Raw genomic sequence first — 53,826 nt, forward strand, 5'->3', positions numbered from 1 at the left:
CCATCCCTGGCAGGGAGATGTGGCTGAGTCCAGCTCTGCCCTCCCCCTGCTCTCCACACCACCCCATGTCTGTGGGGACACACCTGGAGCTCCCGCAAACACTGCCCTTCCAGCCTGCCAGCCAGGTCCCCCACGCACCAGGCCAAGCTGATGTGGAACGATGGGTCCTGAAGGCAAAACAAACAGGGATAAGAGTGTGAGGGCTAAAGAGGCTTTGCTCAATGCACAGAGCCACAGCGGGAGATCTGGCATGAGGCTGCTGCCCTGCCTGGGATCACAGAGGCTGGAGGATCCCAAAGCTGGGAGTCCCCTCTGCCAATTCAACAGCTGCAGAGCTGATATGGACAGTGCTGGAGGCAAGAGGAGTCCTGGGCTTCCCACCCCAGCCCCTCTGGACTCCAGTGGGCAAGGCTGCCTGGTTCCCAGCCTCCCTGTGCTCAACTCTGCAGCTGTGGGAGAATCTCTCAGGACTGGTTTTGGAGCAGGTACATGGGTCACTGCTGAATAATCCACATGAGCTCCCTGCTCAGCTCCAGACACAGAAAAACTGGGCTCTGGCCCTTCAAAATCCCAAACCTGTTCCCAAAGCTAGTACTAAGCAAAAAGGCTGGACTAATGCCCAAGAAAGCTGCCCAAGGCAAAGACACGAGGATTGTCCTCAGTCCCCACAGTGCCCATTCTATCCTAGGACAACCCTGCTTCCATGCACAGAAGGGCAGCCACTGCAACTGGCTCCTGTTTATTTGAGCAAACATCTCACAGGGAACCAGCCAGCATGTCCAGACTGGCAGGGAAGCAAGCAGGAATGCCTCACCTTGTAGAATGTGGGAAGGTCAAATTCCTCTAGAACACCATCCACCTCCGAGACCAGCTCCAGCAGCTGGAAATGCCCAGCAGAGACCTCCAAGCCAATAAAAGTCCTGAAGAAAGGCAAGGAGAGACTGCAAGCACCCTTTCATGCTGCAGAAAGCACAGCCCTAAGAATACTTCATTCCTACTGGACAAGTTCCCTACTCCCTAACACAAGGAAATCTGAGGAATGCCAGCTTTAAGCATACAGGGATGCTGATTGTATTCGGAAAAAAACAGAAGATGTGGTAGCAGGGAGAAGCAGGATTGGATGATAAACCATGTAGACTAAGTAGAATAGCCTAGTATATTTTGGGACATCAGATTTTGGGAAAATCAGTTTTCTAGGCAAAGAATGCACTGGGTGGGAATTTCAGCAGAATGCCGTGCCCATGCAGGAGCTGCATTAAAAAAGTGGAAGTTGCTGGAGAGGTTTTACAGTGTGAGAGGAAGCAGGGAATGGGAAGTACCAGGCTGGAGAGATGTGACAAAGAAGTCAGCACCTCCTCCAGGACTGTTGGGATGACACTTTCTAGAGTCATTTAGAGTCATCATTTCTTCCCCTCCAGGAGGGAAGCAGAAGATTCAAGTGTCACCCAGGTTCCATATCCACTTTTTCCTACCCATGACTGTCTCGGGCTGCCTTTCCCGCCAGATTCAGCAACTTTCTGCAATTTTAATCACCTTTGCTTTGACATTCAAAAAAAAACCTTAATTGCATTCCATTGGAATCAGGCTTCTGAGCTGACGCCCAGGAGAATTAGCACCATCTCAGCTATTTCTCTCCAGCTCTTGGAAGACCTGCACTACAATTTCATGACTGGCACTGCTGCCAAAAGAGGTGGTACCACTCTGCTCGCCCCAGGCTGTGCACGCCAGCTAATGAGACCAAAAGCTTGCAGAGAATCAGTGCCAAAGCCAAAAATTTGTACAGATGGCTGGGAAAAGGTGTGAAATGTCTGGAGATGATCCGGAGGTGATCACATACTGTGTTGTCACACAGCCCAACTGTGGGACAGGCAGGGTGACACTTCCCATCCACCCAGCACCTTGCTCAGACTTCTCCTGAGGCAGGGAGGCTGCTCCACTGTGCACTCACCTGGTTTTGTTCTGATTGGTGTAAACCTTCACTTGGTCAGCCACGCAGAAGAACCTGAAATAAGAAAGATCCTATTTCAGCTGCAGGGAAAAAAATAAAAAATGAGAAGATGCGGAGGGGCCAGGATTGTTACCAAGCCATGGAAAGATACAGGCAAATATATGCTACAATTGGACGAAATTGGTAGAACCAGAACCTCTTGGGGCTCAAATTAATTAATTCCCCTCCCATTTCCAGGCCTCCAAAGCCTGCACAGTGACAGAAACCCTGAAACAGCTGATGCTCAGCCAGTGCCTGAGCAACATGTAAGCAACAAAACCACCCATGGTTTAGAGGATAGCACAGCTCTGGCCTGATCCTGGAAAGCCAAAACCTGACGTGTCGGGTGCCAGATCCCGAGGCAGTGAGGAAAAATCCCCAGGGCTTTAATGTCCTGCCAGCACCAGCTGCCAGGGACACCTTAGGGCGTGGATGCCGGCAAAACACGGCTCCCGAGGGCAGGGGAGGGGTGTGAGGAGCGCTCTGCCGGGGCTCTGCCAAACCCACCTGTGGAAGGCGGCCAGGCGCTCCCGGAGGGAGCGGACGAAGGGCTCAATCCAGTGGTAGCGCAGCACCACGCACTGCGAGAGGCTCAGGTGGAACTCCTCCATGGCAGCCAGCGACGGCACGAAGGTGCGGGCGTGGGACACCAGCAGCTCCAGCAGCTCCAGGAACTCCTCCTGGGCAGTGTCTGCGGGGCAGCGCCGTCAGAGCAGCCGCGGATCCCCGCCGGGACCGGGGGCGCAGCGGCTGAGGTCCGTCCCGCCATCCTCCCGGCCCCATCCCCGTCCCGGTGCCGTCCCGGTGCCGTCCCGGTGCCGCTCGCGGTGCCGGTACCTACAGGGCAGGTAGACGTGCGTGGCCCAGTTGCCCCGCTCGTGGGGGAAGCCGCGCACGCGGCCGCCGTGCCGGGAGCTGTCATCGCTCACGGCCTCCTCCGGGTCCGGGTCTCCGGGCAGGCCGGCGGGCACGGGCAGGCGGGGGCGGCCGGCGCTGCGGGACCGGAGCGGGGTGAGAACGAGGAAGAGGAGGAGGAAGGCCGCGCGCTCCCGCCGCCTCCCGCGCGCTCCCGCCGCCGCCACCCCACCGCACCCACCTGGCCCCGGGCGGCCCCTGCGCGCCGCCGCCCCGGCTCCCCCCTTCCTGCTCCTGCTCCTGCTCCTCCTCGGAGCTGCTGTAGCCCACCAGCGCGGCGCTCATGGCCGCGGCCCTGCCGCCACGGCCCGCTCCCCGCTGCCGGCGGCCACGCAGTTGCCGGCGCGGCCCGGCAGGGGGCAGCACCCGCAGCGCCCGCCCCGCCTCCTCCGCCGCCGCCGCGGCCGCCGCCCGGCCCGGCCTGCCTGCTCCCTCCGCTGCGCTCCCGCCCGCCGCTCGCTCCCTTCCCTCCCTCCCTCCTTCCTCCCGGCTCCCGCCTCCACGCCAGCGCGGGGCTCGGGCGCAGCGCGCAGGCCGCGGCCCTGCCGCCGGCGAGGCCTCCTCCTGCTGTAGGTGATCGGCCCGGCCGCCGCCGCCGCCCTTTGTGTGCGCCTCGCCGGGGCGGGGGCGGCCCCGGGCGGGCAGCGACCCCTACACCCGAGCCCAGCGCGGGGCCTCCCGGCGCGGCGGCGGTGAAGGCCTCGGGGCGCCGTCCCCGCGCTGCCAGCGGGGCCGCCCGATGGGGAGCGGCGAGCGGCGGGCCGGGCCTGGCCGCGGGCTGCGGCGGCGGCGGCTGCTGGTGGCCTGCGAGCTCCCCGGCCGGCCCCGCGCCCCGCGGCCCTGAGGCGGCCCGGGCCCGGCGGGAGCAGCCGGGCCATGCCGAGCAGGCCGCCTCGCCAGTTTGAAAGTACCTCTGCGCTCCCGACCGCGCTCCCTAAATGGTTGTCGCTTCCCACCTCCCACGGAGGGATGAGTTAGGCTGGAGCTGGCGCCGACGCGGGTCCCCGCGCAGAGCCCTCGGTAAGACAAGGTTGGTATCGCTCTCCCCTGCGAGGGGCACAATCTTCCCTCCCCGTTAGCCCGGGATTTGCCGCCGGTGGGTTCATCCTGCCGCGGTTCGCGGTGCGTGCGGGGGAATGTGGCGTCCGGGCTGCGCTGAAGTTTGGTGTCCCGCCGAGCTCGGTGCAGGTACCGGCACTGCGAGCCCTCGCTCCGTCAAGGTGAGCTCTGTAGGAGAAGGAGAGCATCCTGCGTGCCGGCAGGGCTGTGATGGTGCCCCTGGGGCTTTACTGCCCCAAACTGTGCTGGAGCACAAAATAATGAAGTGTCCCCACAGTCAGAGGTGGGTCCAGGACTACCTGAGCTGTGGGGCTCAACCCCATCTCAACTGAGTGCCGGTGGAGATGAGGATGCTGGGGGGTGGGATTCTCTGATGCTCTTTATTGCATAGTTTTAAACATAAAAAATATTCTTGTGGTAGACCAAGGATTTCCTTACCCTGGGGGCAGGTGGTTTGACACAGACACGGGGGTGCTCTTATGGGGCTGGGGGCTCAAGGCCCAGGAGTGTTGGTGGCTGCTGCTCACCAGGGCTTGCACCTTCTTCTCTCTTGAGCTGTGCTGACACTGTTGCTGTCTGCTGCTCGTTGGTGGGTCTTAGTCTTCTCTAAGTTGGTGCCAGGTTTTATGGACATCTCACTTTTCAGTGAGCCTGATGATGCTCTATAGCAAGGCCAGGCTGCAGCTCTGGCATAGGTTGGTTGGCTCCAGTGCAGTTTTATTACATGGTTTGGTAGGAGGTTCAGCTAAGCCACTGCTTTAACTCTACTTTTATCTTCACAGAGTGATCCCTGTGTCTGAGGATAGGATAACACTGAGGGCAAATATTCTCCTGAGCTCCTTGGCTCTTCCATTCTACAAGCGCTGCCCAGAGAGAGGGAAATGCTTTGCATGCATCCCTTGGCTCGATATCCAGGCTGCAGGAGGAGCAGAACCGTTTCACAGAGGTGTTTCAGCTGGGGTGGGATCATGTTAGGATGACACGTGTACAATCTAACCCAGTAGCTTCTTGATTGCAGTGTTTGGTGCATAGCCTGTGCACAGAGACCAGTGTTCTGGGACAGTGCTGGCGATCCACTGACCCCCTCAAGGCTGAGCTGAGCGGGCCCTGGGCAGTTGTGCTGCCTCTCGTGAGAGCACAACACCCAAACGTGTGCCTGGCTGTGTCCAAGCAGAGCTCAGCCTTGTCCAAGCTGAGAACTCCTTGTCCCAGGCCCTTTGCACAGCAGCAAGTGGGGCTCTGGTTCCACTGGCTTCCTGGTAGCTTTGCAGAGATGCAGGAGATTTTTCAAAGAGAGACATGGAAGAAGGTTGATAGAGAATTGCCCATGTTTCTTCTGAGACCTGACATGACTGTCTTCTTTCTTGCAGAGAGAGCTGCTCCCTGGGTTGCATCCTGTGCCCCTCACAAGTGTGAGCACATCGCAGCCAGCACGGAGGAGGGCCTCCTCTCCTCTTCAAGGCACTTGCCTCTGCCTCCTGTTCCTTTGTCCAAAAGAAGGAAAAGCCAGACCTAATCAGTCCATAAAGAACCTGTGCTGGTCTAAGGAGGAGGCTCTGGAGTCCCTTCACTGCTTTTCTTCCCAGGATCCTGGCTGTGGGCTGGATTTTCTGGTCTCAACTTGAGGGGATCATTTACAGGGAATCAGGATCTCAGAATCTTCGTGTCTTGCTTTTACTTGAACCCTTTCATCCGGAAAGCTGAAGCTATCACTGCTAAAATCCCATTTTTTTCCCCAAGCATGTCAGAAAGCTGGCAGCAGCAACAGCAGCAACCACAGCAGCCGCCGCCACCGCAGCAGCACCACGCTGGGGCAGCCGCCCTCCCGGAGCACTCCATCCCTCCCAGCACTGCTGACAACCCCCTGGGCTGTGCCGTGTACGGCATCCTGCTCCAGCCAGACCCTGGACTGCAGCACCACCAGCACGCCCCCATCCAGGCTGGAGAGCCGTCCCACAAGTGCGGTGTATGTGGCCATGACCTTGCCCACCTCTCCAACCCCCATGAGCACCAGTGCTTGCCAAGCCATGACCGCTCTTTCCAGTGTACCCAGTGCCTGAAGATCTTCCACCAGGCCACCGACCTCCTCGAACACCAGTGTATCCAGGTGGAGCAGAAGCCCTTCGTGTGTGGGGTTTGCAAGATGGGTTTCTCCCTCCTGACATCGCTGGCGCAGCACCACAACGTCCACAACGGCAACGCCATGAAGTGCTCTATCTGTGAGAAGACCTACAAGTCTCCTGAGGTAGAGCATTCACAGCCTCTGGACCCCTCGGAGAAGCCCTACAGCTGCTCCATCTGTCAGAAAACCTTCAAGCACCTCTCGGAGCTGTCCCGGCACGAGCGCATCCACACGGGCGAGAAGCCGTACAAGTGCACGCTGTGCGACAAGAGCTTCAGCCAGTCCTCCCACCTGGTGCACCACAAACGGACGCACAGCTCAGAGCGGCCCTACAAGTGCACGGTGTGCGAGAAGACCTTCAAGCACCGCTCCCACCTGGTGCGCCACATGTACGCCCACTCGGGGGAGCACCTCTTCAAGTGCAACGTCTGCGAGCTGCACTTCAAGGAATCCTCGGAGCTGCTGCAGCACCCCTGCACGCCCAGCGGGGAGCGGCCCTTCCGCTGCGGGGAGTGCCAGAAGGCCTTCAAGCGTCCCTCGGACCTGCGGCAGCACGAGCGCACGCACAGCGAGGAGCGGCCCTTCAAGTGCGACCTGTGCCAGATGAGCTTCAAGCAGCAGTATGCGCTCATGCGCCACCGCCGCACGCACAAGGTCGAGGAGCGCTTCAAGTGCAACCTGTGCGAGAAGGGCTTCGTGCAGCCCTCGCACTTGGTGTACCACCAGCACGTGCACGGCATAGAGAACCTCTTCAAGTGCAACGTGTGCCAGAAAGGCTTCAACCAGTCCTCGGAACTGCTGCGGCACAAGTGCGTGCAGAACGCGGAGCGGCCCTTCAAGTGCGCGGTGTGCAACAAGTCCTACAAGCGGGCCTCGGCTCTGCAGAAGCACCAGCTGGCCCACTGCGCCGAGAAGCCGCTCAAGTGCACGCTCTGCGAGAGACGTTTCTTCTCCTCCTCGGAGTTCGTGCAGCACCGCTGCGACCCGGCCCGCGAGAAGCCCCTCAAGTGCCCCGACTGCGAAAAGCGGTTCAAGTACGCGTCGGACCTGCAGCGGCACCGGCGCGTGCACACGGGCGAGAAGCCCTACAAGTGCTCCTCCTGCGAGAAGGCCTTCAAGCAGCGAGAGCACCTCAACAAGCACCACAGCGTGCACGCCCGCGAGCAGCAGTACAAGTGCATGTGGTGCGGGGAGCGCTTCCTGGACCTGGGCCTGCTGCAGGAGCACAGCGTGCAGCACACGGCCGAGGGTGCCTACCAGGTGGCTGCCTGCTTGCCGTGAGCCTCCCGCCCCGCCCTGGCTTTCAGCTTGCATGGGACGCTCCTGAGCCTCGGCCTTCCCTTCCCTCTCCAACCTCCAGGGAGTGTGGGGGAAAGGGGGGGCACGGTGTGTGGGCAGGTAAACTTTCCTCTGGCCTCAGTTATGCCACCTGTATCAAAGTAGCAACAGACGACGTGGACATCTCAAAGCGGTGGAAAGGAAAGGAAAAGAGGGAGGGAGGAAGCTATGCCTGTAGATGCCTGGTGTTCCCCGGACTGTAGTTTGTGCTGTACCTGCAGTTCCAGTCCTGGGAGCTCAGCTGTCTGTTGCAGGCACCAGCTCTTTGCGTGCAGCCTTTTTCCCCTGTCCTGCCTGGCAGGGTTGGTGGGGAGGATTGGGTGACTCTCCTTCTGGAGAGGGTTTAGGAGCAAGGCAGAGCCAGCCTTCCCTTCTCCCAGGGAGTGCTGCTTGGCATAGAGATGGCAGGTTTCTGCTGCTGGGGTCTCCCACCTTGGTCCAGGCTCAGTTGAGGGCATCATTTCAGATCATTAGTGTGGATTGACTGCCCCAGCCTCCCCTGCTCTCCCTCCTTCTAGAGTGTTGAAAGGGACAAGCCATGGGGCTTCACAGCTCCAAAAAGCACTTTGGCATTGCTGCTTTTGCAGTGGCTGGCTGTCACACTCTGCAGGGGTCTGAGTGAGCCTGCCTGCCCCCTGTCCCTGCCAGCTGCACAGGGAGCTGTAGGAAGCACTGTGCTGCCACCAGAAAGCATGGCAAGGAGCACTGGGACAGTCTGCCTGGGAGGAGGTCATGGATTCTCCCTCTCTGGAGACATTCAGAACCCACCTGGATATATTTCTATGTAACCTGCTTTAGGTGACCCTAACTTAGCAGGGGGGTTGGACTAGATAATCTCCAAAGGTCCTTCCAGCCCTAACAGTTCCATGGTTCTGTTACAGCATTCATACCCTGCTCCCAACCAAAAGCCTGCCATTCAAGAGCTGCTTCCCAAGGCACTTAGCCTCCTCCTGCCTTGCCCCCAGCCCCTTGGGCACCCCTTGGGCTGACTGTGGTACCTCCAGCAGGGTCAGGCAATGGGCTGTCACAGCTCCAACACTAAGGGGTGAGATGAACACTACAATAACCTACAGCTGCAGAGGTGTTGCCATGGCCAGCATAACCCACAGCATGTGCCAGGGGTTTGGTGTCTGATTTGCTGGAGGTACCAGAGTGAGCCAGGAGAATCCTTTATGGCCTGCAGGCTCAGCTCCATGGGGAGGGCAAAGTTAGCAGTGGGTAAAGGAGAAGTCTATTTTTTCCCCTCTTGCAGGAGTCCTGTTTTACCCCTTTGCCCTTTCTTTACCTCGTCTGTATTCTTCAGGTTTTGCACACTTGTAAACATCACTTAAAAATAAATCTCCCCTAGCAAGGTTGATGCAGCCTCAGGTGTTTTCATCTGCAGGAATTTGCTGGCTTGTCATGTCCAAGAGATCCACTACATGTCAGTTAGATGCCTTGGAGGTTGAAGATGTGCCTACTAGGTTGTCCCCCAGCCTTCCCCCCTCCACCTTTGGAGATACTGAGTGTCCATCTGTGGAGATGTTCAGGCCCTGGCTGGATGTGGTCCTGAACAATGTGTTGTAGCTGACCCTGTGCAAGCAAGGAGTTGGACCTGGGGGTCTTCAGAGGTCCCTGCCAGCCTCAGGTTGTGTGTGGTGTTGGCTGGTGCTCCTGTGAGGTTGCAGTGAGCAGCCACGGTGTTGTCCGTGTGCTGCACGGGTGATTAGGACAAGGTTAATGACTGTTGTCCATGGCAAGTGTAGACAGATTAACCTTGCAGAGGGTTAGACTGGGCCTGCATCCCTGTTGGGGGACACTCTGAAAGGTGGAGAAAGGCTTTAGTTTTCCATTTCCAGCACGGAGAGGGGGAACAGGGTGCATTTTCAGGGGCTGGGACAGGGAAGTGACAGGGTAGACCCTGGGGCTGAGTCTTCTTCATGTGCAACTTTAAGGTGATTAAAACAGACTGTGCTCTCTGCTGCCCAAGGAAGAGGGACCCATGATGGTTATCTTACTTTGTGCTGCCTCAAAGATGTAGAACTTCCTACCAAGTTTTCCATCTGTGTTTCTTTTTCCTCTTTTTTTGTTTTACCTTTTTTTTAAAAAAGCAGTTTGTTAAAATTCATTAAAAATACTGTATAGTTTAACTTGATGTCATACTGAATCTTTAAAAAACAAAAGAGTTGTGGTAACTTGGATTTTTAAAGAGCTCTTTAGTTCTAGGTAACTGGTTTTTGCTGTTTAATATGTAGTAAGTTCAGTGTATGCTTTACTGTAGGAGTAAAAGAGAATCCAGACAAAGGAAGGCTAATCCTGTCTTTACAGAAGGGCTTGGTGGTGATGGAGGCTGCAGATGTGGGACCAGATGAGGACTGTGGCACTCACCTGAACCCTTGCTCTGTTCCTGCCTTGGGCCGTGGTTCCTCTGCTCTTGCCCAGCACAGCTGCCAGGGGTTCAGTGGTCACTGGCAGCCAGGATCAGGGCTTAGAGCTTACAGAGAGGCTCAGCTTTGCTAGGAGGGCATTGTGAGATAGAGTCAGCTGCAGCCTCCATGGGCGGTTGTGGCTCTGCTGTTTCTTTCTGGAGCAGCAGAAGAGGGTTTGGAGAAATCATCAGCCGGCTGTGCCCTGCTCTCTTCCCTCCCCAGGAGCCTGGGGGAGCTGCCTGGGTGACTGCCTGGCACTTGGAGCAGAGGAGCCCCAGGCACAGCTCCACACTATGCAGAGCCATGGGGCTGCCAGATCCTGTCCCCTTTTACAGCTGGACACAGGGACTGTTGGGAGGTATTTCTCTTCTGCTGAGCAGCTGGGAAAGCCCTGGATATCCCAGTGAGACTCTGCCTGGGATGTGGCAATGGCCAAGCAGTGCCCTGGGCAGAGAGACTCATGAGGGCTGTGTGCATGGGACCCCATGCCAGGGAGAGAGGGGATGCTGTGGGGAGCTTGCCAGGGGTGAGCCCAGGTCCAGGGCATCAGCTGGTGAATAGGTGCCTCCAGGTTCAAAACCATCATGGTGCAGGATTAGAACATCATTATTAGCCTGGCTGTGAGTCCATGGGGACGCAGTCTCTTGCTTCATTTGCTGCCCTGCAAGAGCCCAAACCCAGCTGAAGCCCATGGAGAACATGCAGCTGGAGCTTGCTGTATGGGGTGGGCACTGAGTGGCCACAGAGAGCTTTGGGTATATTTTTATTGGAGCCTTTTCCAGTTGGAAGCAGCAGTGTTGCCTACAGGGGTAGGGGAAGCAGGTCCATCTCCATTGCTGTGCCTTTAGGTCAGGTTGTGTCCAGTGAGGTGGGAGGAGGTGGAAGTAGCAGAGGGCACAGGAGTGTCAGGAGCACTGTGCTGCTGTGTGGGGAGGCACAGGCTGGCTGGGAGCTGGTGTCCTTGGGGCATCCCACTGCAGGGCTCTGCTCACTGCTGGTGTTTCCTTTTCAAACCAAAGAGCAGCTGGGGCCAAAGCCCTTTGGGGAGTAAACCATGTCTCTGTACCTGTTGCACTTCACTTCTGGTGTTTATTTCAAGCAACTTTCAGGCTCCTGCCTGTGCTTGGCCTCTTGCATTCCTCACGGCCCTGCAGCACCCCAGAGTTGCTGTGCTGGAGCTGGTGTGCCATCAGCCCTGTGGCAAGTGCTCGAGGCAGCTCAGGACCTGGTTGCAGCCCACCTGAGCATGCTGAGGGGCTGGGTAGAGGGGGGTCCCTCCCAAAGGGTTGTCCTTGGCAGGCAGGCTGAGTAGGTGGAGAGGAGGGTTAGGTTGGGCAGAGGTTGTGTGGGTGTTCTCCAGCACATAAGTCCTGCTCTCTAGGGCTGCTGTTCCTCTGGCTTCCTGGGTCCAGGAAAAGGTAGTCTGTAACTTGGGCTTCTACTGATCCTCACTTCCTCTGACTCTGCCTACAGGATGCCTTTAGCTGTTTCATCCCCTTCCCTTCCACAGCTTATACTTTTAAAAGACATTCTCAGCTTCTTTTCTTTGTTCAGTTTTTTCTTTGTAAGCAGTGGTTTGTTTTTCATTCCTTCTTCCACACTGATTGTGAAGTCTCTTCCTTCCTTCCCACCTCCCTCTGCTCTCCCCAGCCCCAAATTCCTTTCCCATTCTGAGGCTGGATCCTGGTGATACCAAACCACTGATGGTGAGATCAGGTGTTTAGGACCTGAGTCTTGCTGGAATCCAGTGGGTCCTTCCCCACAGCAGGCCATCCATTTCACTGGGCAGGGGCAGTGCCTGTGGCCTGGCAGCTTGACATGGGATCCTGCCCATGCTCTGACAAGTGAATCCCAGCCAGGACCAAGAGCCAGAGCAGAGCTGTAGGAAATGGAGACTGGGGTGAGAGCTGCCATTTCCATCTCCAGGGCTGGGGATTAGGTCAGTGCAGGACTGTCAGACATTCCTGGGGAGATGTCCTGGCACTGTGGTGGGCTCAGGCAGTGCAGTTGGTTCCCCTGGGAGTGCTGTGGAGCAGCTGTGTGCATCAAGCAGGAGCTGAGCTGAGTTAGCTGTGGCAGGGACACCCCTGGGACCATGGGAGGCTCAGGTGGCCATGCCAGCTCTCTGGTGAGCAGATGCCATCTCTGCAGTTGGGATGGGAAGATGTTCATGCTCTGGTCTTGGGGCCCATGTGCTGGACTGGGGGACAAAGGGGAAGGCATCCTTTGACAGAGTTTTGGGACTATCTCTCTGCACTCAAGCCTGCCCTTGCAGGGAGGAGGGAGGAGAACACTTTCTGCACTTCCCTTGGGTATTTACCATCAACTCCAGGCTGCAGCTGAAGCCTGACCATTACAAAATAGGCAAAACCCTCTTGTTATACTTCAGAGTTTGACTCTTTCTCCATTGGGTGGTGAGTTCACCTGTGGGAAGGTTCCTGTGCATGCAGGTGAAATCTGAGATTCAAGAAGGGCAGGCCAGTGAGGTTTGGGGCTGCAGCTCCCCCCAGGCCCAGGTGAGCACCCAGCTTCTCCTCAGCTTCCTCCCCAGCATCTCCTGGCAGCTGCCCCTGGCACTTTGTGGATGTGAAGATGCTGCTTTCACAGCGTGCCTGGGATGCTCAGTGGGGAGAGCAGGAGCACAGGTGGCAGCTGCAGCGTGGGCTTGTTTCTGAGTGCCTCCAAGCTGTGGATCTGAGGGACTTCATGGTCAGGGAGATTCCTGGGCGCCTCCCAACCTGTGCTCACGACTCCAGCAGAGTTCCCAGGGCTGTCAGGAGTCACAGCCAAGGTTGCTGAGGTTTGTGTGGCTTGCAGTGCCTTTAACACTGCTCTCCATGTGTTTCTAAGATGATACTCCATGTATGTGTGTATATATATTGTAATAACACATCCCGCTCTTCTGTGTGAGTGTCAAATGGTTTTGCTTTACTAATAAATTTATAGTTATTTATACCTTCCTGTGGGTGTGTAAGGTTTCTGGAGTGGAGGCCATGTGCCAAACGCTGCCTCCTTATCTGTCTTTGTGCTCTGTCTGGCTCTGCTTGGGGTTTTTTTTCATGTTTTCTTTCTTTCCCCTGAACTTTTTTGAAGTAGAATTGATGGTTCATCTTCCTGGTAACCGGAAGATGCAGGGTACAAGCAGGGTATGAGCAGGTTCCCAGGGGCTGAAAGCAAACTCAAGCAGAGTATGCTGAGTGGTTTTGCCCCAGCTAGGATTGGAATGATCCCTCCCCAGGTCAAAACTCCTCCCTAGGAGCTTCAGGGCAGGAGCAGGCAGGAGTCTCTTCCTGCCAGAAGGGAGCAGCTGTTCAGGGGGCAGAAGCTGCTGCATGTTATGCTCTGGGATCCCAGCCCCACATAAAACTGTTCCAGCTTCTCCTGAGGGTTTGTTTTGCATCCCCCATCCTGTGATAGCAAGAGAGGAGCCTGCTACAGAGCTCTGGGGCCCGGCAGGATGGGTACTTGTTGCCCACCCATGGAGCCAGGAAAGGAGGAAGCAGTCAGGGAGCTCTGGATGTGCAGAAACAGGCTGGGCATGGGGCACAGAAGCCATGCTGGATTCTAGGGTGTCATTGTGGCCAAGATTAAGGGCAGTGGGAAAGGCTGGCAGTGGTGCAGGGCTGAAGGTAAACGGATCACGCAGCAATTGGCAGGCTCAGCAAGGGGAGGCTTAGCCCAGCCCAGCGCAGATTTGCTGTGGTTGCTGAGGAGCTGGGGCAGAGCTGTGGGTGGAGCACCCTTGGCACATCACCTTGTGTCACCCCACGGGGTTTCAGCAGCTCCAGTGCTGCTCCTCTGCACATCCCTGCACCCCCTGCCCATGGGTGAGACGCCTGCCTTCCCCACATCACTGCTGGTGAGTGCCTGGGTACCTTTGGTGGCTCCAGGGACTTTGAGGCTGCTCAAACCTGTTTGATTTCGGGATTTTTTTTTTTTGCAGCACCCTGCACCAGAGCCAGGCAGGCTGCTGGAAGCCGGGGCACTCAGGACAGCTGGGTGGCAGTAATCCCATTTGCAGGCAGCACGGGGCTAATCCCCGCAGAGCCCTGAGCCGATCGGGCTGGCTGGGGGGGCAGTGGCGAGCTGCAGTGGCCGAGGGAGCTCCCTCCGTCCCAGGGTGGCTGCCCAGGGAGGCCGTGCTGAGCCCGCGCAGGTAAGTGGCAGCCTGGGAGGCGAGGGACTGGCTGGGAGCTCTGCAGGGCCACCCCTGCCGTCACAGGGGGCTTGGGGATCTGAAACAGCCGGGGCAGGAGCTGTGCTGGTCCATGGGGAGTGATGCTGCGCGGGCTGGGTGGTGTGAAGGTTTGATCAGCTGCAGGGGGGGAGGAAAGGCCGCGGTGCTCCCTGCTCCAAATGGGGCTGTGGGTCTGTGCCCTTGTTGCTCTTAGAAATGAGACCAAGGCTCTTTGCTGGCTGGCAAAAGGAGCTGCCACAGCCGGTGGTGGCACCGCTGGGTGCCTGCGATGCAGCAGGTGCAGAAGGCTGTAAACTCTTTCATGTCACCGAAGGCAAACCCTGCCTACTTATTCCTGTTTCTTTCAGCAGCTAGTTTTGTGGGGACCAACAAATGCTTCTGCCCATTTCTTGTTCTGATCTGGCCGAGGAGCAGCCTCTGCCCTCGACTTTCTTTCCCAGACCAAGGACAGGGATATGGTCCAGGCTTCTACAGCTGCACAAGCTCGTGGTGATGGAGGAGGAGCCCTTGGCTGACAAGGGGGGCTCGCTGCAGCCTCAGGGGGCTTTCTCCAGGATTGTTTGGGCTCAGTTGTGTACATGGTGGACCCTGGGCTTCTTTGGGACCTGTGAGAGTGCCACAGCATGGGTGGAAATGCCTCTGCTGCAGGCACTGGCAGCTTTTCCTTGCTGTTCCCAGGGCGTTCACAGCTCCTTAATCCCTTGTACCCAGTGAGAGATACAAGGTAATTTAATTGATTTCTGGCTGTCAGGCCTCAGGAGGTATTTTACAGCCACTCTGCCCAGCTGTGGGGTCTGGGGGTCTCCGGGAGAGTGCATGGAGGTGCAGGCAAGCAAAGGGCTGAGGGCACACATCACCCTTCCTGCAAACCCCAGCCTAGACTTAAGGAGCCAGGCTTTGGAGAGCCCCCAGTGAGCCATCTCAAGGGAACTGAGGATATCCTGCATGCTTGAAAGCTGCATGAGGGGTTAATTCGAAGAGCCCAGTGCTGAGCAGCTTCCAGCCTCTTCCTGCTGCATGTGGGACTGGGATTGAAACTCCTGTGCAGTCTCCTGGCCGGGCTGGAAGGAACTCAGGGCTCTGCTTCCTTTTGCCCTTCATAGGTGTGACCTGGGGGCTGTCTGAGGTGCTCCTGAGCCCTTCATTTTGGGCAGAGTGGGATATCTTTAGAGGGGCATTTTGGGCAGAGTGCAGCCCTTCAGAGGGGCAACAGCAAGTGACACCCCCAGGCTGAGCTGGATGAGAGCCCCCAGCTGTTGTTCAGTACCTAAGAAGGGAAATGTGCAGCATCACTTGGCTCTGTATCCCAGCCTGGAGCTGCTTCACAAAGGGAAGGAAGGGGCCAAAAAAGACCAAGCAGTCAGAGCTTGGACAGCTCTGCAAAATCTCAGTTTTACCTGCCCTATCAACATCACAGCAGCCAGTGCTGGGTGCCTTTGCTGCCCTTGCCAGAGCCCCCAGCAGGTACCTGCCCCAGCAGCCACCATGGCCCTGGGGTGTGGCTGAAAGGTGGTGGACCAGAGTTGTTTTGTAGGGACAGAAAGAGGGAATTTGTGTGTTGGAACACGAACTTCCTCATAAAAAAATTCTGTTCAAATTACTGTTCAGTTTCCCTCAAATGAAAAATGATGGGGAGAGTAGAGGAACCCTGAGCAGAGATCACAGCTTCTGTGATCTGTCTGCAATGGCTTCCTAGTGAGGACAGGTTGTGAAAATAAAACATCTAACTGAGGAGCTACCTTCAGGAAAAGCAAGTTTAACTGAGATGGTGAGAATAAAACAGAGTGTTTGTTTTGCTCCCAATAACAGTGAGGGATGAAGGTTGAGCAGGGTTTGCTCTGGCTGTGCTGCAGTGCTGTGTTTCCCAAGCAGGACCTGGAGACAGGACACCAAGGACCTTCTTGGGCTGTTCAGAAGACAGCCCAGTGAGCAGCTGGTGTTCCTGGGCAGCGTGCACCCCCGTGCTGGGCTCCTGCCAGCTGGAGAGCCCGGGCAGTGCCCGCAGCCAGCGGGATGATGGGCTGGATTGACCGGGTGGTGCCCCAGCCCCCGGTGCCCCACGTGGCAGAGGAGACCCCTGTGCAGCCAGCCAAGGTGAGCAGGGAGCCAGCCTGGGGGGTGATGGGGACACCATGAGCGTGGTGAGAGGCGCCTGGTGCCTCTGCATCCATCCCCAGCACTGCAGCATCCCCAGCAGGGAAGGGGGCTGGGATGCATTCCTGCTCTGAGCTGCTGGGAAGCAGCAGGAGGACAGGGAATCCCTGGGGTTTGCAGCCATCTTTGAACAGGGACAGTGTCCCCTGTGCCTCATTCTCTGACACCTCCTGCCTTTTGTCCTGAAGGCACCGACAGGAAAGGCTGCTGGCCCCACAGAGGCTGCTGAGCGGGCACGCACTGAGGGTAAGCCCCCCATGGCTCAGGCTGCACAGCAGTGCTCCTTGACCCTCCTGTCCACTCCTGCCTGGCCTCCTGGGGCTGCCAGAGTGGTGATAGGAGCTTGTCTTATTTTCCCCTGCTGCTATTGAACAAACAGAAAAGAAAGTGACCTTTGTGGCTTCTGAGGACTCGAGTTCTGTGTTTGACAGGTACGGCTCCTGCACCCTTTGTGCAGCAAGATTTGCTTGGGATTTTGTTCTTTGTTGGGGGCTGGATGCCTTGGGTGGCATTCCCAGCTTGACTCACACCTCTCCCTGGCAGTGTGGGGAGCAGTGTGCTCTCCTGGCTCTCCCATGGGCTGGAGAAGGTCATTCCCCAGCCAGCCCCAGCCCCAGGGCTGCAGGCGCTCGGGAAGAGCTTCGAGACAAGCATCGACATTGCTGATGAGGTAGGAGACAGATCTGGGAAATGGTTTGGTATGTTTGAGCTTCTGCCTCTTTTTACCTTTTCTTTTTTCCTTCTTATCACTCTCCTGGTGCTAAATGGGAACACTAAGCCTGCCCTGCATGGGTTTCTACCTTCATCCATCCCTGGGGAAGGGCAGGTTTCCCTTCCCACCCAGAGGGGTGATCCCTCTCTTGGGCTGTCGTGTTTTCAGACAATATGTTTGGCTTTTCAGACAGAGGTCCAGGTCATTGGGGACGAGGATGACGATGGTCTGGGTAAGGAGAGCTGCGAGTTTGTAGTTTGCAGCATCCTGGAACTCCCCATCCCACTCCCCAGCTGGTGACGCCGGCACTATTGTCCCCTTGCGCTGGCTGAAGGGGACACCTGAAGCTGCCAGCAGTGCGATTCCCCATGCTCACAGCAGCGCTCTCCTTGCAGAGATAACTCCCTTCGATGCCGAGGAGGACGTGTCCGAGGGGGAGCCGGAGAGCGCCCCGGAGCAGTGGTGGGTGCCCGGCCGGGATGGGGAATGCGGGAGGGCAGGAGGGAGCAGGATGAGCTTGGGGCATGCTGGAGGGCAGGAGGGAGCAGGATGAGCTCCCCGGAGCAGTGGAGGGTGCCCGGCCGGGATGGGAGATGCGGGAGGGCAGGAGGGAGCAGGACGAGCTCCCCGAGCGAGGCGCTCTCCCCGCAGGGCAGGACAACGGGTGCTCAGCTGGCTCTCACAGGGCTTCGAGAGGATTCTGCCGCAGCCAGAGGGGATGAAAAAGCCGGAGGTGAGCGCTGCCTAGCTCCGGAGGAGCGGGGGCTACCAGGCAGTGGAGAGTGGGGTGAGATCCCTGCCTTGATCCTCTGCACACCCCAGCTGAGACCCTGGGGAGGAAAACCCAAGGGAATTCTGCAGAGCAAAAAGAAACCTCTGGGTGCTGTCCCGGTGTTGCTCCACCGTGATGCAGGGAGGGACTGAGGGGCTGGAGCCAGCAGCGCTGGTGTCTGGGTTAACTGGTTGTTGTCAGGGCAGTGAGGCTGAAACCAGAGCGGGTGGTGTGTGGGGCTGAGCATGAGGGGATGAGCATGTGGGGATGAGCCTGAGGGGATGAGCATGTGGGACTGAGCGTGTGGGATGAGCATGAGGGGCTGAGCATGAGGGTCCTCTTGCGCTGGGGACATGTCCACCTGAGCTGGCCTGAGGCCGCGGGCAGTGCTCTGCCACATCCATCCGTCCCTCTGTCCCTCTGCAGACAGAGCTGAAGGAGAAGAGCGAAGGCACGGTGGAAGGTGAGCGATCCGATCCGATCCGATCCGTGACCCCGGCTGGGCTGGACTGGGCCGGGCTGGGCCAGGCTGGGCTGGGCCGGGCTGGGCCAGGCCACCTTCGTCTCCATGTCCACGATCCCCTCTGTGCCAGGAGGGATGGGGACACGGGTCCCAGGGGTGGGGACACGGGTCCTGCCATCCCAGCACAGCTCTCCACAGCCTGTGTCCCCATGTGCCCATGTCCTCACCCAGGCAGGCTGCCAGGGGAGCCCCCGAGGCCTGTCCCTCTGCGGGACAGCGCGACCCTTCCTGGCTTGCTCCACTTCCCAACAATTTACGACAGCTCCATTGCCAATCCTCCTTCTTTCCAATAAACCTGAGCAGGCACAGAAGGGACTAAAACCCAGGTGAAGTCGAAATCCAGCGCTCCGAGCGCTCCGAGCGCCGCGACGGCAGCGAAGGCAGCGGCGGCCCAGGGCCGGCCGGAGCCGGGGGCTGCCCTGAGCCCTCAGCCCGGGGCTGGGGATGGCACCAGGTAACCACGGGGGCACCTTCTGCCAGGCTCTGCTGGCCACAGGGATGGCTGATGCCGGAGAAAGGCTCTGGCTGCCTGTTCTAGCAGGGGTTTCTTGTCTGCAGGATGTTCAGCTGGTTTGTCCAGGGGCTGGAGAAGGTGATGCCACAGCCGGTGACCAGGGAGAAGCAGGACACACAGGTAGGCTGTCTGATGGACAGGGAAAGAGCACAGGAACACTACATCCCTGACGAGCAGGGCGTCCCCTGGCCTGCAGATGCCACTACATCAGTGCTGGGACCTGCTGTGGTTTGGGCTGTCACCCAGTTCTGCCAAGAGAACAAGTCCCCGTGACCTGCTTAGCTGATGAAGGCCAGTGTTTGGCTTCTAACAGCAGGAGATCTGTAGCATGTGTTTTCTTTACTGTTCCCTTGCCTTTCTGTGCAGCACTGGCTGGTGTCCAGGCTCTGGCATCTCATGCAGGTGTGGTCCCAGCTCTAAGGAGAAGCAGCTGCAGATTTACAGAGCTCTCCTTTCCTTCCCTGGCCCCCAGGCAAACTCCTGCTCTGTGCCATTGAGTGTGGGGATGCTCGTGCCCATGGCCAAACCATCCAACTTGCCACAAAAATGGGGTATTTAGGGTAAAAGGGCTACCTGTACTGAAAATGGGGCATTGAGGGTAAAAAATTAAGGGTTACTGAAAAGGAGCAGTGTCTCATGGTTCCCTTCTCTTGACAGGGAGTGGCCACAGCAACCTCAAGTCCTGTGGAGCAAAGTAAGTGATGGCTCCATTTCTCCATGATGGTTTGACTGCCAAGCTCGTTATTGGCTTGGCTTACTGGGAAGAGGGGTCACTGGCATCTTTATCCCCTGGTGTGCCCTGGGTGTCAGCTCAGGAGCCCCTGGAACCCCCCAGGGAAGCCAAGGGAGGTTGTTGACACTTGAGAAGTGGGAGCTGTTGCTGAGCTGTGTTGTGGGCTTGGTAAAACTCAGGCTGAGGGAGGCTCCAAGCGCAGCATCCCACACCCTCACGTCCTGGGGTTTGAGCTTAGTGCTGAAATCAAGGTCTGTCCTGAGCTGTGCTGGAGCTGGAGGGATTTGACCAAAGAATTACAAGGGAATTCAAACCTGCAGCTTTCTTTCTCTCCTTTGGTGTTTGCCAAGCCTGGTGTGAGATGTCTAGGAAGGTACCCCAGGAAAACAAAATGCTGGGGTTAGATGTCTTAGAATGGAATCTTCATGGTTGTGGAAAACCTGCAGGGTTCACACTGCTGTGTGCCCATGGAGGGCATCAAGCACCAGCTCTGCAGGCAGGGGGGGCTTGGCTCCCCACTGCAGCCACTTTGGGGGATGCTGGACAAGATGAAGAGCCACAGCTGCCCCTGTGGATGGTCTGGGCAGGGTTACACACCCCTGTGCAAGTGCTGTCCCTTGAAAGGAGTGGCTGGTTGGGCTGTGGGAGCTGCTGATGGGAGCAGGGACAGTTGAGGCACATGGAAGATGCACACCCCCAGGAATATGCTGGGAAGTTGCTCCTGCAGGCCAACAGCCCCTTGGCAGAACCTGAGAGAGGGAAATCCTGGGGGAAGGCATTTCTCCATGTGTTTGTACAAACTGGAGGCCTATGTGCTGCCATGGAGCTCGGGAAGAGGCAGAGCCAGGGATGCTGCTGTGTGTGCTGGGTTAACACAGCCTTGGTGCCCAGCTGGCTTTGGTGCCTTGAGGCATCTCCAGGTCACTTAACCTACCCAAGGAAGGTTCAAGCAAGAGATCTGCCCTGGCACCAGACTGCCAGCACGCTCATTAATGTTTTCCTTCTCCTTTTGTTTCAGGGGGCAGAGGGGCTTAGCGCCTCTGAAACAAACGGAAAACGAAGACCGTGGCAAACCAGCCCTTCCCACACCCAAAAGAGACCAGCCTGAGGAGAAAGCACAGCTGGGGAGGAAAAGCAAAGGGGAATCTGCAAATGATGTCCAGCTCCTTCCCAGCTGGGGCAGTGGGGACCCAAGGCTGGCACAGGGACCCAGCCCCAGGGATGTCCCACTTGGCTCCCTCTTTGCTCTGGGAATTGGAGCTGCTGGCTTTGCAGGATGGTGTCTATGAGATGGGAGCTATAATTTATAGGATGGTAGAAAAGCATCACGCAGGACACCTCAGAGGCAGAAAGCCTCTTGCTGGAGTCTCCCTGAACTCCTGGCCCTCTCAATGCCCCCACAACATCTGAATATTCACCCCAAAAGCCCCACTGAAACCTCCAGGCTTCTTTGAGTCAACTTCTGCCTCTGAGGTGTGATTTTATAAACCTCTTGAAGCTCTTGTCAGCTCCTTGTTGCTTTTCTTCCATAACTGAGTGTTTCCTCTCAGCAAGTGGAAAGGGCTCTGATTTGCAGCAGCAAATCAGGAGGGTGAGGTTAATCTCTAGGTGAATAGGTTGGAGTTAATGGTTAAACATATTTGCCCGGGCTCTTCTTCTGAAAGAACTTACCCCAAACTCTCCTTGACCCCAACTATGGCTGCTCCCTCCTGAAGCTCTCATTTCCATGGATGCAGCACTACCTGCAGCAGCAGGGATGTCCCAGCAGGGAGGGGATTCCAAGGGCTGTCCCCAGCCCAGAGGTTGCAGGCAGGCATGGCCAGGGCAGGCTCGCTGGGCTCAGGGAGCCCCTACACCCCAGGTTTTGGATACAGACCTTGGAGCAGCAGATTGGTTTGGGTTGTGAGTGACCTTGAATGTGATCTGGTCCAGCTTCCCTGTCCATTAGACAAGGTTGCTCCAGGCCCTGTCCAGCCTGGCCTTGAACACTTCCAGGATGGGGCAATCACAGGACGCTATTCCTTCCTTACGTCCAGTATGAATGTCCCTTGTCCTTACAGACCTTGGTAAAAAGCCTTTTTCCATATTTTGAATAAGCCTCCTGATGTATTGACAGGCCAGGCTGAGATCTCCCACTGTTGCGTGTCTTTAGGACCATCCAGGTAACTCTAACAATGAGTTAGGAGCCAGGAGATCCCTTGAGGTCCACCCCCTGTGTTTATAATGAATCTTGTTTGTACCAGGACACAGTTTTAGTGTTTACCACATTTTCATATCATCTATCCAAAAGCCATGGTGTGCTTTAAAAGCCATTTCCCTGATTGCTGTCCCATGTTTTAATTAAAGGAGATCCAGAGGGAATGGGCTAAAGGCATTGTGGACACCAGGGGGTGGGTAAATAAGCCACAGATATGACACTGCATGGGTTTCCTGCCTTTCTGTAGTTCAGTTTGCACATTTCCTATTAGCTTTGCTGTGGACATGTAAGTTTTGCCGTCAGGCAGACCTCAAAATAAACTGGTTTTCCAGTGAGCGGATGTGCTTCCTCCTCCTGTTTCTCTGGTGTGAGCCTGACCTGGCAGGATGGGTACCTCTGGGACATGGAGAGGGCTCCTCATGGGTCAGACTCCTCACTCTGCAGCTGCCTAAACTCAGTAACCTGCTGGGGGTTTTGCCCCAGAGATGCTGGGACGTGCTGTGGGATGTCCCTTGCCTGGGAGGGTGCTCAGAGCAGGCAAGACATGGTGCTCGAGTGCTGTGATGTGGGTGCAGGGTTGGGTCTTGCAGACCCAGCGCCCTTGGGCTGTGCTAGGACAGAAATTCATGAAGGGGAAAGGCTTTGGGCTCTTCCAGATTGCAAGGAGGGACAAAACATGGCCAGGGGATGGGCCAGGACACTGCTGGTGGAGGAGGCTGCGTGTGCAGGGCAGCCAGTGCTCATCCATGTGCAGAGGGTTGTGGCTTTCAGAGAATCACAGCATGCTTTGTGTTGGCAGGGCCCTTGAAGCTAAACCAGTTCCACCCCCCTTGCTGTGGGCAGGGACATTTCCACTAGACCAGGTTGCTCAAGGCCTTCGTGGGGTTTTGGCTGTGCTTGGCAGAAAATGGTGAATTTTCTTCTTCCTTCCGGCAAAGGAGCCCAAGGCACCTGTGCAGCTCAGCTCAGGGGTGATGCTGTTGAATCAGGGACAGAAAGAAAGACTCCAGTCCTCAGGTGGATCAGAAGGCCCCTTTAGTGAAAGTATTGGGTCTTTTTATAATGTGACTCACTAAGGTGATCCTTGATTGGTCTCAAAGTAGAAACATCTCACACTATTGGCATACTTTGAACAGCACACTGTGGAGGACCATAGCTATAAACAATGGTTACAGAAAGAGAGATAATTGTTTTCATTCTTTTCTTCTATGATTCCCAGGCTCAACCTGGGAGAAATTGTCTCTGTTCTTTCTTGGACTGAACTGAGAATCTCCACACAGGGGCAGCAGGGCTGCCCAGCTCTGGGCAGGCTGAGAGCTGCTTCAGCACTGCCCCAATGAGCAAACCTGGAAGACCAAGAAGGTCTTCCAAGGAAGGTCTTCCTGGAAACCAAGAAGGAGCAAACCTAGGACCTGCCTTGGCTCTGGAGAACCTGCTGCTGTCCCTGTCCCTTCATCACCTCCCTCTCCCCATTCCTGTTTCAGTTCATGCAGCCCCTGGGGAGCAGGAGGAAACCCATCTCATCCTGGAAGAGATGGAGGATGGCCAGATGAATGAAGAGATGAGAGCCTGGGCTCACGAGGCTGAGCTGCAGGCAGATGCTCATTCCCTTCCCACCATACAGGAGGAGCCTCAGGAAGAAGAATCCAGGTAGGGGAAGGGAGGTGCTGTTGATGGGCAGGTCTGTGTGCTCTCCAGCCACCAGTGTGGTGGCCATGGCATGGGACAAGCCTGTCCCTGGGCATCCATCCTTGCAAACGCTGCTGGTGGAGCTGGCAGCCAAGGTGTGTTTCCAAAAAGGGGACATCCTCCAGCAGGATCCAAAAGGTGCTTGGTCAAATGTCTTTTTCTCCTGGTGTCTCAGTTTTGGTGAGGGCAGGCAGTGCAGGGCCATGGGAGCAATGCTCTCAGAGCCCTGCAGAGGACAGGTGAGGGAGGCTCTGCTTGGGCTCCTGTGAGTAGAATTTGGCCCCAGGGCAAGAGGCTTTGGACCTTGTTCCAGCAGTGGTGCATGCAGCTGGAATGCCATTCAGAAATGGAAATTGTCTGTGTATAATTCACCCTTGCTTCTGCCATAGAAACCCCTGCTGGGGTCTGCCCAAGCTCTGTGTTCCGAGCTAGGGGGCTTCAACTCATGAGCTTCTCCTTTCCAGAATCTGTTTGTGCTCCCCAAACACTGCCAAGGGAGGTGAGGAAAAGGAGGAGGAGAAGAAAGAGGAAGAGGAAGAGAGGAAGAAAGAGGAAGAGGAAAGGAAGAAAGAAGAAGAGGAGGAGAGGAAAAAAGAGGAAGAGGAGATGAAGCAAGAGGAGGAGGAGAGCAAAGAAGAGGAGATGAAGCAAGAGGAGGAGGATAGGAAAGAGGAGGAAGAAGAGAGGAAGAAAGAGGAAGAGGACAGGAAAAATGAGGAAGAGGAGAGAAAGCAAGAGGAGGAGGAGATAAAGCAAGAGGAGGAGGAGGAGAGGAAAAAAGAGGAAGAGGAGAGGAAGAAAGAGGAAGAGGACAGGAAAAATGAGGAAGAGGAGAGGAAGAAAGAGGAAGAGGACAGGAAAAATGAGGAAGAGGAGAGAAAGCAAGAGGAGGAGGAGAAGAAGCAAGAGGAGGAAGACTGGAAAAAAGAGGAAGAGGAGAGGAAGAAAGAGAAGGAGGAGAACAGGGAAAATGAGAAAGAGGAGAGGAAGATTGAGGAGGACAGGAAGAAAGAGAAAGAGGAGAGGAAAGAGGAGGTGAAGAAGAAAGAGGAGAAGAGGAAGAAGGAGGAGGTGAAGAAGAAAGAGGAGAAGAGGAAGAAAGAGAAGGAGAGGAAAAAAGAGAAGGAGGAGAAGAAGAAAGAGGAAAAGAAGAAAGAGGAAGATAAGAAAGAGGAGGAGCAGGAGGAGAGTGCAGAGTGAGTGGCTCCTGTTGCCTTTAGGGCTTTGTTGGAAATGAGCAGCTTTTGTTTCAAGTGCGTTCACCAGCTGGAGAGGCTGAAACACCCACGGCAGAGCAGAGCTCCCCCCCTGCAGGCTGGGCAGGGATGGGTGTGCTGTGCTGGGCAGGGATGGATGTGCTGGGCACGGATGGCATGCAGGAGGGATGGCATGTGAGAGGGATGGCAGGAGGGATGGCATGTGAGAGGGATGGCAGGAGGGATAGCATGCAGGAGGAATGGCAGGCAGGAAGGATGACAGGCAGGAAGGATGACAGGCAGGAGGGATGGCATGAGGAGGGGATGGCATGCAGGAGGGATGCTTTGGCCAACCGGCTGCCCCGGGGCTCGCTGCTGACGCGGCACCTGGTGACAGGAGCGTCTCCTGGTGACTCGGGCTCCGTCTCCATCGCGCCCGCCCGTAGCAACCGCAGCCCCTGCAGGAGGCGGGAGCAGCCAGCTCCGGAGATGGGCCGTGCTGTTTAAACCATGCCCATTAATTCAGGGCACCTGGGATTATTTTGAGTGTTACAGAGCTGAATGTAAAGACAGGATTATGTGTTGATGCTGCTTCATACAAGTAGGTATAATTTTACATTTTTTCCTGTTGTAGAAAATAGCTGAGTTCTTGTGGAAGGTGGTGACTTTGATCTGGATGCTATTGGGAAACATCTTTCTGCTCAGATTAGTAGCTTGCTCTGATTTCACATGAGATAAACATTTAGGGATTTATTACCTAGCACTACAATATTATTCTGTGTTAATTCCTCTAAAGTAGCCAGATTTTCAGGAAGAAGCTGAAAACACATGATTACTCACTGTCAAACCCATATGTTTGTATTTCATAAAAATCTGTTCCTGGAGCTTCATTATAGAAACTTGAGCTTCATTTATGGGGTGAATGAGATGCTACTCCATCCTTCAATGTGTTTGTTTATTGGGACAAGAGAGAGAGACCAACAGGTTTTCTAGTTTAGCATGGAAAGATTTGTGACCACATTTGAAGGGAGCACAATTTTAAATATGAAGGGAGGAAATTATTAAAAATAACAAACCAAATATTTTCATGCATTTAGCTGTCTTTAAATTCTCATTATCCCAAATCCTTGCTTTGCATTTCTTGCCAGGAAAGAGCAAATCAAGAGGTAAATGCACAGAGCAACATTTGAGGTGCTTTTATTTCAGTTATGAAGTTATATTAAAGCAACAAAATCAGTCTTGAGAGCCTCTTTATCAGAATGATGGAGCTGAGGCCTGTGCTTACTCAGGAAGGAAAATGAGAATTACGTGTCCTGGTGGTGTCTTGCACAGCCAAACGTGGGATTTGAATAGTGCTCGTGGGAAAGCCTTGCCTGGAAATTAGATTTTGGCTTTTTATTTGTCCCATTTTAATTATATGAGAAATTATGCACAGGAGGAGAAACATTCTGCCTGGATCTTTCTGCCTCTGCAGCTTTTGCTCGTGCCCATGCCATGCCCTGATTTATTTATCACCTCTTACCTGGTCTCCCAGGCAGTATTTTTTCTCTCCCTTCCAGACCCCTGCTGCAGCCTCCTTGTCCCCCTGCTGATGAGGGTGTGGATGAAGCCTGCCTTGCCCAGGAGGCCCCCAGGGCTGAGCAGCTGGAGGAAGTTGAGATAAGTAATCTGCAAGGTGCCCCTGTGCAGGTACAGCACCCTCCCTGCTTGGCTCCCTGCACTGAGATCCTGCTCTGCCCTGGGGCTCAGAGCTTCCCTGAGGGGATGCAGTGCCCTGGGAGGGGCACAGGCCATGCTGCCCACCAGGGTGTCCCCATCTCTGAAGCTGGGCCAGCTGTGGGTGGAGGGGAGGCTCCTCTCACCCTCCAGAGTGGGCACTGAACAAGCTGAGAGTCTGAGCAGGAGGGACATGGGGCAGCCAGTCAACTGCAAAGGCTGCTCTTTCACTGACAGGAAGGGCTTTTTCTCCTTAAAATGGCTTTTTTTTTTTCATTTTGAAGGTGGAAGAGGAGCCAGCTGAAGCTGCTGAAACAGATGCTGAAGGTACAAGGGGTAGCAGTGTGATGCCAGACTGGGATGGAGTGAGGCAGGGATGGGGGGAGAATCCAGCTTCTCCTCTCCTGCTGGCAGAGAGCAGGGAGCTGACTTCTCTGCAGCCTGCAGGGCCAGTCAGGGCTGTTCACAGGGTAAAACATCCTGTGGGCACAGCACAATGGCAATATTGGCATTGTCTGGAGCTAGCTCTGCATGCACAATGCTTAGTCCTGTTGATTCAGCAATCCCTGATGTGAAATAAGAGATTCTCCTTCATCTGGAGGATGAACAGGGATAAAAAGTATTTTCTCTACCACTTTTCTCCCTTTGGGAAATAACCAGTGGCATAAAACACATTTTAATATAATGTTTTAGGGAGCAATGGTTGGTAATGAAAATTAGGTGGTGAGTTCCCATTGCAGCCTGACTGAGCAGAGGCACATCCTGGCAGAACTCCACTGGTATCAGGAAGCTGCTCAGGGAATGGCTTGCCCTCCCCCCTGAGATTCTCTGCATGCAGCCCTTGCAGAGGGGCAATGATGCTGGAAAATGCTGATTTGTCAGGAACTGTAGTGATAGGACAAGGAGTAATGGGTACAAATTGTAAGAGGGGGAATTTAAGTTAAATTATTAGGAAGAAATCCTTCCCAGTGAGGGTGGTGAGATACTGGAACATGTTGCCCAGGGAGGTTGTGGATGCCCCAACCCTGGCAGCACTCAAGGCGAGGCTGGGTAAGGCCTTGACCAACCTGGAGCAGCAGAAGATGTCCCTGCTCATGGGCCACGACCTTTAATGTCCCTTCCACCCCTTAACCTTCCATGACTCCATGAAAAACACGTGCTGGGATTCCCACCACTGCCCGCAGCCCTGTGAGCAGCAGCAACAGCCCCAAACCCGGGTCAGCCCCACATCCCTGCAGTGCCACATCCCTCCCTTCTCACAGCACTCTGTTCTGTTGCAGCTGCAGATGCCTTGTCCCTTGCTTGAAGCTCCCAGCAGCTGCTAGCAGCATGGCCAGGCGGGCCCAGGACGTCGAGCTCTTCCAGCTGGTGCATGACAAGCCCTGGGCTGGCAGGGCCCCCTCCCCTGCTGGCCACGGGGCTCTAGAGCAGCTGCCCAATGTCCCCAGTGTCCCCAGCTGCCGAGCCCCTGCTGCCACCCCTGTCCTTGCCACCAGCAAGCCAAAGGCTGGAGTTGTCAACCCCAATTTTTGCACTGAGGAGCAATCCCCACTAGGTATTAGAGATGTTGGCTTTGATGCCTTGTGTAGCTAGAGGGGTGCAGGGGGGGTTCCTGGAGTAGTTGCTTTCTTTGTTGCTTTCTGGGGAGGGGGAAGAATTAAAAAAAATAAAAGCACGCTTCATGTTGCAGCACAGAGGCTGGGGAACAAAACCCACGTGTTTGTCTGCTTCTGCCTCATCACTATGTGCCTTTTTAGCCAAGCCTAGAGAGTGTCTGCAAATGCTGTGTGTTTAGAGCTGCTCAGAAAAGCTCTCCTGAAGGAGCTGCAGGTAGAGGGTGCAATATCACCACACACAGTTTTCTCTCCAGCGTTTGTGCAGCTGCTCATGCTAACAGGAGAGGAAGGTGCAGGTTTGCTGCTCATGGCTTTCTGCCTTTTCTGCAGCTTTGCTTTGCTTTGTTTTTCACCAGCAAGCCAAATTCTGCTGCTTTTCCTTACATGCAACAGGATTTTAACTTTGCCACCCAAACAGGCCTTTTCTCAGGCATTTAATCCAGCCACACTGTGATCCACTGCTTCACATCAGTGTGAAGCAGGAGGAGGTGCTTGGGGTCTCTGAGATGTGTGAAAAGAAGAAATTCTGCAGGAATTAATTTTATTTTATTGAATAGCTAAGAAAGACATGACACTTCACAGCCAAGTGACTGTGGGGTCTGACCAAGGTAGCCCCAGTGCCATTTCTCCTTTGGACAACTGGCATCTTTCTTTACCCACCACAAACATCCAACCTTCCTGCTTCTGGCCTTGCCTGTGGCAGGAAGCAGTTATTACCTCTGCAGAAGAAAGAAGCCATAAATGCTTATTGAAAAAGTGCCTTATTCTGCATGAAAAGCAAACACTGTGTGGTTCAGGGCTGTCACAGTCCATGTGTTTACATTCAGAAGAACCAGGAGAATCTCTACACCCTGGGAGGCAGGTTTGCTCCGGGAAATCCTGGGTTCCTGCACGGCACCTGCAGCTGGGAATCCTAATTTCCATGGTTTTCCAAACCACAGGAGCCCAACACTCAGATGGAGTAGCTGCAATCACTGCAAGCTGGGCAAGCAGAAGGGCAGCAGATGGCAGTCCTTAGACTGTTAAAAAACTGGGCAAAAAAAAAAAAAAAAAAAATAAAGAAGTGCTCCAAATGCTTAGGAGAAAGGAGAGCCAGGCAAGAAGGGAAGGGAGGGAGGAGAGTCCTTCCCACACTCTGCAGGGCTCTGGGGTCTGGGGAGCCATCCTGGCTGCAGGGGACCTGTGCCCCCCTCACCTGCCATTATTGTCCTTCCCCACGGAGCAGGTCATCCCCCCACCGTGGAGATCAAGGATGTGGACAGCCCAGAGCGTGCTGTGGAGATCCACGGCACCTATGGAGAGCTGCCTGCTGCCGGCGCTCCCAACCTGCTGGCCGTGCCCGGCGCTGCATCCCCCAGGTACAGCAAACCCCAAGTACAGCCCTGCTGGGCACAGCATCCCCCAGGTACAGCAAACCCCAGGTACAGCAAACCCCAGGCACAGCTCTGCTGGGCACAGAATCCCCCAGGTACAGCTCTGCTGGGCACAGCATCCCCCAGGTACAACATCCCCCAGACACAGCTCTGCTCAGGCACAGCATCCCCCAGGCACAGCATCCCCCAGGTGCAGCAAACCCCAGGTACAGCATCCCCCAGGCACAGCTCTGCCCAGGGCTGCATCCCCCAGGTAAGGCTCTGCCCAGTGGTCCCCGCTCCCCCCGGCGCTGCCAGCACAGGAACATTTCTTATCCACGTTTATCCATGTGGAGATGCTCATTCCCTGCACATTTGGACAGTGCTGTGTGTGCAGCAGGTGTCACCCCAGTGCACAGCAGAGGAGATGGCCAAAGTCTTGCCTCTTGTTTGCATTTTTTAATTACATTCTGATTAAAGATTTTATGGTCAGGGACAGCCCTGTCTGTGTGTCCTCCTGGAGATGGGCTTGATCCCCAGGCCAAGGGCAAATCCCATTTGTCTCTGTTCCCAAATTCAGAGCACAGAGGGTCTAGGTGCTGGGTATGAGTTTGCATCTTAAAAATAATCAATTTTCTTCTTGTGTTTTTGCTACAAGGGCTTGCAGCATGTCCCCCCTGGGTTTGAACTTTCAGAGGAGTGGTGGAAACTCCATCCTGCAAAGTGTTCAAGGCCAGGTGGGATGGGGCTTGGAGCTACCTGGCCTAGTTGGAAGGTGTCCCTTCCTGAGCTAAATGGTCTTTTAAGGTCCCTTCCCACCCCGATCATTCACTGATTCTATGCTTAGAGAGAGGGAGGATTGAAACTGAGTTTTAAATTTAGGCTGGAGGAAGCTGATGGATTTTTTTCTGTGGTGGCACCAGGTTTTTTTGAGGCTCGCTTTTGCAGAGGATTCAAAATGAAAGCTAAAGTGGGATTTTTTTCTGTGCTGTAAACCAGGTGCTGTAGTCATTCTCACTTAATAGTTTGGATCTTTTTGGTTTTTGGTCCTGGAGGAGCAAAAAAAAAAAAAAGGCAAAAATGTCCACAATCCTGTTGAACAGCTATTTATATTGGGATAGCAGAGCCCAAGGCTTCATGTAAAATACCTGCAGTGAAAATACTGACAGCATTAAACATATTTGCAGTTACACATGTGAGCATATAAACTCTTCTGCTGGGTCTCAGGGAGTGTCTCAAAACAACACTGGGTATTTTTAAAAGCAAGGAGCTCCCGTTCTGCTTCATAAAGAAATAAAAATTAATTATTGTGAGCCAGAAGGAAAATGCTCATGTCCTGCTGGTGTTTCCAGAGGAAGAAGACATAACTCTGCACTGACCAGTCACCCAGCATCTCTAAATCCCTTCCACTGGCCACAGCCTGGAGTTATTTCCTACATGGCTCTGGCAGGGCCCGTTTCTTGGGAAATGAAGGCTCATCAGTCTTGTTCCCCTGCTCTACCTCCCAGCAGGACACACCTGGGAGCCAGAGAGGCTGGAGGTGATGGGCTCACAGCATTTGAATCCCATTTGACTCCCATTTCTTTGGGAGATTTGTGCTGGCAGGATGACCTCCCTCAGCATCCTCCTCCTCCTGCTCCACACACAGCACTGAGCATTCTGTGCCATGGCCAGTGGGACCAGCACTTGTGGTGGCTGGAGACAATTTCCTCATCACAGCTGGAGTTCTGGGCTTGGCTGCAGGTTTGCAAACCAGTCTAGATTTTTGCTGGGACTGCTATCTTCATATTCAGCTTCCCTTCTGACACGTTTCGTGCCCACGTGTAAGGAAGTCACCTGAGAAACCCATCTGTGCCAAAGGGAGCCCCAGCTGAGCTAGGACACAAGCTCTGGGTGTTCTGGCATTGCACTTTCCTTGCCCCTTGAAGTGCAGTGATGTGGAGCTGTGGCACTGGGGGCCAGCACAGGATGATGCCTGCTCTCTGTGCATCTTGCCAGGTACCCCAAGTGAGTTACAAAATGGGCCAGGTGGCTGCATGTCCATGGGGCCAAGGGCTGGCTGGTGCTCAGGGAGGAGCAGGGCTTCAGCAGGAAAGGAGCAGGGGGTTCACTGTCAACTACCCCAGGCAATGTCACAAAAATTAGGGGAAACTGACCCTAGCAGGAGAAGGGGGAATGGAAAACACGCCACACCTGGGAGGAGGGGAGGAGGGAGAGGAGCCAAGCCAAGCCTTGGTGTCTGTGTTTGTGCCTGCAGGAGGCAGCGACTGCTCCCAGAGGATGCTCTGGACAAGGGGCTGGTGAGCCAATCCCCCAGCCAAGGGCTGGGCTGGGACCAGGAGCAGAAGGAAAGGTGAGAAATGGGCCCAGGGGCTCCAGATCAGCCAGGGGTTCACATCCCGGGCTTGGGTGGAAATAGCAAACATCCCAAATATCCTTTGGGATACCAAAGGGAGAGGGAGCCATGCCACTTTGTGTTCTTCTCACTACACAATACCCCAATGAACACAGGTAGATCCTAATTCAGATGCTGTAGGTTAAAGAATGGGAACAATAACTGGGTCCTGGGGCTGGGAGCAACCTGGTGTAGTGCAAGGTGTCCCTGCCCATGGCAGAGAGGTTGGAATGAGATGAGCTTTAAGGTCCCTTCTAACCCAAACCATTCCAGGTTTCTGTGACCCCGTGGACGTGCCCTGCCCTTTCCTCTCCCTTCTAACCCAAACCACTCCAGGTTTCTATGACCCCAATAGCCTGTCCTGGCCTTTCCTACCTCCATGCAATGCCCTCTGGTGTCCCCCAGCCTCCCTGAGCGCATCGGCTCGGCCTCGAGCCTGAGCAGTGCCATCATCAACACCCGGCTCCAGGAGCTGGTGAGGCTCTTCAAAGAGAGGACTGAGAAGGTGAAGGAGAAGCTGATTGACTCTGATGTCACCTCAGATGATGAGAGCCCCGTGGCATGTGAGTCCAGGTGGGGCTGGGAGTGTTTCCCTGGTGGGTCCCCATATATGCTGTGTTTTCTGGGAGGCAGCTGTTTTATTAACAGTTTAAAGACCTTAAGAAAAACTGCAGTAAGAAGATTTTTTCTTCCCTTTGAAATAACTGTGTGGCCTCTCCCAGCTCCCAGCAAGCCAGCACCTGCAGCAGCAGCAGTGCCTGCCCCAGGAGGGCAGCTGGAGGGGGACAAACCCTTGGGGGATGACCACTACTGTGAGATGCTGTGCTGCACGTTCAAGCGCCGGCCCTGGCTGGAGCGCCTGAAGAGTTACCAGTTCCCCAGCAGCATTGACCCCCTGACCAGTGAGTGATGGAGCACAGCCTGTGCTGGGGACACGCTGGTGGGACTGGGGGAGAGAGGGTGATGAGAGCAGGGAGGAAAACTGAGCAAGAAGCATCTTAGTTTTTTCACTAAAGCTCAGACTTTTAAATTGCTCTGCAAGGCACAGGCTTTCCTAAAGACTTCCAGCTGTGCGTGTCAGCAGCAGGACTGGGCATGCTGCTTTCCCTGTGGTGTGGATACCCCCTCAAAAAGTTAAAATCACAGAAAAAGATTCTGTGTGGCCACCCCACAGAAGCCCAGCTCTTTCCTTAATCTCTCATATTCCTCAGTCCTTTGGAAGCCTCTGGGCTCAGGCAGGCAGCCACCAGCTCAGCATGTCTGGAGGGGAAAAACAAAAACAGGAAAGTTGCAGTTGTGGGAGCAGAGCAAAGGCAAATATAACTGAACGAGCAAAGTTAGAAGAAGCTTTCTGCTAAAACGTGGTGTGTTCTGTGACCAGGGGTGTTCACTCTGTGCTGGAGATCAAACACTGTCACCAAGAGACTTCCTGCAGGTTTTCCTTTGCGCTGAGGGCAGGTCAGGGGATGGAAACCCCTCTGTGAGGAGGATTCCCCCAGAGGAGGGATGTGTTTCCAGCTGATGGTGGTGCTGTTCCCTGTGTGCAGATCTGATGTACGTGCTGTGGCTGTTCTTCGTGGTCATGGCCTGGAACTGGAACTGCTGGCTGATCCCTGTCCGCTGGGCCTTCCCCTACCAGACCCCAGCCAACATCCACTACTGGCTGCTGGTGGATTACCTCTGTGACCTCATTTACCTGCTGGACATCCTCATCTTCCAGACCCGGCTGCAGTTTGTGCAGGGGGGAGACATCATTGTGAGTGGCAGGGCACTGCATCCAGCTCTGGGCACCAGCTGGGCACTCCCACCCCATCGCCCTGAGCGTGCTGCTGGGCTCTGCACTGAGCCCTCTCACCATGGCCATGGCCATCAGGTGCTGCTGGGCTCTGCACTGAGCCCTCTCACCATGGCCATGGCCATCAGGGCTCTGTCCACTCCCAGAGACCATGAGCATCTCTCCTGACACTGACTGGACAAGCCAGCAGTGTTTTTGTCTGCCAAACACACCGTTTTCCCCTATAAAATTAGTTCCATCCTCTCCAGTGCTGTGTGGCATTCCTGTTTCTGGGCAGGGATGCCTGCAAGGTGCTGCTCCAGGGGGTGGCTCTGCCCATGGTGAGGGGCTCACTGACTGGCCCTGGCACAGCCTGTGGTGCCAACCTTGGGCATGGGTGTAACACACTCTGGGGTTCATGTTCAGGAGCACACTAGGCAGGATGTGTTAGCAATTGCAATCTGAACACACAGATCACATGCATGAGATAAGGGAAGCCCTTGATTTCATTTCCATATTCAATTAAACAAACTGAAAAATCACACCTTGAGGGTGCAGCCTTCCCGTGCCCATGCAGATGCTCAGACAGGCAGTTTCCCCTGCAAATGCTGATTTTGTGGTGCTGGCTCTGTGATGTGCTTTTCCTGGGATGCAAAATCAACACAGGATGTCCCAAGGTAGGATGAGAATGTGGCATACAGCCAGGACTTCTCTGCTTGCTCTTCTCCCCTTTCCAGGCACAAAGGGAGCATCTTCCCTGCTGTGGTGCAGAGGAGAAAAGCCAGGCATGACCACACTGGCACTAGCTTTCCTTTCTCTAAGCAATAATCAATATTCCTCTCTCTTTCTCTCCTTCCTGTTCCCCCCAGACTGACAAAAAGGCCATGAAAGAGAACTACCTGCGGTCGCAGCGCTTCAAGGTTTGTCAGCATTGCCTTCATTCATCTGAATCTCTCACCTGCCCTGTGGGTTCAGCCCCGCCCCAGGGCTCCTGCAGCTCCCCACAGAGGTGTCTCCCTGTGTGCATTACAGATGGACGTGCTGTGCCTGCTGCCCCTGGATTTCTTCTACTTCAAAGTGGGTGTGAACCCCCTGCTGCGCTTCCCTCGCTGTCTGAAGGTGAGCCAGGGCTCACAGAAGCAGAGCAGCAGCTGCACAGGGCACAGAGGGGTCCTCTGCTGCCTGGGGTGAGCTGTGGCTGCTCACACCCATAGATGATGACAGGAGGATTATAAAATGGAGGGGAGTTTTGTCCCAAAGGCTTTGCAGGGCTGCTGGTCACGCGCTTCATTTCAATCCTAAACCACTCACGTTTGACTAGAAGGGCGCTGAAGGATGGAGACAAATCTGCCTGTGGCAGCCCACGCTGCAGAGGGGCTGCAGGAGGGAAGTGAGGGGGGTTTTATGGGGAGGGGATTCTCCCAGGGGAGCCTGGAACATGCAGCTCTCCTTCTCCTCCCAGTACATGGCCTTCTTCGAGTTCAACAACCGCCTGGAGGCCATCCTGACCAAGGCATACATCTACAGGTGAGGGCCACGGGTGGGAATTGCTGTTTGCCACTGGGGGGGAAGGTTCCCTTCATTCTGCACTTGTTCTGGGCCCCTGATTTCTTTCCCTGCTGTGCCTGGGCTGGCTGCCATGGACTTTGGCTGATGTGGTGGGACATGAGGCTCCCAAAGCCTGCATGGGTAGGATCACCTCTCCCCAACCCACAGGGACAGGGGTGCTGGCAGTGAAGGAGATAAACTGCCTTTCCTGGCACTTCTGGAGCTGCAGGAGGCAGCAGCAGGGCTGGGGTGCTCTGTCACCTGTATGGTCACCACTTCAAGGCTCCCACTGACACCAGGGAGAGCCTGACACCTTTCCCAGGCAGACCTCATCTCCCTTCCTGCTCTCTCCTGGGTTTTTCTACAGAGTGATTCGCACCACTGCCTACTTGCTGTACAGCCTGCATGTGAACTCCTGCCTCTACTACTGGGCCTCAGCCTACGAAGGACTGGGCTCCACCACCTGGGTCTATGATGGGGAAGGAAACAGGTACAGGCCAGGGCTGGGGGTCTCACACAGCACAGCCTGCTGGAACTGGAGCAACAAGGGAGGTGTTGGGATGCACTGGATTCATAAAAAACCCTGAAGCAAAGGGCTGGGAGTGCCAGGAGATGATGTGGAGCCAGGGAAAATGGCAAGGACAGCAGGGATGGGACGTGCAGTAACACACAGTGCTGCAAGATGAGGCTGCAGCTGGGCAGAGCGGGAAAGCAGCTGCAGGTTGAAGGGGCTGAAGAAGTGGGATCCTGGTGCTGGGAAGCAAAGGAATGCTCCCTGGCCAACCAGGAGACATTTGAAGCATGAGTCCTGCTTCTGTCTGTGTTGACTGTTGCCAGGCTGGGATGGAGGAGTGACCCTGTGTGTCCCTGTGCCCTGTGCCAGGCCCCTCAGGCCAGCCAGGTGTGAGATGGGGACAGTGGCCAGCCCTTCCCCTCACCATGGCAATACCTGTGTTAAATGTGCCCTGTGCAGTCAGTGATTGATGCCACAGGCAGAGTCCTTGGCTCACAAGCTGAATGCCCACACCTGTGTTAATGTGGAATCAAAACACTCAAGACCAGGGAATCATGAATTCACTTGGCTTCTCTTCAATCCAATTCCAACAATTTGCTCACAAAAACGTTTTTCGCATGATGATTTCTAAAAGTGTAAATGTGGCTGAAAATCTGTTGCTGGTTTATGGCAGAGGAGCAGAAACCAGGAGTAACCAGAGCTGAGCCTCCCAGGTGGAGGCTCCTGGAGGGACCATTGGTTCCCCTGCTCCTGTAGCATCTCCAGAAGCACCTGCAGGTGTGGGGGGGGGGTCTGAACCCCTTCAGTTTTTCCTTTTGCCATCCATAATTACTCTCAGCAGGCTCTGGCCTGTAAATCTGTGCTGAGGGGTGAAACAGAAATACCTTCAGAGCTGCCTCCTCTTCTCCTCTCCTCCTCTCCTCCCAGCTACATCCGCTGTTACTACTGGGCAGTGAAAACCCTCATCACCATCGGGGGCCTGCCAGACCCCAAGACCCTGTTTGAGATCGTCTTCCAGCTGCTGAACTACTTCACAGGGGTCTTTGCTTTCTCTGTCATGATAGGGCAGGTGAGTTGGAATCAGGGGGGATTTACAGCCTCAGCTGGGGGTGGTTTTGGTGGGTTTGACCCACAGGTTTGCTTCTCTGGGTTTGTTTTCCCCATGGGAAGACCTGCTCAGCATTGGTGCAAGAAAAAGAGGATGTGGCAGATGCTGTTAGGGCTTGGCTTACATCCTTAACCTGCTCATGGATAAGTGACAACAACTTAAAGTTGTCCTCCACCTCTTCCTTTCAGATGAGAGACGTGGTTGGTGCTGCTACTGCAGGACAAACGTACTATCGGAGCTGCATGGACAGCACCATTAAATACATGAACTTCTACAGGATCCCCAGAGCAGTGCAGAACAGGGTGAAGACCTGGTACGAGTACACATGGCACTCCCAAGGCATGCTAGGTGAGATCCAGCCACTCCAAGGGTGAATGCTTGAATCTCATGTTTTATTTCATGTTTTATCTCATGTGGTTGCTCTGCAGAGCTGAAATGATACTGTCAAACTGCACTACAGTTTGGGGGTGGAGGGTGCCTTATTTTGCTCTTCAGTCTAGGGGCCTGTTTGCCCACCTATAGAGTTTACAGACTGCCACTGGGTCGCAGCACTTTGGTGACTTGGCATCACTCACAGCACACTGAGTCCAGTGTCCCAGGTGCCCTGGAGAGAGGACAGTGACTGTCCATCATGGCCAGAGTGTGTCCAGCAGCAAAGCCACCAGCTCACCCCACAGTGAGCCATCAGGCAGGAGCAGAACCTCTGTGCCCACCCTCCTGGATAAGAAAAATGCTGACTTGGGCTTGGTGATCTCTTTCTGAGAGCCATCAGGGCAGGGATAATGCAAAGGGTGATTTTCCATCACACTTCAGATTTAGACCTGCAGGTTGCTGGGTGGGCAGAAGCTGAGGGAGACCCTTCTGTGTGAGCTGGCTCCTGCCCTCAGCCACAATGTAAGCTGCTTCCCCACTGCCTCATGAAGGACACAGCCCCAAATCAAGTGCTGGAAGCAGCCACTTTTCTGCCTTGTCTCACAGATGAGTCAGAGCTGCTGGTGCAGCTGCCAGACAAGATGAGGCTGGACATCGCCATCGACGTGAACTACAACATCGTGAGCAAAGTGGCCCTTTTCCAGGTACCCTCTGCAGCACAGCCCTGCCTGGCACGGCCTGCCATGCCAGCACACACTGAGGCTGGCATGTTGTGGCTCTGTTTGGGCTCAGGGCTGTGACAGACAGATGATCTTTGACATGCTGAAGCGGCTCAGATCAGTGGTGTACCTGCCCAACGACTACGTGTGCAAGAAGGTAAGGGGATGCTTGGGAGTCACAGCCAGGCTGTGCAGGGCACAGGGAGGGCCAGGCCTGGCCCATCACCCTGCTGAGCCACCTCACAGGGAGGGAATTTGGAGCAAAAACACCCTCAGTGGCAGCTGGCCTTGTGCAAAGCAGCTCTGAACAGCAGGGGAGCAGGGGAAAGCTTGTTGGGTGTGGGGGTGTTCACAGGGGTCCCAGGGAGAGGGGAGAGATGAGGATCTGACTCCATGTTTCAGAAGGCTTGATTTATTATTTTATGGTATATATTATATTAAAACTATACTAAAAGAATAGAAGAAAGGATTTCATCAGAAGGCTAGCAAGCAAGAAGGAGAATGATAACAAAAGCTGTGTCTGACTGAGAGTCCGAGACAGCTGGACTGTGATTGGCCATTAATTAGGAACATCCAACATGGACCAATCACAGATCCACCTGTTGCATTCCACAGCAGCAGATAATAATTGTTTACATTTTGTTCCTGAGGCCTCTCAGCTTCTCAGGAATAAAAATCCTAAGGAAAGGATTTTTCATAAAGCATCATGGCTACGGCTGGGGTCTTGGGGATGCTGAGATGAGAATGCTCAGGAGTGAGCACCATCAAGACATTTTGGGAGCTTGAAGAGGTCATGGGGATTCCGAGCAGGCTGCTGCTTAGGGCACCCATGAGGTGTCCCTGTTTCTGGGCACCCCAGCAGCTCCCCCTTCCCTGCAGGGGGAGATAGGCCGGGAGATGTACATCATCCAGGCGGGACAGGTGCAGGTGCTGGGGGGACCCGACGGCAAATCCGTGCTGGTGACTCTGAAAGCTGGATCTGTCTTTGGGGAAATCAGGTGAGAGAAGCACTGTCAGGGAGCTGGGGAAATAGAGCCTGTGGGTGAGCAGGGTGGGAAGTGGAGGGATCAGCAACATCCCAATTAATCTTTGTGACTGGGAGCCGTGAATGCTGGGCAGAGGCTGAGACACAAATCACAGCTTTCCTGCTGTTTCTGTCATCGTGTTGTCTTCTGCCTGGGGAGCTGGTGATGGTAAACAGGGGAATATGGATGGAGGAATGGGAAAATTGATCAGAAAAGGTGTTTCACAAATACAGTCTCACAGCCCTTCCACGGGAATGAAAAGCCCTGCACCAGTTGGTAACATAGCAATACTGGTGCCTCCCCACAGCCCAGCAGACACCAGACGTGTAAAACACAATATTTAACCCTTCAAACCCACAAATAATATTTTACACAGTACTCCATGCAGGGTCTCCCCTTATCATTCTTTAAAAACAGCACGATAAATCCCATCAGGAGTGAAAATTAAACTCTGAGTCCCTTGAAAGAGAGAGGTGCAGACGTGTAAAGGAGATTTGCAGTTCTGAGCCTGCCAACAGAGGTGTTGATGTCTCGCATTGTCTCTCCCAGCCTGCTGGCAGCAGGAGGGGGAAATCGCCGCACAGCAAACGTCGTGGCCCACGGCTTCGCCAACCTTTTTATTTTGGAGAAGAAAGACTTGAACGAGATTTTGGTGCATTACCCGGAGTCTCAGAAGCTGCTGCGCAAGAAAGCCAAGTGCGTGCTGGGCTGCTGCTTTCAGGGGTGTGAAACCAGCAGAGCAGGGGCTTCGCGGTCTCGGGGGGGTTTCTCTCTGTGTGAAGCCCTGGGGATGCTCCTGTGCGGAGCCCCCGCTCCCGGAGCGGCTGCGGCCGCCGTCCCTCGGCAGAGGGCACCCGGGCCCCGGCGCTGAGCGGAGCCTCCGCCTGCCGAAATCCGCCTCTCGCGGCGGCTGGAGCTGGGCAAGGAGCGTGGCCAAAGCGCCTTCGCTTAAAAACCTGTGTAAAGATTCCCTCTGGTTTTTAGCATCGCGTAGATTTGTTGTCCACAGTGGGTGGAGCTGGGCAAGGAGCATGGCCAAAGCGCCTTCGCTTAAAAATCCATGTGAACATTCGGTTTAGCTTTTAGCATCGCTTGGATTTGTTGTTCTGTCCTCCCTAAGACACACAAAGCTCCTTGTGCTTTTAACACCTGGATTCTCTGCATTATAAAATCCAGCTAACAGAATATTCCCGCACTGACATCACCTCTCCCTTTCCGTGCTGCAGGAAAATGCTGAGAAGCAACAACAAACCCAAAGATGAGAAGGGAGGCCCCGGAGATGCGCTGGTCATCCCCCCGAAAGCTGAGACCCCAAAGCTGTTCAGGGCTGCCCTGGCGGCCACGGGGAGGATGGGGGGCAAGGGGCCCCTGGGGCGGCTCCGCTGGAGGCTGCAGGAGCTGCAGGAGCTGCAGGCGATGCAGGAGGCGCAGGCGATGCAGGAGGCGCAGGTCAGCACGGGGAGCACAGAGATCCGGCTTTGCTTCCTTAGGGTGCCAAAGTGCTCTCCCCACCAGCTCTGGACCTTAAAAGCCCAAGCTCAGGATGCTGGGGTCTGTCAAAGCGTGGGCAGGCAGGAAGGGGTGACCCAGCATCTTGCACAGGTCTTTGGTGAAATGCCAGTGTCCCACGTTTTGCTATACAAAAGAGAAATACATTAAATTTTTGCCTACCTGTGCTAAGCCTGAGTCCAGTTTCTAGCTAGGCTATAGCCACAGGTGAATGAATGTCTCTTCTATCCTGCAGAGACAGGATGATTAATCATAATTACTAATTATGATTAATAATTAATCAATGTATGAATCCATTAATCAATGTCCTGGCACCCACACCCCAGCTGATGTCCCAAATCTTTCCCCAGGTAAGCAGGACAGAGGTGCCCACAGCAGGCAATGCCATCCTGCCACCTCTGCAGGAACCCCTTTGCTTTTTGCCATGAGCAGCTGAAAAGGAAAATGGCCCTGTGCTTTTTTCCTCCCTTTTTTATTTCCAACTGTCTCAGCTAAACTTGTAAGGAAAGTTTTGTCTCCGTGCAGCCCCTGCTGTTGTTATTCTCAGCATGGAACAAGGCACACTTATCACATCTGGAGGGGAGGAAGGAGCTGCTAGGGAGTGCAGTGACCTTGAGGCTGGGTAAACACCAGGCTGGTGCCAAGCATGGCTGCATTGCTGCAGCCCTCCAGAGGCTTGAGAGGCTTCAGACCGTGTGGTGTTTAACATTAACCCATAACCAGCTAACAGCAGCAGTGAGCAGTGGCACTGAGGGCTCTGAATGAGGGAAAACAAGCCCAGTGCTGAAGGGCGAATGAACTGGAACTGACCCCACTGGGGGGTGAGCAGGACCTGCAGGACAGGGCAGGCTGGGGCTGCTCCCTCACAGCAGCTCTAGCGCCAGGTTTGGCCAAGATGAGCCCCTCCAGAAGCTTCAGGAGCAAACCAAGAGTTGGTGCAGAGATGGGAGAGCTCTGCTGTGCTCCTCTCTCTGTGCTTCTCAAGACAATCAGGATAGAATCCAGCAGCCCCTCTGGCATCAAGCTGGCATCCCAGTGCAGAGATGCTGTGCTGGAACCACAGAACTCCTGTCCAGCTTTGCCATGTCAGGGGTAGTGGGCAAGGATCTGCTCAGGTTGTTTTTGCCTCTTTTTTAAACTTTTTATTGCAGGGTTCCAGCGTCAGCCCAACCCCACCGAAATCACCAGTGCACCAGAGATCTCCTGTCACATCCCGCAGAGCACAAACCCGCCTGGGAGAAGAAATATCCTCAGAATCTCCTGATCATTCAGTCACCATTCGTGTGATTTCCACAGCAAAAGAAGATGAGGAAATCCTTGCTGCTGAGATTTCAGAGAAAGATGAAAAAAAAGAAGAGCAATGAAACAGCAGCAGGGCCCAGGGCAGGCGTAGGAGTCAGGCGAATGCCTGGGCCAGCAGATTTTTGTTGTTAATGATTTCCATGAGTGGCTGTAGGTTTTGCTACGTGCTGTGGGTAGGATCTGCCTCTCTCTTCTGCCCAGACCCTCAATCACTGCTGATAAAACCCTCTGCCATCTGACCCAGAACCATGTAAGGTTTCTCCACTCTGCAGATCTATTGAGCACCTTTATGAATTCCCCACTAAATCTCAGGTCAGCCCTCTTGCTTTGAAATCTGGCCTTGTGGAGGGAGAGCTATGGAAAAATTGCTTTTTATGGCTCTGGATGGTTAATGAGTGGTCAGACAAAGCATGAAGAATTATTCACCTCTGACAGCTGAGTCACCACTTGGCTAGAAACAGCCAAGGGAAAAAAACAACGAGGTTTCTCTGTCGGGCTCAAGGTTGACAGCAGCAGTGGGGAGTGATTCATCTGGAAAGGATGTGGGCTATGCTCACAGGCCAAGCTTGATTTGCTCTCAAACCAAGCTGTCATGAGAATGCCAAGCTGTGTCCCCAAGTGCCCAGACTGCAAGATGCCTGAGGGCCCCCTCGAGGTGCCAAGACCACCTTGGCTTTGCCACCGGGAAGAATTCTTGCTGGGAAGGTGGTGGGCTCTCCATGACTGGGGGCTCTTATGGGGAGATTTGATGAGCATCTTTCAAGGATAGAGAAGCACAATCCTGGATGAGATGTTCCTGGAGTTCTTCTCCAGCCTTGGGATTTTTCTGTGCTGCCACTGCTGGGAGGGATAAACAGAGAACAGGAAGGGAGAACTGAGCTGGTTCCCAGCTGGGAGGGGAAAGAGAAGTGCAGTGAGTGCTCTCCTGTCCCAGACAGTGTTTCAGAGTCACCCCAGAGCCTGCCATGTTCCAACAAGCATGTACGAGCATGCAGGGGCTCCCCTGCCCTCCCGGCTGGACCTCAGTGCCATCCTGTTACAGGAGCCTCCTCAAGCCAGGTCTCACAAGCTCTCAAGAGGTCTATAACACACCCAAGATAGCTCAGCTACCTTTGGAGGCATAAAAATCAGCAGGATGGCTTCTGTTGCAGTGTTGGAAACAAAAAGGTTTAATAAAAGGCAAAATAACAAAGAGAGAAAAACCAAGCCAGGTGCAAGAGGCTCTTGCTCCTTGTAAAACACCTCACAAAAGTGATTACTTTCTTTGTTCTCTTCTTTTTCTAGTAAATTGCCCAGGCAGGACTTTTTGGCTTCTGTCCATTTAGCTATCCTTGAGTTTGGGGTGAAGTCCCCCAGGCCTGTGAGGTGGCTTTTCACCTAATTGAGGAGAGAAACTTCTGGGCTCCTTTCCTTTTTGGGGGGACAAAGGAGAGTTTTGTCACTCCATCAACAGGGGTCACATTCCCATAGCACCCCCATTTCCAGCAGGCAATTTCCAGCCCTTCAGCCACCTCAGACTGGCTCCTGGCCACATTTCCCACAGAGAGAAGCCACTCTGGTGCTGCTCCTCACCGAAGCCATGAAGCCACTGTCCCAGCTGGTTTTTGCCCAGGGGAAGGCAAACATCTGCTCAGCACCCAGCTGATGGCTCAAGGTGCCCCATCTTCCTCCCGCACCACCAGCTCCCTCCTCATCCTCCTCCGAGCCAGCACGCAGCAGAGTGAGCTGCAGGTGAGCTGAGAGGTGCTGACAAGCAGGGCATGAGGTGCTGCTGGGTGAGGTTTGCAGAGCCTCCCCAAGTTTGGGCTGTCCATGTCCCCACAGAGAGGAGCCACTTTCCATCCTCTGGAGGAGAAGCTGGGGCAGGTTTTGCTGCAGGGAGCAGCCCTGTCACCGTGGCCAAGGCACTTCCCAGGGGTTCAGCAAACGCAGTGAGCAGTGCTGCAGGTTCCACAGGTCTGGCTGTGACACAGGGAAGGGTGGCAGGGCTGCTGTCACCCCCTGGGTGATCCCTCTTCCCACCCAGGGCTGACCTTCACCTCCTCTGGGATCTTCTTCTGTTGCTTTTTCCCCTCCCTCTCTTGCAAAATGTATGGGTTTCTGTGGCAAAAAAATAAAGCCAGAATAGGTGTTAGCATTAGTTAATAATGCCTTGCTTTCTTTTTAAACAAATTTAATGAGCTCCACTGTAATGCAGGAGGGTCTGAAGGATCACATTGCAGGAGAGAGCCTGCACTCACCCAAACCTCCCTGAAGATTTCTCATCCTCAGTCATTTTTAAGTGGTTTCCTGCCAGGTAGAAGATTTTGGTGGGGAGTGCAAAGCTGGGGTTTTTTTGCACTCTTTAAATATTTATATAATCAAACCAGGAAACGTGCAAAAATCAAACTGGGGCTCTGATTCACTTCTGTGCTTTAATATTCTTTAGAAAAAGCTTATAAATAAATAGTGGGCTGTAATTGCTCTCATAATGCACTGTATCTACAATAAACACCATGTAGATTACCATTTATTTGGTGTGGATTTATTTCAACATTCCAGCTGTTATTTTGACTTCTTGCTCACTCATGCACTGACAGAGCCAGAAAATCCTCACATGCAGTTCAGATTTCCCAATAAATAATTAAGAGGCTCAGAGGTCACATAATACTGGTAGTAGAATTGTAATTTGTCTTTAATCATCAATAGGAAGGGAAAGAAACTTTCTTAAGTAGAAAAGATTGCTTGAAGATCTTAGTTTTCAACAGGCAGCATGAGGTGGTGATGGATACACAACTGGTAATTCTGGAACCATGGGGAGATCTGAAATTATCCTTCTCTGTGATCTGTTTATGGCTTTAGTTCTTTGGAGAGATTATTCTCCAGGTAATAATTAAGGTCAAGGTAGGGCTAGACTTGCAGGCTGGGCTGGGGAGTTGAGCTCAGGTCTGTTTGCTCTGCTCTGTTTAGAGATGACACAGGACAGAGACTTCAGTGCCTCTTGTTTGGGGGTTGCCATGGCTTGGATTTCTTCTGTTAATTTTTAAATTCCATTCATTTACCACTTTTGCTGTATTTGCAATGGGCTTCCTTTGCCCTGGCTCCAATAAATACCTTGCAGAGGGCACTCATCACTCAGTGTTCCTTCCACTGCCCTTGGAACATTCCTGATGGGTTTGGTAACACTCCATGTACCTTTGCTGCATTTCTTATTAGCTTTTGCTCGTTCCTCTTGGTGTCCTCAAGCCTGGGGTCGATCTGATGTGAGATCCTCTCTTCTATTAATGCAGCACTTGGGGAATCTTGACAGGCAGCTGCTTATTGCCATAGAAACCAGGTTTTCTTGCAGTGATATTTTAGCTGTTGCAGCTTTTTAGTGAAATGAGTGGAATAGAGAAGTGCTGGAGGAAGAAGCAGAGCTTGTCTTTGGAGCTGTAGGAATGTGGAAGGTTTTGCCTCACTGTCACCAGGAGCTTCTTTACTGAAGGCTTTATATATACTGTTTATGCTTTTATATATGTATTTATTTTTATACTGCGGGTGTTTTCATATCCCTTGTGGCCTGTGTCTTTCAGAGAACTGATACTGACTCAATGTTCTGTAGGACGTTAGAGAAAACAAATATCTCCCATTAGAAAAATCAGCTGACAGAAGGAATAGTACAACCCAGCACAGACATCTGACAGTGGAGGAAGTTGTTTTCCCCTGGACAGAAGCAGGGCAGGTAGCTTCTCTGTATTTATAGCCAGAGAAATCTTTTAAAAAGATTAAGTGCAATTGCAGGTTAATCACTGATAAGGTTGTAACGAAAGTAAAAGCAAATAAGCAGGTTTGGGGATTAGACTCAGGTCCAGAAAGAAATTGCAGGATAAATGGAAAGCCCAGTTAAATGGTGTTTAATTAGGAAGCTTGAAATAAAATTAAGCGCTTCAACCTTGAAACCTGCAGACCTTAGCCAGCAGGACACACTCCTAGTTTGGGAACAGTCTGTAACCCACTTTTTCTGTCTATATATATTTTTTTCCTTTGTGTAGCTGTGCTTTGAGTGACACTTGCATATAAATCTGTCTGAATCCCTTTTACCTCCCCCTAAAATGGAGCTAATACAAGTCTGGTTTTCTCTGCTCTGAGCACACAGCTCCTTTTAAGTGCAGTAATGGTCCCACTGGAGTTAGCACCCTGAAAAATCACCAGACCACCTTTTGGAAAGGGGCCACACAGAGGTTCACAACCAATGCATGCCCATGGCAGCTCCTATTATCAGCAAATGAGGATCAATGACCTTTTCCTTTCTCATTCTTTCCTCATTTACCTGTTCTGGTTTTGGGATGAAGCTTGCCCACTTTGGTTCATGCCCTCGGGTGAATGTCCAAGGGGGATCTGTGCAGCATCAGTGGGCTGGGTTTGATCATCTGAAGAACTGAAGCCTAGAAACCTTTGTTCTTTCATGCAGTTTTCCCTGCTTTTACAAATCCCTTGATGCATGAGAAGAGCTGGAAGTGGAACAGTTAAAGGCTCAAAACTCTTTTCTTGGATAAACTGGAAGAAATTCGAGAAGAAATGTAAACAACTGGGGAAGTGAGATATAAATCAGGTTGTGGGGATGCCAGGGAGCACCCCTGCCAGCTCTGGGCTGTGACACCCTGGGGACAGCCAGCGTGGCCCAGATGGCTCCACAGGGTTTGCAGATGCTCATTTTGCGACCTGAGCTCAGCAGGACGATCCCTGCTCCCTCCCCAGCTCTGTTTGCCGGCGCTGGTGGGGAGGGCTGGCTCTGCCTCCCGCAGTGGGATTGATTCTGGGGCTGGGGGAGCATCCTGGAGCCCCCAGGGATGATCTGGATGTGTCCCAGGTGAGCATCGCCTGGATGGTCTGAATCTGCCCCACGGTGAGCATCCCGCGATGCCTCAGCAATAAGCAGAGGAATGAAGACCAGCCAGAGCAGTCACTCATTCTAGATAAGAGGCTCTTTTGTGCTGCAGAAATGCCAAAATCACGTGCAAATCCCTCCGCTGCCATGGTTACTGGCCACCGGCAGAGCCGCGGGCAGGCGAGAGGAGCCTGTGGCGCTGACAGGGCTTCTGCTCCTCTCTTTATAGGGGAACCCCATAAACCTGCATTCTACCCCCAAAAGGGAGGGGAGATGGCACTAACAGGGCTTCTGCTCCTCCCTTTATAGGGGAAACCCCATAAAAGCTGCATTCTACCCCAAAAAGGCTGTGGCATTGACAGGACTTCTTCTCTTCCCTTTACAGAGGAAACCCCATAAAACCCTGCCCATAAAAGGAGGGGAGGTGGCGTTGACAGGGTTTCTGCTCTTCCCTTCATAGGTGGAAACCCCATAAAAGCTGCATTCTGCCCCAAAAAGGAGGGGAGATGGCACTGACAGGGCTTCTGCTCTCCCTGCACAGGAGAAACCCCATAAACCTGCATTCTGCCCCAAAAGGGAGGGAGGTGGCTGCAGGGAGCCCTCTCCACACCTGGCATGGTGATGCTCAGAGCTTGCTGCCGATGGAGGCTCTGCCCTGCCACTGGGCTTTACACTCGGGGTTTTCTGAATGCCTCACTAATAGCCTGAGATATTACTAAAAAAATGAGAAATTGGTGCTGCGGCTTGGGTGGGCAGAGAGCAGCTATGCCCCCTTTCCTGTTTTTCTGGCATTAGGAACGGCTTGACCTCTTGGCACCCTTGCTTTTTGCACTAATGCTCTTCTCATTAAAGTGCTTTCCTGAACACTAATTAGGGCGGTTTTCCTTTTGTAAATTAGCCTGATACGATCTGTGTGTCTTGGCAGACGCCCTCGGAGCAGGAACCCAGGGCTCTGCGTTTGATCGCTGTTTATTTTGCAAATCTCCCCAGTTTCAATGTTCTGAACTGCCTTCTAGAAAGTGCTGGCAGGTGGAGATTAATGGGAGGGAAATGGGGCTTTCCAGCTGGCCTGCCTTGAGAAACAGGAGACTTTTTGGTGCTACAGGGGCCTTCCAGTCGCTGTGGGTTAATGGGGTGCTGTGGGCACACAGAATCTCCTTCCCATCCCGTCTTGGCATCCTTGTGCAGGGGAGGAGCAGGGCTGCAAGGAGAGGCACTGCCTGAACCAACCCCTTAACAGGCAATAGGAAAAAGAAAATCAAATTCACACATTCATTTTCTGCAGTTAAAGCTCTCCTTGTGACCACAGGAAATGCTCAGACCCCAAAGCAGCCCCAAACCCACCTAAAACTGGGTGTCTGTGGGCAGAGGGAAGCCCACCTGGCTGCCACTGCCCCCAGATTGTGGTGTCAGCAATTTGCTGGGACCAATGGTGCTCGGGAGGGGATGGACTTTAATCAGCTCTCATTTTCCTAATGCACTGGCAGATGGGAGCAGAGGGCACGGAGCTCTCTCTGTCTCTGGCCACAAGAGATGGGCTGAGAAGGTCAGTGGGGAAGGCAGGGCTAGGTGCAGAAGCCATTCTCTGGCCTGGCTTGCTGGGGAGGCTGAGCATCCCTGGGCAGTGCCACCCCCCTGTCTGCACCAGCACTGGGACCCTCCTGGGACCAGGCACCATCAGAGACCTTCTGACCACAGCATTCACTGGTCCACGCTCAGGGAGGAGGAGAACTGCAGGGGCGCTGCCCTCAGGGACCCCTGAGGCTGGGACAGGGTCAGCAAAGGCCCTGATGAAAAGACAGCGATTTCCCAGTGCTGGTGTGCCAGCCCTGTGGCACCAGGTGTGGGAAAGCACAGGGAAGGATCCCAGCCCAGGGAGCTGCTGCCAGCATCGGCCGGCCCGGCTCGCTCCCGCTGCCCGAGAGGGGCTTCCCACAGACCACACCCCGAGCTCAGCACCCCTTCCCAGGCTGTGCTGAGCCATGCACACCCTGTGGCTGCTGGCAGGACTGTCGGTGCAGGGCTGGAGCAGCAGGAGGAGCAGGATGCAGGCTGTGGAGAGCATCCCTGCCCACGGCGAGGAGCGCGAGCGCTGCAGACCCATGGGCACCATGAGCAGAGTCACCTGTGCAGGAGGATGCTTCCAGAAAAAGTGCCCAGGACCAGGGTTGGCCTGGATGGCTCCACAGGTGAGAGCAGTGGTGGGGGCTGGGGGCAAGCAGGGCATTGTCTGTGTCAAAATCAAAGCTGGGGATGAAAACCAGCACAATGCCTTTGGGTTGGAGTTGTTTTCATTGGGTGTTTGCACACAGGCTCTGTGTTTATTTTGCTGTAGCTTCCTAGGGGGTTAATTCAGCTGCACATTTTGTCTGGTGGGCTAAAGATGAAGACAAGTGAATAGAGATGGCTGAGCCCCAGAGAGCCCTGTCCCACCTCAGCTGGGATATTGAGTGCCCTGGCCATGCCTTGCTCACACCTTGTGTACCATTTCCTTCTCCATCTCGCCTCTCTTGGATGTGCAAACAGATGTGGGAGCCCAGGAAGGTTCACCTGGAGTTCCCAGCAAGCTGGCTGTTATTCCACCTCAGCCTGCACAAACCCTGCCTGCGCTGCCAGCTTTTCCCTAATGCCTCCTTGTTTTTCCAGTTGGGAGTGATTGCTGAAGGGATCCCCTGGCAGAGAAGACTCAGGTTCACCCTTCACATCCCGTTCACCTCTGAGGCACATGCATGAAAATCTGGCTGTGGGTCTGCTCCTCTCCATGAGGAGGAATTAAATCAGCTCAGGCAGCAGAGTGAAGCGTGTGGCTCTTTAATATTCATTGGGCGTAGATGTAAAACTTTTCTGTTCTAAAATAGCCTTGCACAGCACTGTGCTGCTCCTTCTTCCCTCAACCACAGCAGGAGGCTGGAATTCAGTGTTTCCTTTGCTTGTCTTCCCCAGTTTCCCCTGGCCCAGGCAGGAAGCAGAAGACCCTCGCTGGGTGTAAAGCCTGCTTTGAGGACAGATCCCAGCACTGTGGGTGCAGTTTGTAATTCTACAGTCTGCTGGGAAAGAATCTTTGAAGCACCAACACAGGAACAAGAAATTTTGCCTTTGTTTTGAAACAGGATGAGTGGCTGTGGTAGTTATGCATCTATTTTTGTGTTAACAAGAAAACATAGTTTTTCCTGTAAAATTTTTGGCAGGTAGATTCATGGATCTCTTGGGTGTCTCACTCTTAACTGAGTGCAGTTTTCTTCACCATCTCAATTGCACCTTAGAATTAAAAAAAAAAAATCTGGTCACAGTTAGGTCCATAATAATTAAATTACCATGAAATATCCTACAGTAAGTTAAACTAGAAAGACCTCAGCCTTTTTCCTTGGTGAGTGGGAAGCTGTGATAGCATGGGGTGGGCTGGAATGCTGCAGCTCAGTGTAGATAAAAGTGGGGAAGAGATCACCCAGCAGTGAGTGGAGGCAGTGGGAGCATCCCCTCAGTGCCAGGGAAATGAGGACTGGATGGAAATGGATTTAGTGCAATACAACAGACCCCTGGGCAGGGCTGGGCCCGGGCTGGGATGCAGGATCTATGCTGGTGTCCCACTGCTGCCATGGGACAGTGGATATCCAACACCCCTAGTGGGTGTGGGTGATCCAGGGAGGATCCTGTTTCCGTCCCCCTGGTGCCAGAGCTGCAGAGCAGTGTCAGCCCAGCGTCCCGCAGAGCCCAGCCCTGAGCCCTGCCGAGCATCCCTGGGGCACACAAAGGTGACACGGAGCCAGCCCAGGACCCCAGGGCCAGCGCGCTGTGCCCATGCCGGGATGGGCTCTCAGTGGGATGTTGCAGGCAGCTGGATATCGAGCAGGCAAAGCCGGTTAGCAGCAAAGCTGCTCAATTCCGTGGGTGAATATCCCCCCTCGTTTGCACATTCATCCCTTTGTTGGGCGCAACTCTCGCGATGCAGCCGGGATGCAGCTGAGCCCATCGCTCACCACGTTATTTTCCTTTGCATGGCTGCATTTGCTTTATGACCACAGGGATATTTCCCTATTCCCTGCAGAGGCTCTCACTGATTTACCTCTGCCTTAATCAGCTGGATGTTATTAGTGAGCCTTGCATTCCTCCAGCCCCTGCTCCAGCATAGCACAGCCATTCACTACAGCCCCAAAACTCTGTTCCCTAAATTATTCAGAATTACTGTGTTTGCTTCGTTCCTTCTCCAAAGACAAGCACACTTTGGAGGGCACTAAAAATAAATGGGTTTGCTGAGAACTGAATCTATTTCTTAAAGAGATGGCTCCCCTCCTTTCTGACTGTGCAGAGGGAGGCCTGCCTTTGCACACCTTGTCACCAGTGTCACCCAGCCAAGGAACAGGCTCAGTGGCATTGTGGGGGCTCGGCTTCAAGGAGAAAATGAGCGCCAGAAGTAGTAAAATTCTTAAAAGATTCCAATTGCCCACCTGCAGCTTCTATCTTCAGACATTTCTGTAGTTAGAAAGAATTGCAGAAAGCACCCAAGGTCCCAAGTGAGGGTCCCAAGGATCCTCCCCTGTAAGCACTGGCTGGGGAAGTGCTGGTGGGCTCCTTCCAGACCAGGAGGACCAGGATCTCCTCCTGGCATGCAGCCGTCTTTCCAGTACAGCCAGACTTTTTATTTGCTGGTTGAAATATGCTGGATGGAATTCACTTGGTGTCAAGCTGCTCCCTCTCTGGGTCTGCTCCAACCAGCAGGGGCATCCCCCAGCCAGCAGAGAGGGTTTAGCCCCAGCAAGGACACCTCGTGCTTATTCTTAGCCTTGTTTCTAAGAAGTGCTTTATAAGCAGGAGCCTGTGTTGATTAATGCCATGAAACATTAATGACTTAGGAGGTGAGCTGCAGTCCTCCCACAGAGCAGCTCCCCATCCCCAGCAGCCAGAGAGGCACAGGATGAGGCCAGCACTGTTCTGCTTGGGCAAGGCACAGGCATTAAAGCCAAACCCAAGCTGTTCCTGAAGCCAACTGAAAAATATGACAAAGATAAAAGGTAGGTGAAAGGGAGAAGGAGGCTGAGGTTTGGTTAGATGGTGTGCACTGAAGTCCGAGATAAGAAATTTGGAAGGGTGAAAGAGTCACCCTCCCAAAGGCTGCTACATCTCACCTGGCACTGCCTGGCTGCCAGCACAGCAGAGGTTTTGCCTGCATGAATGCAGCAGGTTGAAAAAGGTGTTGCTTTTGCCATTTGCTTGATATAGAGGAGATTTGCATGGGGGACAGGCAGAGCTGAGCAGCTCCCAGCTGGAGCAGCCAGATCCTTGGCTGTGGACAGGCTCTGGACTGCCCTGGGCTGCCCAAACCCAGGCCAACTGGCTCAAGGGGCTCGGCCAAGGTGCTGAGCTGCAGAGACACCACCACCAGCCGAGGCAGCATCCCAGTGTGTTGAATTTTGGCAGCGATCCTTGAAACACCCCTGCCCAGCTCCTGCTCTCCACCCAGTTCCACGCAACCCTATCGCAAGGATCAGAGCCTCGGGGTTGAATTAATGCAACTAGGGAGCTTTAAAATGAGTATTAAATTTCTCAGGAGCATGCTAAGACTTAATTAAAACTCCTGTCATTGTGTGAAATGGCAATGTAGGAATGTAGGAATGTAGGAATGCAGGGGGCTCGTTCCTGCTTTGCGAAGCATTTCATGTCGGCTTGGCAAAGCTGAGAAATCCCCTCACCTCCTCGAGGAGGAGCAAAATTAGAATAATGAGCTGGTTTATAATTAATTGTGCTCTGGGGACACGTTCTCACGCTGTCTGATGCTTCTGGTGGGAATTTTCTACAGGGAGCATCCCAACAGACAATAGGTTTCAGGTATCAGGTGCGCTCCCGCCTGCATTCCTAGACCAGGTTATCAGGTTGCTCCAAGGGAGAGTAGGAGGAGTTACATTTTTTTTCTGGCATTCGGGGGATTTTTTAGCTGTCTTACAGATGTAGGTTAAATATTTGCTCAGGGCAGAGCAAACACCCAATACAAAGGGCCCCACTGGGTGATGTGTTTCGATCGCTGGAGCTTCCCTCCATCCAAGTAAAAGGCAAATTAACCTGCCTGACTTCACCACGCCACGGCAGCGATGCTTTTCAGCCACAGCACAGGGGGCTGGGCTAAAAGCAGAGCTAAACCCGAGCCAAGGTCACTGTCCCCGGGCAGGGCGGTGCTGTCCAGGCAGGGCAGGTGTTTTAGCCCTGATGGTCACGGATGTTTTAGCCCTGCTGGTCACGGATGTTTCGAGCCCTCCCTGAACCTGCCGGCTGCTGGCAGGAGGTGCTGCTGTTGGCCAGCCCCGCTCCTCGGTGCCGTTCCTCTGCCTGCCTGCAAAGCGGCATTTCTAAAAATACCTCCGGCGATGTCGTCAGCCGGTGCTCGCTCAGGTCACGGAGACGTGACAGCCAAGGCAAGGAGGATGGGAGAGCATCGCTGGGGGACCGCGCTGAGCTTACCCCAGCCAGCGCGGGTGAATCCCTGCAGAGAGGGGGGCGTGAGCAGGGTACCTGCTGCCTGCAGCCCCCCAGAATGTCCAGCAGCAAGTGGGCATCCCCTGGGATCCTTGAGCCAAACAGTGCAGGGAAAGGGAGCTGGTACCTGGCCAGCAGTGTGCAGGCACAGTAACCCCACTGCTGGATGCCTGGAGAGGCTGTTCCTGGCGTGCTGGGCCTGCCAGACTGTCCTTGCCAAAAGCAGCCCAGCAGCTGGGAGGGGTGGGTTTTGTAGAGCTCACAGGTGACTGTTTGAATAGGGCTGTTGGCACACAACCCTTCCTGCAGCTCAGATTTTACTCCATGCTTATTCATTGAGTTATTCTTCTAAACTGGGGAATTCATGCATGTGCCTGCTTAATGTAGACTTACTTGATGTAATTGATACAACTTATGTGCTTTGCATAATTGCAACACCATTAAAAACCTGAAGCGTTCAAAAGCCAGGAAATTACTTCCCAGTTAAAGTAAATTACATAAACATTTATTTTACTCTTTACAGCTCATAAATGAAGTCAGCCATGATATGGCTTTACAGTTGCTATCGGAAAGGGGAAAGTAACTTTCTGTGTGTCAATATTATCCCCAAACCAGCCTCAGGAGCTGCACAGATAATGGGTTACTCATGCAAATTAGACACTGCTTAGGGCCTCTGTGGGTAAATGTATGTAGATATGGCTGTGTGTCTATAGGCACACACACCTCTATCCATCCATGCCAGGATCCATGCTGGGAATGCCAATAAACCTCTGATGAAGGGGGGGAGGCTGGGAGATTTTCACCCGCTGCAGGGGAATGGCAAATGCAGTGCAGAGCTGGAGGCAGCTGCCAGGCCAGGATGGCATTGGCTTCTCAGGGGAAGGTTTCTGTGCCAGGGGCATGGGGACATGGAGGTGACACTTCACAGCCCCCTCTCTCTGGGGTGAGTGCCTAGAGCAGCCACTCCCCCACACCAGTGGCTCCTGTCACCCCTCACCACGTGGCTGGCTGGTGACAGGGAGTGGAGCAGAGTCTCCTGGGGGGT

General features: G+C 54.0%; 3 protein-coding genes across 7 annotated transcripts in view; 2 read left to right on the forward strand and 1 right to left on the reverse strand.

The window, feature by feature from the left end:
• The window catches only part of USB1 (U6 snRNA biogenesis phosphodiesterase 1), a 4,505-nt gene extending 1,264 nt beyond the window's left edge, over positions 1-3,241 (reverse strand). Inside the window, exons 1-6 of one of the 3 annotated variants that reach the window (XM_030956056.1) lie at positions 3,084-3,241; positions 2,829-2,980; positions 2,495-2,678; positions 1,949-2,002; positions 815-920; positions 84-167 (exon numbers count right to left, since the gene is read on the reverse strand). In XM_030956056.1, the coding sequence (XP_030811916.1) occupies positions 84-167; positions 815-920; positions 1,949-2,002; positions 2,495-2,678; positions 2,829-2,980; positions 3,084-3,187 (684 nt within the window). In that variant the 5' untranslated portion in view covers positions 3,188-3,241. The remainder of the gene's footprint in view (positions 1-83; positions 168-814; positions 921-1,948; positions 2,003-2,494; positions 2,679-2,828; positions 2,981-3,083) is intronic. The other 2 variants (XM_030956058.1, XM_030956057.1) reach the window with 2 other exon arrangements.
• A 473-nt stretch (positions 3,242-3,714) lies between these two features.
• ZNF319 (zinc finger protein 319) lies at positions 3,715-12,787 on the forward strand. Of its 3 annotated transcripts, none has more exons than XM_030956102.1 (2): positions 3,715-3,932; positions 5,332-12,787. In XM_030956102.1, the coding sequence occupies exon 2, from the start codon at positions 5,703-5,705 to the stop codon at positions 7,362-7,364; it is 1,662 nt and encodes a 553-aa protein (XP_030811962.1). In that variant the 5' UTR covers positions 3,715-3,932; positions 5,332-5,702; the 3' UTR covers positions 7,365-12,787. The 3 variants fall into 3 exon arrangements, with proteins under 3 accessions (XP_030811962.1, XP_030811963.1, XP_030811964.1); XM_030956103.1 differs by having other exon boundaries at positions 3,715-3,922; XM_030956104.1 differs by lacking the exon at positions 3,715-3,932 and adding an exon at positions 4,801-4,907.
• Positions 12,788-16,040: 3,253 nt separating this feature from the next.
• Positions 16,041-41,529, forward strand: CNGB1 (cyclic nucleotide gated channel subunit beta 1). Its single transcript, XM_030956350.1, has 34 exons — positions 16,041-16,121; positions 16,370-16,419; positions 16,541-16,612; positions 16,725-16,851; positions 17,083-17,125; positions 17,289-17,355; positions 17,545-17,626; positions 18,092-18,128; positions 18,492-18,642; positions 18,747-18,822; positions 19,360-19,396; positions 23,117-23,282; positions 23,497-23,560; positions 24,450-24,517; positions 26,077-26,206; positions 26,518-26,560; positions 29,075-29,207; positions 31,200-31,208; positions 31,459-31,554; positions 32,002-32,159; positions 32,319-32,498; positions 33,144-33,352; positions 34,240-34,290; positions 34,403-34,489; positions 34,833-34,897; positions 35,286-35,408; positions 36,360-36,501; positions 36,729-36,888; positions 37,519-37,616; positions 37,705-37,788; positions 38,511-38,629; positions 39,206-39,352; positions 39,883-40,087; positions 41,317-41,529. The coding sequence occupies exons 1-34, from the start codon at positions 16,041-16,043 to the stop codon at positions 41,527-41,529; spliced, it is 3,573 nt and encodes a 1,190-aa protein (XP_030812210.1).
• The last annotated feature ends 12,297 nt before the right edge of the window (positions 41,530-53,826 follow it).

This window comes from Camarhynchus parvulus, chromosome 11, assembly GCF_901933205.1.
Source record: "Camarhynchus parvulus chromosome 11, STF_HiC, whole genome shotgun sequence".
Taxonomy (NCBI): domain Eukaryota; kingdom Metazoa; phylum Chordata; class Aves; order Passeriformes; family Thraupidae; genus Camarhynchus; species Camarhynchus parvulus.

Excerpts from the sequence above, each read along its gene's own strand:
- ZNF319 (XM_030956102.1), top strand. The coding sequence starts at position 5,703 with ATGTCAGAAAGCTGGCAGCAGCAACAGCAGCAACCACAGCAGCCGCCG.
- CNGB1 (XM_030956350.1), top strand. The coding sequence starts at position 16,041 with ATGATGGGCTGGATTGACCGGGTGGTGCCCCAGCCCCCGGTGCCCCAC. Across the intron at positions 16,420-16,540 it reads GAGGCTGCTGAGCGGGCACG|TGCTGCTATTGAACAAACAG; the intron begins CACTGAGGGTAA and ends CTTATTTTCCCC. Across the intron at positions 18,129-18,491 it reads GAGCGAAGGCACGGTGGAAG|GCACAGAAGGGACTAAAACC; the intron begins GTGAGCGATCCG and ends AAACCTGAGCAG.